Raw genomic sequence first — 72,089 nt, forward strand, 5'->3', positions numbered from 1 at the left:
GAATGTAGTGTTATAAAAGTATAACCGACCTCACTAAAAGCAGTTCTTTAAGTCTGAGTAAGAATTGAACACGATTTGTCGCGCGCATTGCTGCACCTATAGTGCGAACTAATAACAACATAACGGCAGCCAGCTAGTTCTCAACTCTTTAGTTGGTGTTTGAACTGGGAAAGAAGAAACTCGCCTACACTGGAAATTTTTGAACAATAAAAAGGAAATAAATCATCAAAGAGTTTTCTCCTAATAAAATTAGGGAAGTTGTCTCTTCAATTTATGGCTTCACTAGCAATTCACCACTGTTATCTTATGTATCTAAGAAATCTGGGAATACAAGCGTCTCAAAAATGAGATCGACATGAAGTGCAAAATGGCTAAGCAGGGATGGCTAGAGGACAAATGTAAGGATGTAGAGGCGCATTTCACTAGGGTTAAGATAGATACTGCCTACAGGAAAATTAAAGAGACCTTTGGAGAAAAGAGAACCACTTGTATGAATATCAAGAGCTCAGATGGAAACCCAGTTCAAAGCAAGGAAGGGAAAGCAAAAAGGTGGAGGGAGTATATAGAGGGTCTATACAAGGGCAATGTACTTGAGGACAATATTATGGAAATGGAAGAGGATGTAGATGAAGATGAAATGGGAGATACGATACTGCGTGAAGAGTTTGACAGAGCACTGAAAGACCTGAGTCGAAACAAGGCCCCGGGAGTAGACAACATTTCATTACAACTACTGACGGGCTTGGGAGAGCCAGTCCTGTCACAACTCTACCATCTGGTGAGCAAGATGTATGACACAGGTGAAATACCCACAGACATCAAGAAGGATATAATAATTCTAATCCCAAAGAAAGCAGATGCTGACAGACGTGAAAATTACCAAACAATCAGTTTAATAAGTCACAGCCGCAAAATACTAACGCGTATTCTCTACAGACGATTGGAAAAACTGGTAGAAGCTGACCTCGGGGAAGATCAGTTTGGATTCCGTAGAAATATTGCAAAACATGAGTCAATATTGACCCTACGACTTATCTTAGAAGCTAGATTAAGGAAAGGCAAACCTACGTTTCTAGCATTTGTAGACTTAGAGATAGCTTTTGACAATGTTGACTGGAATACTCTCTTTCTAATTCTGAAGGTGGCAGGGGTAAAATACAGGGAGCGAAAGGATATTTACAATTTGTACAGAAACCAGATGGCAGTTATAAGAGTCGAGGTACAAGAAAGGGAAGCAGTGGTTGGGAAGGGAGTGAGACAGCGTTGTAGCCTCTCCCCGATGTTGTTCAATCTGTATATTGAGCAAGCAGTAAAAGTAACAAAAGAAAAATTCGGAGTAGGTATTAAAATTCATGGAGAAGAAATTGAAACTTTGAGGATCGCCAATGACATTGTAATTCTGTCAGAGACAGCAAAGGACTTGGAAGAGCAGTTGAACGGAATGGACAGTGTCATGAAAGGAGGGTATGAGATGAACATCAACAAAAGCAAAACGAGGATAATGGAATGTAGTCGAATTAAGTCGGGTGATGCAGAGGGAATTAGATTAGGAAATTAGACACTTAAAGTAGTAAAGGAGTTTTGCTATTTGGGGAGTAAAATAACTGATGATGGTCGAAGGAGAGAGGATATCAAATGTAGACTGGCCATGGCAGGGAAAGCTTTCTGAAGAAGAGAAATTTGTTAACATCGAGTATAGATTTAAGTTTCAGGAAGTCGTTTCTGAAAGTATTTGTATGGAGTGTAGCCATGTATGGAGTGAAACATGGACGATAACTACTAAGGACAAGAAGAGAATAGAAGCTTTCGAAATGTGGTGCTACAGAAGAATGCTGAAGATTAGATGGGTAGATCATATAACTAATGAGGAGGTATTGAATAGGATTGGGGAGATGTTTGTGGCACAACTTGGCTAGAAGAAGGGATCGGTTGGTAGAACATGTTCTGAGGCATCAGGAGATCACCAATTTAGTATTGGAGGGCAGCTTGGAAGGTAAAAATCGTAGAGGGGGACCAAGAGATGAATACACTAAGCAGATTCAGAAGGATGTAGGCTGCAGTAGGTACTGGGAGATGAAGAAGCTTGCACAGGATAGAGTAGCATGGAGAGATGCATCAAACCAGTCTCAGGACTGAAGACCACAACAACTAAGAAATCTGAAGCTGTGGTACTTGTGTCATCGATGCACCACTCATAGTATACAGATGTGACAACAGCAAGCTAGAGATCATTTCCTTCTGTAATGCCGTCAACTCACATGTTGACACAATGGATATGAAATGTGCAAATGGGCTACCAGGAGATGTTTTGGAGCAATTTTCTATTTCATCATATCAGTTATTTGTGTAAACACAGAAATAATATTCACAGCTTTGAAACTAACTTCAACATAGAGCCGGCCGCAGTGGTCTAGCGGTTCTAGGCGCTCAGTCAGGAACCGCGCGACTGCTACGGTCGCAGGTTCGAATCCTGCCTCGGGCATGGTTGTGTGTGATGTCCTTAGGTTAGTTAGGTTTAAGTAGTTCTAAGTTCTAGGGGACTTATGCCCACAGATGTTGAGTCCCATAGTGCTCAGAGCCATTTGAACCATTTTTCAACATAGAACAGATTCGACCTCATAAAAATATTATCAACTAATCTAATAAAAACCCATATGATAAGACGGCTTCAGATTCCTAATTTACCAGTAGACGTTAAAAAAATTATAACAGACACTTTCCCTCAGCAGGATGCAGAAAGGACCACGGACCAGAGATCAGGCCGACTTGAAAGGAGAAAGACATTACACTATTACCCGTACGAAAAGTGCAGGAAAACTAACAATGAGTGTGGCCAGAGTGGGGCACCAAATTGGTTGGAGTGTTCTACGAAGTTGTGTAAAGAACGTGTAAGGAAATTGTAATTTTTTGTGGTGATAATGAAAATTAATAAACAAGGAAGACACTACTGAACACAGTGTTATATTATTATTATAAACTCAATAGCGTAGAGACAATGTGCAAATAAAATCTAATGAAAATTAGAAGGTGTGAGAGACAGACGTTATCAAAATTTATGTTAGCATTTGAGGGTTAAGAAGGGATTTATCGATTTCCATCCGTCAGGGTGTGAAATACGTGATCAGAGGGTTTGTGGAAATACTTCACTATGAAGGTAGTTTTGGAGCTAGACCAACAAAAATTTGTATCTGCTTTCTTGGTTAGAAGTAAAGATACACTTGTTTCCGCATTCTTGGAAATTTAAACCCTATGGGAGTGAAATAATCAGTGAATGAATTTTTTTGGAAACTAAATAATTTTTAAGGAACTACATACTTAGGGAATTTTAAAGCTTCATCTACGAAAACTGATATTTGACTTCTAAGATACAAATAAAAGTATAAATGTTTCAGTGTTTTTGGTAATTAAGCGTATAACTGGATGAAATAGGAAATGAAATTTCTAATGAATACTTCATTACGAAAGGATTTTTAAAGCTGACAAATACTTGGCCAGTTAAAAGAACAGTCGTTTGCAGTATACAGGGTCTTTTACTATTTATGTTACATACTTCTAGATGTTGCAGAGAGGACTTATGAGATCAAATTTTACGTAGGAACCTATGTCCGATAACGTCATCCAACGACGCTGCAAAGCGTGAAAGTTATAGGCGCCGGCGACTGTAAATGTGTGTATACACTGGGTTATTCCGTGATGATGTTACAAACATTCTAGAATGGTGGGGAACGGCAAATGTGTCAATTCGAGGTAAGGGTCCTTGTACCGGAAACGAAGGAGTCGAAACCTACAAGCGAAAACCGTTCTGATATCTCTGTCTGTGGAATACATGTACTCGTACGGTTGTTGCTAAGATTGTAGGGATTGTCAGCTAAATTTTAGTGGCGATGTTATGGACAGAAACAAGTAAAAAGGTTTAGTAAACATGGGCTCTAAAATGCATACTTTAAGAGCTGTGAGCACTTGTCCAATAGAGAAGCTGTGTTCCACGGTAGGCGGAAACAAACAAGTGCTCATAGCTCCTGAGGTATGCGTTTTAGAGCCCTTGTTTTCCGGAAATTTTTTCCTTGATTTAGTGCATAATATCTCTGAAAGCTGCCTGCCTACAGACTTAGCAACAATAGTACCAGTAATGTACTCGACTGTTAGAGATATCAGAAAGGTTTTCACTTATAATATTCGACTCGCTGGTTTCCAGTACAGGAACCCTTACCTCAAATTGATATATTTATCCTTCTCCATCATCCTAGAACGAGTTAACGTCATAACTTGACGCTGCATATACATACATATACAGGCGCCGGCGCCCGTAACTTTGACGTTCTGTAATGCCGTTGGATGATTTGTACCCGAAATCTCAGAACAGAGTCAGCAAACACTACTGCTGTTAACGCTTCAAAACGAATCTTGCGTGTCGATTAATAACGAAATAGTTTTGAATATTCAGGAGTAATGCAGCCGAATGCACTTACAACTAGTCAGTATTCACAGATGAGTCAAAACATTCGAAATACAGCAGTAATTCTAAATGAGATTGGTTCGGCAAGTATCTGGTTGTTTTCCGGATGTCTGTGTCACAAGAAGTGTATGCAAAGATCGAACAGTTCCCATTAATTCTTCGACGGTGCTTCTTCGCCGCGGAGCTGGCGCCCAATACCAAATTTATTACTGAGTTAGCCCTTTCCTTAATCATAAAATGCAACCCCTAGGCCCCTAGAACCGCAAATGGTTCCCTGTGTTTGGAAGACAGCACAGGCCACACCAGTCTGCAAGGAGAGTAGCATACATGATCTAAAAAATTACTGTCATATATCCTTGGCACCCACCTGTTAAACATTAGATTATTCATAGCTTAAATTTATTGAGTTATCTCGAACAGCATGACCTTTTCTACGTGAACTAAAGTGGATTTCGATCATGCCAGTCTCGACTATCACTTTACTCCCTATCCTTGAAAACCGTAAGTGAAGGCAGTCAGGTAGATATATCTTGATAACGGACAGGTACTTGACTCAGTACTTCTCGTGCGCTTACCATAGAAAGGACCGGGCACCGACAAAATTTGCGACCAAAGCGAATTCGCATTAATTACGGGTAGAATATCGACATGGGCTACGTCTAATGTTTTCACGAATAAAGACTCATCGACAGAAGCAAAACCATCTTGAGGTGTGGCCAAGACAAGTATATTCTGTCCTTTGCAGTTCAGTTTGTAGATTAATGGCCTTTTGGACAATATTATAGCAACGTCAGAGTTTTCGCAGTTCATGAAGTGTAATGACGTATACGGGAAGCTGCACAAATATTCAGTTTGTAGTGATATGAAATGGAATAATCGTATGGGTTCAGTCAAGGGTAAATCAACTGGCAGACTTCAGTTCGTTGGTAGAATACAAGAAAAATGCAGTCAGTCTATAAATGAGATTGCTTATAAAACACTCACACCCCATCAATTTGGTGGACCCAACCCCGAAATCTGCTGCGACGCTAACCAGCAGTCAAAATTCGCGGAGAATCTGGAAGGGTACTACAACGACTTAGGTGTGGCTCCCGTAGGGATCGTGAAGCCCAGATTAGGCTACTCACAGTGTCCACAGCGTCATTGAAGACATAAATATCCCCACGATCCATACATTAATGGACCAGGAAGGAGCATAAGTGCAATGGCAATTTTCCTCTGCGATGTACTTCACTGTGAATTGAAGAGTGTGTACTTCGATGTAAGTTTAGACGTAGATGGTTGCCCCTCATGAATGTGCTGGGAGTCGGCTCCATTGATTTAATCATATTGTTCGCCGGTACCAACCACATTCCCTACATTGAAGCATGGTGAAATATTTCTTTATTTTCAGCCTCTATAAGAGCTAGGAATTAGGAAAGTAACTCTACATCATATATCAACGAGAGTAACAACAGTAACTTCAGCCTTAGAACACAAATGGCAGCTATAATTCGTCGAAGCCTTCCATCTTTTCTCCTCCATTTTCCGAAAGAAGAGAACATGAGCACAGTTCTAATACACTATTCACGAAGGTCAGGCTCATTTGCTTTCTTGTCCGCCATTAATCGTAATCTGTTGTAAAGAAGCTTTAATTCGGCATGACATGCAATTCTAGAGCGACATCGGCCTCCTTGCCCTGGGCACTGCACAACTGAAACACTGCTAAGTCATGCAAGCGGGCGTAGGAGAGTTCCAGACGATTTAAAATGGGGCCCACCAGCCTAGGGATTCAACCCTAAAAAAAAAAAAAAAAAAAAAAAAAAAAAAAAATTGGGCACGCCACGATCAGTGGTAGTTGGTGCTGGCCTGGTATTCCAAGCCGCAAATATCAAATGTCACAAGATCTAATGAACCTGCTTTGATGAACTGGCAGTCGTTTAAATAAAGAAAAATTGGAACTCGGTATTGGAGGAGCTCGGCACTTAACAGGGAAGAATGGAATAATCTGCTACGCACAAAGGGATGTCATGATGATATATATCGCGGCATATTCAATAACAATATAAATGCGCTGGATAAGATATTGTTAAAGATCACTCACGAATAAATTTATGTGAAGGAAAAGATATAACATAAATCAACGCCAAATATCAAACAATCTTCAATGCGTTTCTAATTTCATAACCAGAATATCCTGTACTGTTTATGTCATTCTAAGTACGGCAGTTAAGGTGGAGGCTATATGGTCAATGAAACTTTTTACTGGGATTGAGTTAAAAGAAATTTACTACGAAATATAAGTAACAGCGCGGCAATGGTTCTCTTGAATCAACAGCAAGGTGGCAGTCACTGGAGGAAACGTCACATGAACCACATTATGCATGCTTCTTGGACTTGTCTGCATGCTCGTCTCCCCAGATTCCTTCGTGTCCTGATAATGTAAGGTGCGCCTACCCTTACTCTTAATAATTCTACATGTTCTCATTTCTTTTGTATTTTATTATTACATAATCTTTTTCAGGGAGTCTGGTAGGCTCTTGCTGCAGGTCAGATTATATCCAGATGTTCGAAGAATAACAGAAATAAACTGCGCAGCATTAACAGTGGGCCGTAATGAAGCAGTTTTAAAGATGCCCTGTATTCGTAGTACCCCTTGTGAGCCAACATGGTGCGTTTCTGCGGAAACAAGATTTGTGCTGACACATGAAACTAATCATTCGGTTAAACTATAAACGTAAACTGGACTGCAAAAATACAGCTCTACTATTGCAGAACTGACACATGATCTACAATTTCATTGTGAAGTATTTTAGTAGTAGAATGTGGCGTCAGATGGGAGGCTAGGAGGATGCTGGGGTGCAACCTGCACTGGATACCAGCTCCGTAGTGGTAACAAAACTTGTATTTACTACTTGTGGCGTACAACCTTGTATTTTTGCTCCGTTTTATACCTGATTCTTAGGTGGTGTTGACGATGAGGCGATACGATGTCAAATACGACACACGATGCAACTGACGATGGACCCAGAAGCAACTCGCGTCTGCTGAGAACATAGAAACATAGAAATAGCAAGTTTTTATTCTGACCGAACTATTAATATTTTTTTCATTTTATAGTCGGACGTCACAGCTTGATAATGAACTGGTTTTCTTTTCTTTTTGCCTATAGACACTGTGATACATCGAAGTAAAGTAATACACCACATATATTTGAAAAAACTTGCACTGACATCTATGGTTTATGGTTGGAGCATTTATTTAATGGCATACTTTGATCGATGCAGATGTAGCTAACACATTGAAATTTTTCTAACAGTGGAAGGAGAGCCGTAACTTTTGCATTCTAGAGAAAATGCATAAGATGTATCAGAGGTTGTCTGCAATGAGGTTGGCAGATACGTGCCATATGCGGGGCTATTGCCACCTACTAAAGCCTGTTATGTGGATTGCAGAGCAGTCTAGTGTTCCTTTCTTTCACTTGGCGCCAGTACAAGACAGAGCTTGAAAGAAAAAGACTTACTGAAATGAAAAAAAAAACGCAGCTCATCACCTGAATGTTTTTTCAGTCTATGCTACCTGATTTCAGGGAACTTTGTGAAAAACTTTATGACCTAGTCACATCCATCCCAACACAAATTTTAAGTGGCACTCAAACTTATGCTGCTGGCGAGGGACATGGGTGAAGTGCTTTCCAACGTTGTGTTCACAGAAGTTTTAGCTAACTTGATTATTTGAACGCTACAAAACATTTTGTACTGTAATTGTGGAAGAAGGTTTACATACCAAGCAATCTTTCTTTCTTTTTTTTTTTTTTTACACATAATAATGTCAGTGTCCTTAAGCGCTGCTAAATAAATGTACTTAAGAAATGAAAAGCTTGTTTCGCTTTTATCAATAACCGATAATTCTTATTGACTAAAATAAATAATTTTATGCAAAATTTATTTCTTTTGACACAAACGCAATTAAAACACATATACAAACTTGGAGTAACATCATCCAATAGGAACACAGTAGAACTATAATAACAAGTCATACCATGTGCCATTATTTTCATGATAAGCCAACATGATGCGGATGTAATTCCACTAAAGATAGGTACATAGGAGCTGGGAACAATCTGTAGTAACCTGATAAGAAATTTATGACCGATTCTGCCCTTTCTTCTACCTTGCATCTCATTAACACGGTCGTGGAACGCACTGTTCCTGACGGAAACAAACGCAAAAGATGTCTAAGTTATGTTTTACTAGTGTATAATTCCCCATATGAGGTGATGGATGGTCAGAAAAACGCATCACCATTCGATCTGATCGAGTCAAAGTAAAGTAAAGCTGGAGAGTTGGAACATAAGTTTTCAGAAACAGTATGAGAAGTATGGAAGGAAGTACAGAAGACGGATACAAAGGCGTTAGAAAACAGAAAGAATCAGTGAGCCGTACAGAAGTTTTGCCACAGTATAAAGTAGGACAATAGGTGATGTTACCCAGACTGTAGAAGCCGAAAGGGAAGACGAAGAAGTACATCACAAGGTACCAAGGAGCCTGTTAGGTGGTGGAGACAACTTCACCAGTCAACGTGAATCTGCAGTAACCAAGAAGAAGAGCACTAGTACATGTTGTGCGTCTACGACCTTTTCGATGAAGACAAGAGTTGATTCATGAAGCGTCACGAGGTTGGAGCAACAGAATTCAAGGGGAAGTAGTTGGAGGAAGGAGCAAAAGGATGTGGTTAAACCCGTACAAGAAGTACTGTATATACTAATATCAAAAAGATGACAAGTGTTTGTCAGGAATTCCTTTGTTTATATGTCGATGTATGTTTCTGTGTTAACGTATATAATTTATTTATTTACACGTCAATTTCCGTAGGACAAAATTAAGGAGCAAACCTCCAAGCTCATGGTATGTGTCAGTAAATGAAATTACAACATAAAGGTATAACAGATAAAAATAAAATGTTTGTGAATCTGAAAAAAGTCAAGCTATATGTTTAAGTAAACACAATCAACAATACAACAATAATCAGTTTAATTTTTCAAGGAGCTTCTCGACAGACTAGAAGGAGTGACCCATGAGGAAACTCTTCGGTTTCGATTTGAAAGCGCGTAGATTACTGTTAAAATTTTTGAATTATAGTGGTAGCTTCTTGAAAATGGATGCAACAGTATGCTGCACACCTATCTGGAGATGAGTTAATCAAGTCCGATCTAAATACAGATTAGAGTTCTGCCGAGTATTAACTGAATGGAAGCTGCTTATTCTTGGGAATAAGCTGATAATTTTAACAAGAAATGACAGTAAGGAATATAAATCACAAATACGGCTAAGTACAGGGCTAACATGTGCAGCACAGTACTTTAACATTCTGGTAGGCACTCCATCACATTCATGAGAGTCCTTAGTCTTCAGTGATTTAATTATTGACTCAATCTCCCCCTTGTCAGTATCACATAGGAGTATTTCAGACATCAATCTCGGAAAGGCATTTGCCAAGAGAGTTATATGATTCCCTGTAGAAAGTAAATTTTTGTTTAATTCACCAGCAATGCTCAGAATATTATTATTTAATACTTGACATGTATCTGATTTATCAGTAACAGAAATATTTTTACTACGAAGTAACTGTATACCGTCGACCTAGTGCTGCTGACCACACACTTCCCTCACAACTGACCAAATGGTTTTAACTTTATCCTGTGAATTAGCTGTTCTGTTTGCATACGACATACTCTTTGCCTTCCTAGTAACATTTTAAGCACCTTACAATACTGTCTGTAATGGGATACTGTAGCTTGATTGTGACTACTACTAAAATTATGATATAATTCCCGCTTTGTTCTACATGATATCCTTAACCCATTAGTTAGCTACCAAGGCTGCCTTTTACTGGTACTACCCCGTTTACAAAGTTCTAACGGAAAGCAAGTCTCAAGACGCATGAGAAATGTGTTAAGGAAAGCATTATATTTGTCGTTTGTGTTCTCAGCACTATAAACATCCTGCCATTTTTGTTCCTTGATGAAGTTTAAAATACTCTCTATTGTGTAATTATAGGTAACATTTGTTTGAGTACAACATCCTTTTTAGTGTTAAACTTCGTGCATCATGGTCTGAAAGGCCATTCAGCCTTTTACTAACAGAATGCCCATCTAGTAATGAAGAATGAATAAAAATATTGCCTATGGCTATGCTACTGTTACCCTGCACCGTAGTTGGAAAAAAAACACAGATCATACGAATTTAGGAGATTTAGTGAATAAGTTATGTAAAGGGTTTATTTGTAATTTTTATTTTTTGGTTTATGGGCTTGCTGGTGGCAGCAGCTTTCTGAGCAAAGAGGGTTGATATTTGTCCTGTCCTTGGGTTGTGATTTATCGACAGGAAAAGTTGGAGGAATGAGAGTCATTGGAATATTGAATTTGGTCGCCTGACAGTGTTACAGAACGTATGGACGGGGCTGAGCTGAATTATGGAACCAATAGACGAAACTTCCCCTCTCACTACCACGTAGCAGCAGTAGAAGTGAGAACTGATATATCATGAATGTGTATTTCATTTCGATTCCCTGTAACACTAAGGCCGTTTTAAGCATTATACCACTCACATGTACCCAGTAATGTCGTCAGTTCTCGGAAAATTTGTGCATATAAGAATTCACAGGATGTTATTAATTTTGTAAGGTGGTAATAGGAATGCCATAATGATGGAGCAGGAATTAACACATCGTCTAAGGGGGGGGGGGTGGAAGGTCACTATGATGTGCCCAACGAGGGCAATAAAGACCAGTTAGAGCACATGCACATTGTAATTGTTCATAGCTCGAGAGGAGGGACTAGGTTTATCCGAGGGATATCGTGGAACCCAGACTGCAAGCGTATTCATTTGTTTTACTCCACTTACGGTAACTCATTAACAGTGGCACGACGCTAGAAGGTGCGGAAGGTCGCAGAGGTCATACCGATTAAAGATAAGGGAAGTGAGCTATAAACCACTATGATTACATGCAACATACCAGGGCCAACCTTCCGAGATATAAATTTTGGCTAAGAGAAAAGGAAGCAACAGAATATGGTATGAAGGTTTAAATTGCCACAAGCGAAAATAAGTGTGACACATAGAATCATACGCAAACAGGATAAGAACCACAGAAAGTATGAGTGGAAGTAATATTTAACCAATGTGGGCAAGTCAGCGGTTGTTTCAGTTGTAAAATATCTGTATGTTTTATGAAAATGTTGTGTAATGTGAAACTGGTTTTAAGGTCTACCCATGTCTGCGTATTGTTCGTGGCGTGGGTGACGTAGCGATACGAGCATATATGGGCATGTCATTGTGAACCTGAGGTGTATTACCGCTGCGCTTATGACAAGCGAATGTGAGATGTTGTCACTATAAGAATTCAGCAAGGCTGATACAATGCTGCGAGGCAGGTTAATTTTTCAAACCGTGAATTCAGTGGTACTGAACACATCAGATAAGGGCAAGGCAGATTTACACATTGAAAGTGGCAGCAGTGTTTTAGGATATCTTGTTGGTAGTGGTGAAAAGGTGCACAAAATTTAACATTGTTTCAGGACACCTCATTGGTAGTTGTGCAAATACACAACAAGTAAGGCACTTTCGCCTCTATGTACTGGACAGTTTTGGAATATAATAATTACTTGCAATCCAGCCATAGTGACGGGACTGTACTGGACGAGGACGCCACATGGACGTTCCTCCAGAAGTCACCGATTCGAGGCCCAAACAGGGCAACAGCTCTATGCACTAAGTCCATGCCCAGAGAGATTAAGTGGCGGATGATACGATATGCGACAAGACATAAAGGTTTATAAGTGATGTGACTCGTCATTCGAAAGCGACGCTACAGCACAAATGACGTTTCTAGCAGGAATCAAGAGCTCTTCCCAAGAGTACGTTATTGTAACTAATCATTGTTTAAATCTGAACAAGCTGAACAAGAAATGCTGGTTTAGGTGCACCCACCCAATGATAAAAATATAAAACTTAGTTCGACTATGGTTTCTCATGAGCTCTCTCAGAATGGTCACAAAGTCCACAAATTCTACAGGATGAATACTGGAAATTTCCACTTTTGGGGAAAAAAGTATATGCAACTCTGACAAAGCAGAACACAGATATCTGATTTGCTTTTATTCCTGCTGAGAAGCTTTTCATTACATGAAGGCCAGTTGGAGGAAGTTGGAATCAGTCACAGCTATCATGTTCAAAAGGAGTAGTTATGGTGAGATGAACGGAATGCCACAGTACAGAGCAGTGTAGACAGCTGTATCAAACCAGTCTTCAGGCTGAAGATCATAACAACAAGAACAACAAAGGCTAAACCAGGAGTGATGTACAAACTTGAAGCTCCGGCTGCCGGCAGAGGTCTGCGCCCAGTGGTGGTACTACTGGGCCAAAAACACTTTCTGGAGAAAGTCAGAAGCGAACTAATTGTGTTATCTTGGGAGCTGAATGAGAACTCCACTCGTACCAGAGATTTCCAGGGAACCGCGCTGGACTGTAGGTGTCCCTCTGGGCCCGGTACACTGCGGTCTCGGCTTCTCCCAGCAGTCCAGTTCACCAATAATGTGCGACTCCAGGCTGGAGACAGCCCCTCGGGAGCCGTGCCTACTTCCCTGTGTCGCTTATCGGGATGCAGAGCGCAGCTCGCTCTGGGACTTTCTTTCCCGACAAGAAGGGGAGGAGCGAACGCCGATTTCCCATGAGGGCGTCTCCTGTGGCCACGTCTTCTCCGCCGGCTGCCGTGTCGACTTGAGACAGAGAGGCAAGCCGGTCCAGACAATCTGTGGCCGTTAGCCAATTACTGTAACTGTCCAGGCGATGTTGCGGCCTGACTGGGTCGATACGATAATAGTCGATAAAATCACAATGGAGGTATGAAGGGTCTCCGTAATGGTGACGAACGTATTTTGTCCAAGCTCAATCAAAATCGTACTGTATAACGGAAACTTATTTGCTACGCTTCCTTCTTTCTCAGTTTGTACACTGTTCATTTCGAATTATTTACGGTAGGGAACAATTTCTGAGGGACATTCCCATTTTTGGTACAAAGCCACTGTGTCTCTCTTAATTCTACACAAAAGACCCAAACACAAAACAACTCTCTAGTCCTTGTCGACTCCTGAGAACTATCAACAGCTCCACAGGCAGATCGCCGCTAATTAGCAAGGAATCTGTAACGATAATCAGAGGAAACACTCTTGCTGTATTCCTTCCTTCGTGGATACTTTTCTGCATAGGCAACACACACGCCGTATGTGAAACATCAGTTGCGGCTGCTTTTAAACCTACTGCCACATTTTTAATTTATGCAACAGTAAGGGACTACCTTCGCTTAGAAACTTTTATCTTCGTGATACAGCTCTGCCGCAACATCGTTTCGTATCTTTATCTACGCCATAATACTGTGGTTCAATGAAAAATCAACCAGTGTCAAAACATCTACTTTGTGGGAATCGAGCGTTGAAATTTAGAGAAAATCTTTAATGCCATTAATATTTGGCACTAATAAGCAGGACGAGCCGGCCGCGGTGGTCTCGCGGTTCTAGGCGCGCAGTCCGGAACCGCGCGACTGCTACGGTCGCAGGTTCGAATCCTGCCTCGGGCATGGATGTGTGTGATGTCCTTAGGTTAGTTAGGTTTAAGTAGTTCTAAGTTCTATGGGACTGATGACCACAGCTGTTAAGTCCCATAGTGCTCAGAGCCATTTGAACCAATAAGCAGGACTATAAATGCTATTCTCCAGCACTTTTCTTCGTTACATTTTTTCTGGCATTGTTTGGTTTGGTACTGAATTAGTTTCAGTACGTTTTAGACATTGTTTTCTTATGAGATATTCTATGTGATCAAAAGTATACGGACACCTGCCAGAAAATGATGTAAACGTTCGTAGCGCCCTCTGGACTTCATATGGTGTTGGCCTATCCTTAGCCTTGATGACAGCTTCCACTCTCGCAGGCATACATTCAGTCAGGTGCTGGAAACATTCTTGGGGAATGGCAGCCAAATCTTCACGGAGTGCTGCACTGAGGATAGGTATCGATGTAGGTCGGTGAGGCCTGGCACCAAATCGGCTTTGCAAAACATCCCAAAGGTGTTCCATGGGATTCAGGTCAGGACTTTGTGAAGGCAAATCCATTACAGGGAAGTTATTGTCGAGAAAGTACTCCGCCACAGGCCGTGCATTATGAGCAGGTGTCCTAGCGTGTTGCAAGATGGAATCGCCATCCCCGCATTGTTCTTCAACTGTGGGAAGCAACAATGTGCATAAAACATCAATGTACGCCTGTGCTATGATAGTTCCACCCAACACTACAAGGCGGCAAACCTCTCCAAGGAAAACACTACGACACCATAACACCACCGCCTCCGAATGTTACTGTTGGCACTACACACGCTGGAAGAAGACGTTCACCAGGCATTCGCCATATCTACACCCTGACATCGGATCGCCACTTTAAGTACCGTGATTCGTCACTCCACACAACGTTTTTCCACTGTAAAATCGTCCAATGTTTACGCTCCTTACACCAAGTGAGGCGTCGTTTGCCACTTACCAGCTTGATGTGTGGCTTATGAGCAGCCGCTCGGCCAAGAAATCCAAGTGTTTTCGTCTCCCGCCTAATCATCATAGTACTTGCAGTGGATCTTGATGCAGTTGGGAATTCCTGCGGGATGGTCTGGATAGGTGTCTGCCCATTACATATTACGGCTCTGCTCAACAGACGAGGTCGGCCTGTACGCTTTTGTGCTGTACGTGTCCCTTCGCGTTTCCACTTCACTATCACATCTGAAGCAGTGGATCTACGGACGTTTAGAAGTGTGGAAATCTCGCATACAGACGTATGACACAAGTGATACTCAATTACCTTACCACATTCGAAGTTCCTGAGTTCCGCGGAGCGGCCCAGTCTGCTCCCTCACGATGTCTAATGACTACTGAGATCGGTGATATGGTGTACCTGGCAGTAGGTGGCTGCACACTGCACCTAATACGAAAAACGTATGTTTTTGTGGGTGTTCGGATACTTTTGATCACATAGTTTGTATTACTTGCGAAGTACTCCTGTTTTTTATGTTTAAAATCTCTTCAGTTTCTTCGTCTCAATCTTTAATGTTGATAAAAATAGAAATCATATTAGGAAATTCTGTACGTTACAATATTTTCGGGCATTCCGCATTGCGCTATGTGGCAGTTCATGGTAGAGAAAGACGAAAGAACTCTTTAAAACTCAGATGAAACGGCGTTTTCACTCTGTATCATCACATTCATCAGATAAGTAACCTACAAAGTCTCCTAGACCTTACAGTAACCGGCTCTGCTCTGTACATGTACTGCCGGCCGAAGTGGCCGTGCGGTTAAAGGCGCTGCAGTCTGGAACCGCAAGACCGCTACGGTCGCAGGTTCGAATCCTGCCTCGGGCATGGATGTTTGTGATGTCCTTAGGTTAGTTAGGTTTAACTAGTTCTAAGTTCTAGGGGACTAATGACCTCAGCAGTTGAGTCCCATAGTGCTCAGAGCCATGTACATGTACTCGGTTGACTCACATTAATACGACCACCGCCTATGTACGATGCCAACGTGCAATAACCCCTTACAGACATCACGTGGCAGGACTAGCAGTGGATCGTATGTGAAATGCGGTTGGTGGACACGGAAAACAGTGCACTTATTGTCGTAACGTTGAAACGGAGCTAGTTATCTGACGCCCAGAAAGGCATGATAAACGACTTTCGGGCCAAGGGTGGAACCATTTCCGAAACTGCTAAGCCTGTATGCTGTTCACGTGCCGACGTGATTAAAATATACCGTAAATGGTGAAATGACGCTAAACAAAACCAGCTCCGTGGGAGCTGTGCTGCACTTCGAGCCACATGACAGGGGTGAACTGCTAAGGCTGTAAATTTTCCACGTGCAGGCGTCGTCAAGGTATACTATGAAAGGGAAAATGACGCTAAACAAAACCGACTCCGTGACAACTGTGGTGCACTACGGGCCATAGACAACAGGGGCGAATGGCAGCTGCGGTGATATGTATGTGCGAACAGACATGCAACTGTTGTACAACTGACCTCCCAGATGAAACGAGGGGCTACCAAAACTGCCTCCTCAAAGACCATTCAGCGAACGTTGCAGTCTGTATTGGCCCTCGCGGCTGGCGCCTGGTTCATGTACCAATCCTGACTGCCGTTCATTGGCGGCGAAGACTGGAACATGCACAATAATACCGCAACAGGACTCTGCTGAATGGAGATGGGTGGCCATGTCACATGAATCATGTTTTACGCTCCATCGGGTTGAAAGAAAACTACCTCCGACCATTGCTGGAAGGGTCCAGGCCAGAGGAGAGAGCTTTATTGCCTGGAGAATGCTGTCATGGCATTTCCTGTGTGATTTCGTGATTCTGAAAGGCGCAGTGGATCAAATGTTCAAATGTTCAGATGTGTGTGAAATCTTATCGGACTTAACTGCTAAGGTCATCAGTCCCTAAGCTAAAACACTGCTTAACCTAAATTATCCTAAGGACAAACACAGACACCCATGCCCGAAGGAGGACTCGAACCTCCGCCGGAACCAGCCGCACTGTCCATGACTGCGGCGCCTAAGACCGCTCGTCTAATCCCGCGCGGCGCGCAGTTGATCATCTGGTTCTTCTACATCTACTGGATACTCTGCAAATCACATTTAAGTGCCTGGCAGAGAGTTCATAGAACCACCTTCACAATTCTCTATTATTCCAATCTGGTATAGCGCGCGGGAAGTTTGAACACCTATATCCTTCCGTACGAGCTCTGATTTCCCTTATTTTATGTTTGTGATCGTCCCTCCCTATGTAAGTCGGTGTCAACAAAATATTTTCGCATTCGGAGGAGAAAGTTGGTGATTGGAATTTCGTGAGAAGATTCCGTCCCAAAGAAAAACGCCCTTTCTTTTAATGATGTCCATCTCAAATCCTGTATCATTTCTGTGACACTCTCTCCCATATTTCGCGATAATACAAAAGGTGCTGCCTTTCTTTGAACTTTTTCGATGTACTCCGTCAGTCCTATCTGGTAAGTGTCGCACACAGCGCAACAGTACTCTAAAAGAGGACGGACAAGCGTAGTGTAGGCAGTCTCCTTAGTAGGTCTGTTACATTTTCTAAGTGTCCTGCCAATAAAACACAGTCTTTGGTTAGCCTTCCCCACAAAATTTTCTAGGTGTTCCTTCCAATATAAATTGTTCGTAATTGTAATTCCAAGGTTTTTAGTTGAATTTACTGCTTTTAGATTAGAATGATTTACCGTGTAACCGAAGTTTAACGTGTTCTTTTTAGCACTCATGTGGATGACCTTACACTTTTCGTTATTTAAGGTAGGCTGCCACATTTCAGACCATTTCGATATTTCTTCTAAATCGTTTTGTAGTTTGTTTTGCTCTTCTAATGACTTTATTAGTCGATAAACGACATATTCATCTGGAAACAACCGAAGACGGCTCCTCAGATTGCGTCCCAAATCGTTCATATAGATAAGGAACAGCAAAGGGCCTATAACACTACCTTGGGGAATGCCAGAAATCACTTCTGCTTTACTCGATGACTTTCCGTCAGTTACAACGAACTGTGACCTCTCTGACAGGAAATCATAGATCCAGTCACATAACTGAGACGATATTCCATAAGCACGCAATTTCACTACGAGCCGCTTGTTTGGTACAGTGTCAAAAGGCTTACGGAAATCCAGAAATACGGAGTCGATCTGAAATCCCTAGTCAATAGCACTCAGCACTTCATGTGAATAAAGAGATGGTTGTGTTTCACAAGAACGATGTTTTCTAAACTCATTTTGAGCGTGTGTGTCAATAGTTTTCTTCGAGGTAATTCACTACGTTCGAACACAATATATGTTATAAAATCCAGCTGCATGTCGACGTTAACGATATGGGCCTGTAATTTAGTGGATTACTCCTATTACCCTTCTTGAATATTGGTGTGACCTGTGCAACTTTCCAGTCCTTGGGTACGGATCTTTCGTCGAGCGAACGGTTGTATATGATTGTTAAGTATGGAGCTAATGCATCAGCATACTCCGAAAGGAACCTAATTGGTATACAGTTGGACCAGAAGACTTGCTTTTATTAAGTGATTTAAGTTGCTATACTACCCCGAGAATATTTACTTCTACGTTACTCATGTTGGCAGCTGTACTCGATTCGAATTCTGGAATATTTACTTCGTCTTCTTTTGTGAAGGCTTTTCGGAAGGCTGTGTTAAGTAACTCTGCTTTGGCAGCAGTGTCTTCGATAATATCTCCATTGCTATCGTGCAGAGAAGGCATTGATTGTTTCTTGCCGCTAACATACTTCACATACGACCAGAATTGCTTTGGATTTTCTGTCACGTTTCGAGACAAAGTTTCGTTGTGGAAACTATTATAAGCATCTCCCACTGAAGACCGCGCTAAATTTCGAGCTTCTGTAAAATATTCCAAATCTTGGGGATTTTGCATCTGTTTAAACTTGGCATATTTGTTTCGTTGTTTCTGCAACGGTGATCTAACCCGTTTTGTGTACCAAGGAGGATCAGCTCCGTCGTTTGTTAATTTATTTGATATAAATCTCTCAATTACTGCCGATACTATTTCTTTGAATTTTAGACACATCTGGTCAACACTTATATTGTTAATTTGGAACGAGTGGAGATTGTCTCTCAAGCAGGAGTCAAGTGAATTTTTATCTGCTTTTTTGAATAGGTATATTTTTTACTTATTTTTCGAGGATTTGGGGATTACAATATTCAGTCTTGCTACGACAGCCCTGTGGTCACTAATCCCTGAATCGGTTTTGATGCTCGTTATTAACTCAGGATTATTGATACCCCAGCACGGTGGCATCTACCAGCAGGATAACACAACGTCTCACACTGCTCGCAATGTACGTGAGTGGTTGTTTAAAAGAGCACCTGGAAGAGTTTACCTTACTCCCAGGGCCACCGCACCTCTTGATTTAAGCCCACTTGAGAATCTATGGGACCACTTCGATCGAGTTGTCCGCCCAACGGGTCCTCAGCCAAGAAACCTACTGCAGTTGGTCACGACACTTGAGTCGTCTTGACTCCACATCCCTACTGGTACCTTCGAGAACCTTATTGACTCTCTTCCTGTACGTCTCGCAACGGGCCATGCTGCAAAGGTTTGTGACAGATAATCCCATAAATGTGACTGGACAGTGTATTAAAATCACCCACGACACTAGATCTTTCTTCTTTTCTGAAGACAACAGTAAAGGTGCCTGACAATGGACTGCAAGTCCTGATTCACCGGAGACCTCCTCTACTTGTGAGACTAACATCTTCAACACCTTTTGCGTAGTGAAGGAAAAATTGTATGCTACATTGCCAGGTGAATTACGACAACTGAATCTCCCGAAATATTTCGTTTTGTGTTTTCATAACACCGACGTAGTAGTTCTGTGACAGTAAGAAAATTGTTCTGCTCAAGTCAGAATTCAGTCATCGAAGTTTTCGTAAGAACTTATCTGATCGAATTAACCCAATCGCTAAGTGTATCAATTTTTACAGCTGTATCCTTTTTTTCTTTTCCCGACAACGCACAAAGAAGCAGGCCTCCCTAAGAGTGCGACCTGGCTTAACGAACTTATGGTTAATAGCGTCCTGCTTATTGTAACACCGCACTTCGCAGCAAACGTACTCCACGACGAGACACTGCATGCAAGCCTGTGAGCAGCGAGTATTGCACCCCAGCCATCATGACTGGCAGTAGGTTGTGGAGACGTGTGGAGACGTATGTAACTTAGGTAATCCATCACGAGGGGAAATAGTTGCTGACATTTAGACTATCTTGATATTCCTTGTTGCATTACGTATCAATTATTTCAAACTGCAGATCAGCACAAACTGGATACTGGAAGATTTTTCTTTTTCCCATTCACTTACGCCAGGAACCCAGATTTTTATCCCAACACGACTGACACCCCATCTGCACACTCATAAACTAATAACTTCTATGACAAAACTACATTTTCTACACTTTCTTTAGCGCTGCTAAGAATGTCACACGCAGCTGTGTGCCTGCAATATGTACATTTTGACAGACCGCAGCAAATTCAAAACAAAGAGTTAGAAAGCTGGTCCCGAACGACCCCTGTCACGACTGCCATGTCTGATACCACGTGAAACCTTTCTACCTAAGACTAGCTTATATTTTCACCTGGGACTACCAAGTATTCTTTTATTAGGTCGCAATCCGTGGAAGTGCACAGCAACTTCCCTAAGGGAATTCGTTGACGGCACAGTTCCTTCTAATTATTAACACCTCTTGTGCAACCTCAGTCCATATTTTCCATTTATGTATTCTTTGACGTGGTGAGATATGCACTGCCTTTCTAAACTGAACTTCCTGGAAGTATTCAGCGTCCTACGATGCACAAAACATTTTGCGAAGCCCCCTTTTCGTATAAAATGAAGTGAGTCCTTGTAATGGGGACTGAAGTGCGAAGACATTGTCTATGTGACACAATGCTGTCTCGCCAATGTTGCTACGGATGGCATCGCTGCCTAAATTGAGTTTCTCCGGTGTTGTTGCAATCTCATGATGCCTGCATATTCTCTCACTCCCCACAACACTGCAACTGCTCTACTGGCGAGCAAGGCCCTGAGCTCAGGTGAATGCTCACTTTTAAAATAGGCGAAATGTTAAGCTCTGTGCAAAGGTGTTTTTCCTCGCGAAATACAGTACACTTCTCAAAAGAATTCCGGGAGAACGTGTGTCAACGGTCGGTATGCTGAAGCTGCTTTGATACAGGCAGTACCTTTGGTCTTAATGAATAGCTTGAGATCCTCGCCTTCAATGTATGCTAGAACTAATGTCTTTCGTCAGCTATCCCTGTGTTGTGCGTGGTAGCGACCCGTCAGACGGAAGTGAAGACCGGGGTACCAGTATTCTCTAGTTGGGCACACATATGGTACACGTTGTCAGTATCGTTGTATTCATCCAAGCACATGCTTAGCGACATCTTAATGCAGTGAAGGTTGCGAGGACAGTCTGTTTGATCCAAGAAGGAAGGACTTTCCGTCGTGTTGCCGAAGACGCTAATGTTTCTCCACTTGCCCTCCACAGGTTGTGGACATGTAGGTACCAAAGACGAGCGGGATAAGGTAGTTCAGGCGTTACTACCCTACGTTGAAACCGATATCTGGCCACCTCTGCCTTGCGGTTTCTTACGGCTATCACCAGAGCGCTGCAACACGATCTCAGAAGAGCCATTGGAGCCACTGTAAGGAGCAGGTTAAGAGAAAGCACCTTACGACCGAGACGTCGTGTTCGAGTACACCCATGACACGACAACATCTCATACCTAGCATTCGGTTCCGCCATTCCAATGTCAAATGACAACTTCGTCACTGACGAAAGGTGTTATTAACAAAGACGTCCAGATTTCCTCTGACGCATTGTGATGATCGTGTTCGTGTGTGAAGAAGCTGTGGTGAAGGGTACCTGCCCAATGTTGTCCAGCGATTGGACAGTTCGGCCAAGGTTCTGTGATGATGTGGAGATGTACGTTTGACAACTGTACCATCCTAGTCGTTGCGTGTCGTCACTTTACAGCCAGACAGTACACTGCACAGATCCCACTGTACGACGTGGTGGCGCCTGCATACGGTGGTTGGAATACTGCGGTAGCCAGGAGCTAGTAATTGGAGTGGTGAGGGGCTGGATTAGCTAATAAGCACATAATACTTCAGAACACACTTGTTACAGATAAAATCTCCCTTAGGATAAACCAAATCTTAATTAATCACTTCCACAATGGACTTAAACAGGCAAACATTACAGAAGAAAATTCAATCGTAACATCTCATTTAAACAATGAAACGCTCAACTACTTTTAAACTCTGTAATATTATTGTTGCTACACCCTAACAGTTCTTACCGTGGCAAAATTTGCTAGTGACCAACGTAAAACTGCAAGACACTAGAGAAGTTAATAAGCAGTTAGAACCTAACACAGATCTCTATTAAATTAATTACTTCCTGAGCTACAAAAATATTTAAGTTTTACACATTAGTGAGGCTGCACGTTGTCTCAAGATTTACAGTAATAACAGATTTAGCAATCATGCACAGAACCATCTGGCTTAGCTACTCCCATCAGGTGATGAACTAATAACACTTTGCGGTAACAAGAGACCATGACATACGTAACGCACGTCAAGCATCAGTATAAGCCCTAGGAATTACAGGGATAGTTATTACGCTATCTAGAACGTATGAGAGAATTATAATCACTGGTTCAGAACAAAGGAACACACACGGTCTAAAAGCAACCAATGCAGATTTCCACAAACGAAAAAAATTTTACCACTTGGGCTTTAGCAAGCATCGTACTGATTAAGCAACCGATTCAAATCAGCCATTTAAATATATGAAAGGCTAAGACCAGTGTCTTACGCAATCAGGTAATTATTTAATCACAAAACGTACTCGGGCTCTTATTTTCAACAAAAGATCTTGCAGTGTCATACAACGAGAGTGTGATAAGGGTGGTTGGTCACCTGAAAAAAATAACAATATCGCAAGGAAATTTATCAGAGCGCTCCTTTAAACGAAGGAAGTCTGCGCAACAAGAAAACAAATCAAGTCATATCCACAGGATGTGCACGATTCAGGTGCGGAGTCACCATCGCATTGCCGAATCACAACAGCCAATACTCCATCCAAGGGGTGCAGTACAAGTTTTAGTCCGCAGTGCCTAAGCCCTAGAAAAGTCTCGTCACGATGAGCTTCAAAGCATTTATTTTTTCATTGCTGCTGGCCAGTTAAGCCCGCTGCCTTTATAATATAGCGGGCTGTGATTTACTACAAGTGCTCTCCTAGCCGTTACATCAGTCACCCAAGTCCATTACATGGGAGAATCCACACTGATATTCACCAAACACTCACTCACACACACACACACACACACACACACACACACACACACACACACACACACTGTAACGCAGCAAGGTATTACGAGATAACATTCGTTGCAGGAAAGCACGCAGCTGCCTAGTACGGAGGCTGCAAGAGGGCTATGTTTTTTTCGCTCTGTTCACAGCATAGCAGATGCTGTCTACCGTGAGAACTGCATAACGTAGCATTCAGTTGCTACGAAGATTCGTACCCTCTACGAATCTAAATAATTCATATTAAAATTATAAATAATGTAGCAACCAGTCATGGAAACATATTTTATTTATCTTGTTGCAAATCGATTTCGACTGATATCAATCATCATCGGTGCATTTTTCTAGCTGATACATGTCATAAGTAGAAGTACTGTCCTTGACAGATTTCTATAATGATATAAATCTGGTTGTAAAGTCTATTAAACATCCTTACTTCTTTAGTGCTATCCAACCCACCAGGTTTGCCGAGGGCGCTAATGCGCTGCTTCCTGGACTTGGGTAGGTGTGCTGGCCCCGGATCGAATCCGCCTGGCGGATTGACGACGAGGGGAAGTGTGCCGGTCAGCCTGGATGTGGTTTTAGGTGGTTATCCACATCCCACTAAGTGAAAACCGGGCTGGTCCCCATGTCCCTCCTCAATTACACAACTCGCAGACATTTGAAAACGTTTGCACTAATCCACGGCTTACACTACACACAGACAGCTGAGGTGGACTAATTCCCTCCCAGGAGGTACAGGGTGGCGACAGGAAGAGCATTCGGCCACCCTCTGACATTAACGACGCCAAATCAACAGTAACCATGCCGACCCCGTGGTGAAGTGGGAGAAAGACCCAAGCAAATGATGGTTATGACTTACGACTTTGGCTCTGTTTAACTGTACGGATAATACCCCCAATGCTCTTTGCAAACAATTTTGAATAATAATTTCTGTTAAGAAAAACTCTTATTCTCAATAAGTGGTTTGCTACCTATGGAAACAATAGTAAATTTAATTGTGGTATGTAATTAAGTCACTCAATTTTTTTTAATAAAAACAGGATGGGCAATATTACTAACCTAACACATCGCTACACCAATGAAATTAACTTCTTAAACTAACTACCCTGTCATTGGCACAATGGCAACTCTGTTTCTTATCGCAACCCTTTCGCTAACTTTCGTTGGTTGATACTGGTCACGCAAGTCGTTCTTATCCTGAAGCTCCAGTTAGACGGACTGAGAACTCAAGCAAAGAACACATACTCTTTTAAAATTACAGCGCCCTACTTTGCTAGCGGTTGGCGCTAATATCCCCGTAATTTAGTGTGAAGTTCACTGCGGTTGTCCCCGGCACCGGCGTGATGTCGTCTTTCCCCCCTGAAATCTCGACTTTTTCTAAACACGCGGATGTGCTTTCCGTCCGAAAACCCCTCAATCGCAGAGTCCCTTACGAATAGATACACAATACACTTGCACAAATGCAAGGAGTAGGTGGTAGACTCAAGTGCGCGGCAGCAAATGTAATACCACTTCCTCGGACGAGAAATAAAAATAAAAAATTAGCTCCAAATACCACAAAGATTTCCCCCGAAGTCCCAATTTCCCAGAAAAGTGAATAAGCGAATGAAGTTCCATTTATCACTATTGTTAGGACAATAACAATAATTAAATCAGGAATCTAAGACTTGACAATTTAGCAATCTACGAAAGAAAGATTAAATTTCAGTAAAATTAAAATCAAAATCACAATAAATCGCAAAATTAGCATAAATTAACATTCGCAAAGTAGAACTAACGATCCCAAAGAATACTCCGTGTGAGTACTCTTTGGGAATCGTGAGTAATGGCTGAGTATACTTCAGTGCATTGTCACTACGTTACGAGAGTTAGCCGAAGCAGGTCATATATTTGAATGCTCGTACCTATAGGCACGCTTAGATTGTTTTTGAGATTGAATAATTGCGATCTATTATGACGCAGTAATACGATCTTCTGAATTTAAATATCACGGCATTATGATTCGAACGGAGGACTTTTACCTACTAGAATTAAGTCAATTTTTAACTAGATAATTGAAGTAAACATTACTTAGACAGTGATTTAGGCAACGAACATAGATAGACAATTTTCATTCATAATAGCCAGTGGTTTATGGAACTTCAGTGATAGGTCCGAAGCATATAATTTAAATCCCCCCAACACCTGGGAAAGTTTTCTTCTCAAGGCTCGGTTAGGAAGTGACTGACATTGTGCAATAAAACACCATCTCGTGCCAAGTCGTGCATTTGTGAGCCGGCCTTTGTGTCCGAGTGGTTCTAGGCGCTTCAGTCTGGAAGCGCGCGACCGCTACGGTCGCAGGTTCGAATCCTGCCTCGTACATGGATGTGTATGATGTCCTTAGATTAATTAGGTTTAAGTAGTTCTAAGTTCTAGGGGACTGATGACCTCAGATGTTAAGTCCCATAGTGCTCGGAGCCATAAGAACCATTTTTTTGCATTTGTGATTTAAAATTCTACCAAATTATTGACATGAAACTCCCGAGTAATAATTACGCGCAGCGATAATATTTGACTGTAGCGCTCGGCGCTGGTGTAGAACTTTGACTCAAATAACAAGCCCACTGTTACGATTTCTTAGATACTTGAAATTACGACCAGCTTCTAGGGAATTTGTTATGGATGTAACTGTATTAGTTTTATCATTAATATTTCATCGTTAATCACTTAAACATCGATTACGAACGATTAATTACGTATCTTGGTGAAGTAAATATCTCACACACGTCGACATTTCGATTCAGCACTGTTATTTTGTGTAACGTCGTCTTCGTAACTTGATAATGATCTCAACACTCTACCGGCTGTCGCTGAGTTTTAGCCGAGGCCAAGTACAAATCAAACCAAATCATCAAGACGAAGAGCCGTTATACAAAGGAACACTTAATGTTGCATTTGAACGCCACAAGTGAGCACAGATCTGTTTTCTCTTCTCCGAGCAATAGATGTTTCTGCTTTTGTGGAAATATATGCAGTAACTCTGAAAAACTAGCGAGGGATCTCTAGTCGCAATGCCAGCAATATCTCCAAACCTATGTCTAGGCCTCCCCTCGAAGACTAGACACGCCATGTCTGCCCAGCATCACACCAGCTACTCGAGAGCATTACCTCTTGTTGCCGCCAAACTTTCCAGTTCTTCTCACATGTATCCCTACACGTTTTCGGCCAATTAGGACTCTGAAATTTCGAGCGGTTCTCCCACCTTTCATGGGTGCCCCATATTTGTGTCCCGTTCCAACCGCTGTATTGCTGCAGCGGCAAGAAGCAATCTTTCCCTGTCTCGCATGTACGCTGTCTCTCTCTCTCCTTCCACCTGTGTGGGCTCAGGCTTGCCCGGAGCGCTCTGCGGCCACTGGTGACACTCTGCCAACATAGAAGCCGCTGTGTGAAGCTCCGGCCACTGGTGACACTCTGCCGACATAGAAGCCGCTGTGTGAAGCTCCGGCCACTGGTGACACACTGCCCACATAGATGCCGCTGTATGAAGCTCTGGCCACTGGTGACACTCTGCCAACATAGAGGCCGCTGTGTGAAGCTCCGGCCACCGGTGACACTCTGCCAACATAGAAGCCGCTGTGTGAAGCTCCGGCCACTGGTGACACTCTGCCAACATAGAAGCCGCTGTATGAAGCTCTGGCCACTGGTGACACTCTGCCAACATAGAGGCCGCTGTGCGAAGCTCCGGTCACTGGTGACACTCTGCCAACATAGAAGCCGCTGTATGAAGCACCGGCCACTGGTGACACTCTGCCAACATAGAAGCCACTGTATGAAGCTCCGGCCACTGGTGACACTCTGCCAACATAGAGGCCAATTAGGACTCTGAAATTTCGAGCGGTTCTCCCACCTTTCATGGGTGCCCCATATTTGTGTCCCGTTCCAACCGCTGTATTGCTGCAGCGGCAAGAAGCAATCTTTCCCTGTCTCGCATGTACGCTGTCTCTCTCTCCTTCCACCTGTGTGGGCTCAGGCTTGCCCGGAGCGCTCTGCGGCCACTGGTGACACTCTGCCAACATAGAAGCCGCTGTGTGAAGCTCCGGCCACTGGTGACACTCTGCAGACATAGAAGCCGCTGTGTGAAGCTCCGGCCACTGGTGACACACTGCCCACATAGATGCCGCTGTGTGGAGCCCCGGCCACAGGTTACACTCTGCCGACATAGATGCCGTTGTGTGAAGCCCCGGCCACAGGTGACACTCTGCCGACATAGATGCCGCTGTGTGAAGCACCGGCCACTGGTGACACTCTGCCGACATAGAAGCCGCTGTGTGAAGCACCAGCCACTGGTGACACTCTGCCAACATAGATGCCACTGTGTGAAGCCCCGGGTACAGGTGACACTCTGCCGACATAGATGCCGCTGTGTGAAGCACCGGCCACTGGTGACACTCTGCCGACATAGAAGCCGCTGTGTGAAGCACCGGCCACTGGTGACACTCTGCCAACATAGATGCCACTGTGTGAAGCCCCGGGTACAGGTGACACTCTGCCGACATAGATGCCGCTGTGTGAAGCACCGGCCACTGGTGACACTCTGCCGACATAGAAGCCGCTGTGTGAAGCACCGGCCACTGGTGACACTCTGCCAACATAGATGCCGCTGTGTGAAGCCCCGGCCACAGGTGACACTCTGCCGACATAGATGCCGCTGTGTGAAGCACCGGCCACTGGTGACACTCTGCCGACATAAAAGCCGCTGTGTGAAGCACCGGCCACTGGTGACACTCAGCCCACATAGAAGCCGCTGTATGAAGCACCGGCCACTGGTGACACTCTGCCAACATAGAGGCCGCTGTGCCAAGCTCCGGCCACTGGTGACACTCTGCCAACATAGAAGCCGCTGTGTGAAGCACCGGCCACTGGTGACACTCTGCCGACATAGAAGCCGCTGTGTGAAGCACCGGCCATTGGTGACACTCTGCCAACATAGAGGCCGCTGTGCGAAGCTCCGGCCACTGGTGACACTCTGCCAACATAGAAGCCGCTGTATGAAGCTCCGGCCACTGGTGACACTCTGCTGACATAGAAGCCGCTGTGTGAAGCACCGGCCACTGGTGACACTCTGCCAACATAGAGGCCGCTGTGCGAAGCTCCGGCCACTGATGACACTCTGCCAACATAGAAGCCGCTGTATGAAGCTCCGGCCACTGGTGACACTCTGCCAACATAGAGGCCGCTGTATGAAGCTCCGGCCACTGGTGACACTCTGACAACATAGAAGCCGCTGTGTGAAGCACCGGCCACTGGTGACACTCTGCAAACATAGAGGCCGCTGTGCGAAGCTCTGGCCACTGGTGACACTCTGCCAACATAGAAGCCGCTGTATGAAGCACCGGCCACTGGTGACACCTGCCAACATAGAGGCCGCTGTGCAAAGCTCCGGCCACCGGTGACACTCTGCCAACATAGAAGCCGCTGTGTGAAGCTCCGGCCACTGGTGACACTCTGCCAACATAGAGGCCAATTAGGACTCTGAAATTTCGAGCGGTTCTCCCACCTTTCATGGGTGCCCCATATTTGTGTCCCGTTCCAACCGCTGTATTGCTGCAGCGGCAAGAAGCAATCTTTCCCTGTCTCGCATGTACGCTGTCACTCTCTCCTTCCACCTGTGTGGGCTCAGGCTTGCCCGGAGCGCTCTGCGGCCACTGGTGACACTCTGGCAACATAGAAGCCGCTGTGTGAAGCTCCGGCCACTGGTGACACTCTGCCGACATAGAAGCCGCTGTGTGAAGCTCCGGCCACTGGTGACACACTGCCCACATAGATGCCGCTGTGTGAAGCCCCGGCCACAGGTGACACTCTGCCGACATAGATGCCGTTGTGTGAAGCCCCGGCCACAGCTGACACTCTGCCGACATAGATGCCGCTGTGTGAAGCACCGGCCACTGGTGACACTCTGCCGACATAGAAGCCGCTGTGTGAAGCACCGGCCACTGGTGACACTCTGCCGACATAGAAGCCGCTGTGTGAAGCACCGGCCACTTTTGACACTCTGCCAACATAGATGCCGCTGTGTGAAGCCCCGGCCACAGGTGACACTCTGCCGACATAGATGCCGCTGTGTGAAGCACCGGCCACTGGTGACACTCTGCCGACATAGAAGCCGCTGTGTGAAGCACCGGCCACTGGTGACACTCTGCCAACATAGATGCCGCTGTGTGAAGCCCCGGCCACAGGTGACACTCTGCCGACATAGATGCCGCTGTGTGAAGCACCGGCCACTGGTGTCACTCTGCCGACATAGAAGCCGCTGTGTGAAGCACCGGCCACTGGTGACACTCAGAAAACATAGAAGCCGCTGTATGAAGCACCGGCCACTGGTGACACTCTGCCAACATAGAGGCCGCTGTGCAAAGCTCCGGCCACTGGTGACACTCTGCCAACATAGAAGCCGCTGTGTGAAGCACCGGCCACTGGTGACACTCTGCCGACATATAAGCCGCTGTGTGAAGCACCGGCCACTGGTGACACTCTGCCAACATAGAGGCCGCTGTGCGAAGCTCCGGCCACTGGTGACACTCTGCCAACATAGAAGCCGCTGTATGAAGCTCCGGCCACTGGTGACACTCTGCTGACATAGAAGCCGCTGTGTGAAGCACCGGCCACTGGTGACACTCTGCCAACATAGAGGCCGCTGTGCGAAGCTCCGGCCACTGGTGACACTCTGCCAACATAGAAGCCGCTGTATGAAGCTCCGGCCACTGGTGACACTCTGCCAACATAGAGGCCGCTGTGCGAAGCTCCGGCCACTGGTGACACTCTGCCAACATAGAAGCCGCTGTGTGAAGCACCGGCCACTGGTGACACTCTGCCAACATAGAGGCCGCTGTGCGAAGCTCCGGCCACTGGTGACACTCTGCCAACATAGAAGCCGCTGTATGAAGCACCGGCCACTGGTGACACTCTGCCAACATAGAGGCCGCTGTGCGAAGCTCCGGCCACTGGTGACACTCTGCCAACATAGAAGCCGCTGTATGAAGCACCGGCCACTGGTGACACTCTGCCGACATAGAAGCCGCTGTATGAAGCACCAGCCACTGGTGACACTCTGCCAACATAGAGGCCGCTGTGCGAAGCTCCGGCCACCGGTGACACTCTGCCAACATAGAAGCCGCTGTGTGAAGCTCCGGCCACTGGTGACGCTCTGCCAACATAGAAGCCGCTGTATGAAACTCTGGCCACTGGTGACACTCTGCCAACATAGAGGCCGCTGTGCGAAGCTCCGGTCACTGGTGACACTCTGCCAACATAGAAGCCGCTGTATGAAGCACCGGCCACTGGTGACACTCTGCCAACATAGAGGCCGCTGTGCGAAGCTCCGGCCACTGGTGACACTCTGCCAACATAGAAGCCGCTGTGTGAAGCACCGGCCACTGGTGACACTCTGCCAACATAGAAGCCACTGTATGAAGCTCCGGCCACTGGTGACACTCTGCCAACATAGAGCCGCTGTGCGAAGCTCCGGCCACTGGTGACACTCTGCCAACATAGAAGCCGCTGTATGAAGCACCGGCCACTGGTGACACTCTGCCAACATAGAGGCCGCTGTGCGAAGCTCCGGCCACTGGTGACACTCTGCCAACATAGAAGCCGCTGTGTGAAGCACCGGCCACTGGTGACACTCTGCCAACATAGATGCCGCTGTGTGAAGCCCCGGCCACTGGTGACACTCTGCCAACATAGAAGCCGCTGTGTGAAGCACCGGCCACTGGTGACACTCTGCCAACATAGAGGCCGCTGTGCGAAGCTCCGGCCGCTGGTGACACTCTGCCAACATAGAAGCCGCTGTATGAAGCTCCGGCCACTGGTGACACTCTGCCGACATAGAAGCCGCTGTGTGAAGCACCGGCCACTGGTGACACTCTGCCAACATAGAGGCCGCTGTGCGAAGCTCCAGCCACTGGTGACACTCTGCCAACATAGAAGCCGCTGTATGAAGCTCCGGCCACTGGTGACACTCTGCCAACATAGAAGCCGCTGTGTGAAGCTCCGGCCTCCCTCCGGGCACCTCGTTTGTTCTGCAACTCAAAACAGCTCTTTCCTGTGTCCGTCCAAACCACCTTCCCCACGCAAAGTCCTTTAAATCTTACGTACCAGTCTGAACCTTGGTTTTGCTATTATTATTATTCTGCCCAACGGCTATACCTGTCTATCATTTACTTTCTGAATCAGTATCATGTAAGGTGCTAACATCTGCCACCTTACAACTTTACGGTTTCCTACACGCCACTCAGCCATCCTGTCTCTATAGTGATCCTCTAGCCTATACTAGAAGGCTGCTGGCACCCGAAGTTCTCTGAGACATGCAGGCCGCCACAGATTATCGAATGCACCTGCGATATCTATCAAAATTGCAATGGAGTATTTTTGTCCCCTGCGATTGATTACACTGAGTGCTTGATTGATTACTTCTTCAGTTGGCTTCTGTTTATGTAATCTATATTGGTAGGGACTCAATACGACTAACTCTCTACGAATCTGGAGCTATCACGTAGTAGTCGTTCTGATACTTTGACTAGAGTGTTTAAAAGACAGATCGGACGACTGGATTGCGTGTCCTTTGGATCTTTCTCTCTGGGCTTCTTTATAATCATTGGCAGTGAACGTTTTTCACGCTATGAGCATTTTTCCAAGCTGTAATGCCTCATTTAGGAAAGTTGTTATAAGTTGCGCAATCTGCTGAAGGACTTCAGCATGAATGTCTGGCCCAGCGGCCTTACCTTTCGTAAGTATTGCAATTACTCTAGCCATCTCCTCGTATGTAAATTGACCGCCTATCAGTTCAGTTTCCATTTAAGTTCGCATGTCAGTATGTATATCTAGATCAGTATTTACGTCATCATCAGGAAGGAGTTTCTTCAGGAAACTTCTGCAGAGCCCCTCCAACCTTATGTCAGAGTACCGTCATCTTGTGCAAGGGTAGCCAAAACCAATGGAGTTTTGACCTTTACTGTCAGAATTTTAGCAGGGGATCGCCACATATTTTCCTGTAACTGTCGTTGTACGTAACTGTCCCACTGCCGTGCTTTTGTCTCGAGAATACAAGTCCTATATTGTTCTTTAGTCTCTCTGTATATTTGCATTCGGCCAGTCTTTCGCTGATAATATTTAGGTGATTGTCGTGTTCTTTTCGTTAATTCTGCAAGTTCACAAGTCCACTGTATTTTCATTAGTTTTTTTTTTTTTTTTGAAGTTTTACTTATGTGTGGTATTACTCTTAAATGTGCGGTTTGTATTAACTCTGTCAGATTATGTATTTTGTAGTCCATAATTCCTGTAATAGTGTCTAGTTCGAAATTATCTGTTGCAGGCTTTCCTAGTTTGCTTTATTCAACAGATATCCATTAAATGTTGTTGTACCTTCTTCATTACGAGTTTATATGTTAATCGTGTTCACATTGTGATCACTTTGGGTGTAACCTTCGTGAGCTGTTCAGTATGTGGCTAGTATGAATGTGTTGTTGTTTGGTATACCTGTAGATACATCTATGTTACTTGATGTCCAGCACGTGTAAGTCAGGTCGGTGATTGTCCTTCCTTATTGAGAATATACAGGTTGTTTTCATCTATCCTGCCTCTTCTATGTGTTTCACTTGAGCACTGATCTAGATATAATCTATGTCTGCGCAAATGAGTGCGCTTTTGTGGAACGTGCAACATTAGCGATCAGTTATAAGCATTAATCAATTTCATATGAATATTGAGCATAATGTGAGGCTATAACCTATTTTATACGTCCCCATGTGTGTTCCACTGTGACTATATATTCACTACTATATTGGCTTACTTTACTTTCCATAATATTTCTATTCTGTACAATGATGGCTGCCATTGCAGGCAAGTCACCAGTCACGATGATTATGCTGGGGGGAAGGTGTATGAGTCCTTCAGCACTGGAGTATGGCTCTTCGAGACAGATGACGTTCACACCTAGTTCTGCTGTGGCTTTTGTCAATTCAGCACTCACTAAAATTCTCCTACCGGTTCTCAGCTGCATTACAATCATAGTAAACATCTATTAAGGATATAGCCATTGGGTGAGGTTTTGTTAGGGTCAAAGTTAATTCTTCGATGAGCACGAACTAAGTCCTAACCGACTTTCACTAAATTTAACTTCGCTGGACGACTCGTACACATCTCATTCAGCAGCTCTCCTAGTGCTTAGGCATCAGTAGGTATATTTTCTGATTCCAAAAGTAGCCTATCCATTTGTTCTGTTGTTGGCTAACATATTTTATCAGCCTGTGGATGGGTTAGCCTAATAAGCAGTCCTTGTGCGGTCTGTAGGTTTTCTTAATTCTCCATCCTACTTAACTGTAGGTCTTCCTCCAATTTGTTGTTATCTATCGTGGGATACGATGGGTCTGTTCTTTCCAGCGTACTTTTACTTGCACTTACTTTGGACTGAACTTGTTGTAACTCATGTGTAGTTCAGCTCAGTATTCACGTAATTGTATCCTATACTCTCATCTTCTCCGCAGCTGTTTGTAAATAACCTCCTGATGCAAATTTTACTGAATTAACACTGTCCTTAGACTTCGTTGTATAATGTGTTTCGATTCTTTCTGAGACTGGTCACTTACGATCCTATTTTGATTTATTAATGTTTTCTGTGTTGAATGTTCAGTAAAATTATTGAGTGTGCAGTGTAATTGATTAATCAGTTCTGAACCTCCAGTGTCATAATCATATGAATGACTGCACATTAAGTTATTTTTATGACTGCATGTAAACATACATTCATTGGTAGATAGTTCCTCTTGTAGAGCTTCAGCTCTATTTGTAGCCTTTGGCTCTGCCAATGCCTACTCGAAAAACATGTGTTTCAAATTTCGTGAAACAAAGTAATCAGTTGCGCCCTATATGGTCATAGCATCTATAGAATAAGTAAATTAAAAAAAAAGTCGATTGAACCTCTACTGTTGAAGACGTAGGTGCGGTGGTGTCCATTTCGTGTGCTTCTTTGTGTTCCTTTTGTTGTTGCCATGCAGTGGCTCTTCGCCATGCACCCGCCCTCATAGTAGATCATTTGTATTTCCTTGTAAATTATGGAGTTGTATTCATATTTTGATTTGTATGTGTTTTGTGCACCACAGGACGCACAACGACGTGTTGACTTCGCTCTCCTCTTTCTCGCCAAGGATCGAAGTTGACAAGGGCTGGCCGTGTACCATCCCATGGACAAATGAAGCTCATTTTTCTGGTAGGTGAAGTGGACACACAGAATTGACGAGTGTGAGGTTAATTCAAATGGCTCTGAGCACTATGGGACTTAACTGCTGTGGTCATCAGTCCCCTAGAACTTAGAACTACTTAAACCTAACTAACCTAAGGACATCACACACATCCATGCCCGAGGCAGGATTCGAACCTGCGACCGTAGCGGTCGCGCGGTTCCAGACTGTAGCGCCTAGAACCGCTCGGCCACTCCCGCCGGCTGACGAGTGTAAGGGTCTTCACCTACAGTCACTCCGCATGACATTCCTCTGTACGGTGAACGTATCACCTTATGGTGTGGCTTAACGGCTTCGTTCATCATTGGCCCATTCTTTTTTGAGCTGGTTGGCGGTCAATGACTAAAGATATGGAGCGTGACTGACCAGCGTTACTGCAACATCCTTCACCAGCCTGTCACACCCACCCTACAGGAGAGAGACGCACTGAACTTACCAGTTTTCTTGCAAATGGGCCCCATCGCATATCGCTCGTGAAATTCACCTGCTTCTACGAAACACATTTGGAAACGATCGAATTATTAGCCGATCGTTTCCACATGCTGTGCCGGCACGATCACCTGATCTCACTCCCTCCGATTTCTTGTCGTGGAGGTACCCGAAGGACTGGGTTTACCAGGGGAACATTCACACATGTACTGATCTGAGGCGCATCTTATCAAGAGAGGTAGCCAGCACACGTACGGGCATGCTTCGTTCTGCTGTGTGGAATGCAATCCTGAGCTTTAAGACTCATCTGGACACTGATGGGCGCCATATTGAGCCCTGTCTGTAGCAGTAATGGTACCGGTATATAATGGAGTGATGCACCGCTGCAGCAAGTTAAAAGTGTTTCAATTGAATTTATTCTACACCTGCAGTTGTAATCTTGTGTTTTCCCTTTCTAGCTCGGTTATTTGTCTCTCGAGACTAGCTTGATAGAAGGCAAGTGGAAATAACTCGTTCCCTGTAATTCCAATAATTTCTCGATTTACATGTGTCCCTTTCAGTTCACTAAATATTTTCGTAATTATTGAGTCAATCACCGCTAATTTCTTCCCCATGTCATGACATTAATGCTACCACGGTTGGTCCTTGTACGGTACTTAGTTTCCGTTTTATAACCTGTTAAGTAAGAAGTGTTTAATTAAAACCACACGGTATTATAGGCCATCTTATTAAATCTCGCTTGTGTCATAATCGGTTCTTTCTATTTGACGCATATACAACTGTTTTGTATGTCGGATAGTCAGGAACGCCTGCTTTATCACACAAATGAGTCCTCGTTGAGTAATTTACGTGGGATGCAACCCGCTTTTCTCTCCGTTTCAGGACAATCGGGTTTTCTTTGTCCCTTCACTCCACAGTTGATACATACAGATTTTCTTTCAGTACAAAAATTAGTGGGGTGCCTAAGTCACAGCAATCGAAATATTTTTCAGCGTTGTTATAGTCTTCTGTTTTGAGGGCATGGAAGTTCATGTAGACCCTTTCCTGTCGCAGTAATAGGTCACGCACTCTAGGGATAACTTCAGTTAAATTTTTGACTGTACCTCTTCCCTTGGGTCCAGTTTTGAAGTTAAATTTCGCTTCATCTGCAAATTCCTGCCCTGTTATCACTAAGATTCAGAGCATACAGTTCATCTAAGAAGTCCGCGTCAGAAACTGTTGCTGGTACTGCATGTACCTTGAGCAATGGTCTCCTCTGTTTGGATATTCACATTCTCTTTTATCTTTGACGTTTTTTTTCCATTCGTTTCTTACAGTCGTCATTGGATTCATTTTACACTATGACCACCTTTTTAATACTTCTAATTTACTTTAGATTAAGTTTACCTACAAGAGAATTGGTGTTTCTCGTTAATATGTCGCTCACAATTTTCGTGTCTTGTTTTGTAGTTCACCTAATAAACAAAGTTGTCTCCTGTGTTTCTTTGACTTGGTCAACCTGTATGTGCAGTTTTTGGCGCCAGTTACTGCTGCGTACGATGGAAGAACCATTTTATTTTCTGCACTTCTTTGCTATTGCTATTTCTTGTCTTAGCCTCTCACTCTCGTCCTTCACAATATCTATTAGTTCTTCCAGTCGTTCCTATATGAAGGCCTCAAGTGATTTGACATTACTAGCGGTGTGTAGTCCATTTAACGTATCTACCTGCAGTTGTAATCTTGTGTTTTCCCTTTCTAGCACGGTTATTTGTCCCTTAGCTTGCTATAAGGTAAGTGGAAATAACTCGTTCCCTATAATTCCAACAATTTCTTGACCAACATGTTTCCCTTTCAGTTCACTAACTATTTTCGTAATTATAGAGTCAATTACGCCTGATATCTCACATGCATGCCTTCCATTTCGGAAATCTCGACCGTGCTGTCGAGCTCTAACGCGTTGTTTCTGGTTTCGTTCCCATTACCTCAAGGGGTGAGTAATCTTGGTTGCCACAATCTGTGCATGTTCTTCTTGCCTCCGCCTGTCTCCTGGTAAAGTCCAAGGGCGGCGACTGACTTGATCAGAGATGGTGCACAGGACGTACTACTTCCGCGGTTCATAAAACGAACTATTCCCGCACTACTTACATCGGACTTTCTTTGTGGTACACAGAACGAATTATTTCCGTCATTCACAGAACGAAGTTCCTCCGTGGTACACAAATGTAACTAGAGTACTTTACACAACACACTTTTGTGTTTATTGCAGTCGATCGTTTACACTCAATAATAAACTACAAAACGACACATGCAAGGTATTTTTTCCGCGTCTATCAGTCCTTTGACACTTACGCTGATGTTTTGTAAGTAAAGGAGAGCTAGCAGCATTCCCAGATTAAACTGTACAATTTATAGCCTACAGTAGACGTCACGTGGCTCGGAATAACTATAGTTTTAAGCTCACACACATGGAAATCATTCGAATACACGAATTAAACCTCACGGAAACGCGAATCACTTCCTTTGTGACTGTCGAGTAGACGTATATACCGATTTACCGTGTTATATGCTAAAGAAACAGGGAGCGAACACCGACGGCGGACAATTGGACAGTGGGAATATGGCACTGTGGCAATACAGTAGTGCTCGACCTGTTAGCCAGTAAAGTCCATTGCAAGTGCACAACTACTACCAGAGCTAACGCCGTCCTACAGAACGCCCTGCAAACTTCTTTGTCTCTTGCGATTGTTCATCAAGCGAGTGCTACTTACCATTGTCTCGCCTCCATCAACCCCTCCAGCCGGAACCGAGCACTATCGATATATGAGGCAAAGAGGATATCGGGCAAAAGGAAACGGAACTGACGTGCCATGGCTTAGTAGTCGCCTTGAATTCCTCCTCATGCACGATAACGCCAAGGCTCACGTAGTGGGCGTCAACACGGATGCTTCGTGAAGCCTGATCACTGAAGTAATGGAACGGCCAGCGATGAGTCCCGACGTAAACTCCACTGATCGAGTGTGGGACGTATTTGACACACGTGTTCGTGGTCGTCCTGTTCCACTACAGACTCCCGTAGATCTCTCATAGGCTCTCGCTCAGGGTGAACACTGTGAACTTATATGGAGCGGACTGCATACGTATCAGGGGGTCATAAACGCTCACGGATGGCACATACGTTAATAAAGTCCATTGAAAACATCGAGGACGACGAGATTAATGATTGTTTTCATCTTGTTTTACACACCTATAGGACATTTAAGTGCTAGTTATGTAAATAGACGCATATGTAATGACGTTTTAGTAGGTACTTAATTCACTAAAGATAAAGGTATAATTTGGTAACAACCCAGTCTTCGATTATTGTTCAGTGGAGTATAGCAGACGCATGTTCCCCTAATTCTCTTAAGCAATGTTTATCGACGAGCGTGACTGAGAAATTAATATTCCTGTCTGGTTACTGCAGGAATCATTAAACATACTGATGTCAACGAGTTCTTCAGGTAATGATAGCGTATGCTTCCAAACACAACAAGCTACTTCATTTCCTCTGCGGTCAGCAATAGTTTCATCCCACATAAAACTCTGAGCGGATGTGTGCATGTTGGTTACAGAGTACACAGTTAAACTGAAAGTACACAGCAACAGCTTATTGAAAGTTGTCTCTCTATTAAAAAGAGGTACTGGTAAACGCTTCTACACTTCAAAGGATATGAAAGAAACACTTTGATTTTCCTACTTTTCTCGTACAGCTCACTGCTACATTTGAAGTAGCTTTTTTTTCTTCTCATTTAGCTCTTTTTTATTTTATTTTATTTTATTATTATTATTATTATAATTTTTTTTTTTTGCTTATAATCGACACTGGATCTTCCAGCAATGAAAACTATGGAAGATCCCTCACCAGTACAAAGGGTGATTCTTGTTAACGTTTAGAAACCTCCAAAGCGACGAAGATGACTCTCAGCCTAGTAATTTAATATGAGACACACGGGGTCGCAAATGTCGGGAAATACCTCAAAAATGGATGAGAAACGTTGAACATTTCACTGGTGACGTACGTAGTCGCAGGTGCAGCGGTTGGACTTCGGCATGAAGGAATGACTGAACGATGCAGTACTTGCATTTGCGGTTGGACCGAGGTTCAGCATTTGCTATCTACTTTTGGGACATTTCCGGACATTAGCGATCCCATGTAGCCGATATTAAATTACTTGTCTCAGGGTCGCCTCCGTCGCTTCGGACGTTTTGAAACGTTAATAAGAATCTGCCCCGAAACATTGGTTATTGCTACATGAAGTTCTTTCGTGTTTATATGATGTCATTGGTCTTCCGGTTGCAATGTTTTGCCGTTCCTGTCCATATAAAACTTAGTAACTTCCTTTGCGGATTCTGTAATTAATCACAGATTCGTGATAAAACAAGCTTCGTTGTTCTTGTATTAATCCAGAGAATTAATCCTCGTATAATCTATCTCCTTTGTTCTCTCAATCTTTTCCTTTGAATTACTGATAAAGTGTTCTGAGATTATAGATAGGCTCCACCTGCGACAATGAATAAACAGGATTCAGATCAGATAAAGAGATATGGACATGTCTTAAAAATTCAGTCATCGAAGTTGGACAGCCAAATACAGACGCAAGGAGAGTAACTGTAAAAAAAACCCTAATGTCACAGAAGAAATACTTCAATTGATCGACACAGAATAAAATACAAAAGTGTTCGGGAAGAGAGAGGAACACAGAAATATATATCACTTATCAATTAAATGAATAATAAGTTCGGAGAGGCTAAGGCGAAATGGCTGCAGAAAATTTACATCCGCACATGGACTATATGATAATTACCACTGACAATCAATTGGAATTAAAAAAAAAGTGGTAGTATGACCCGTGGGGACACATTGATCAGCCAGAACATTATGACTACCAACCTAACAGCCGGTACTTTCAGTTCAATAAACTATAGCAACATCTGTATACTTAAGGTTATTTTATTTTATTTCGAATGCAACCATTCTCGGCAATTCATTTTGCCATCTTCAGGCACCATGTACTTTCTTCGTATCAACGAGCTTATCGAATAGCGTAATAAAACTGGATACCGTGAATCCCAATCGTTGTGAAACTGATTCGTACGAAAGCGTGAAGCAAAATGAATTGCCGAAATTGGTTGCCTTCGAGAGAAAGTAAAATAAAGTAGCCTAAAGTATACGGCTGTCGGTAAAGTTTATTGAATTGAAAAGTACGTAGAAGTCGATGTGCCCTGCCCATAATCGACCGAAAGAGACTGACAGCCGGTATGTCCATCCATGGCACGGATAACAGGGGCGATGCGTCGCGGCATGAGAGGAATGAGGTCTTGATAGGTCGCTGAAAGAAGTAGGCACCACATCTGCACACACAAGTAATCTGAGACCCACAAATTGTAGGAAGGGGGGCGATAAGTTCTGACGCCACATTCAATCACTTTCCAGATTGTTCGATCGAGTCCAGTTCTGGCAAGTTGATGCGGTTGTGGATTGGGGGGGGGGGGGCAGGACATCAATTGGAACTCGCCACTGTGTTCCTGGCCTTTCAACATGGTGCATTATCTTGTTGAAATTTGCCGCTTCCATCGGGAAATATGATCGTCATGAAGGGCTGTACGCGGTCTGCAATCAAAGTACGAAAACCCCTTTGCCTTGCACGAGCTCCATTGGAGGCATGGAGGCCCACGTGAATGTTCCCCAGAGCATAATGGGGCCGCCGCCAGATGGTTTCCGTCCCTCAGTACAAGTTTCAAGGAGTTGTTGCCCTGGAAGACGACGGATTCGCACCCTCCCATCAGCATGATGAAGAAGGTATCGGGAATCGCCAAACCATGCAACGTTCTGCAACTGCGCCGACGTCCAGTGCGGATGATCACGTGTCCATTTCAGTCGTATCTGCCTTTGTTGTGGCGTTAACATTGGGTTCTCGCCTGCGGAGATCCATCGTTAGCGGTGTTCGGTGGACTGTATGTTCAGACACACTAGTACTCTGACCAGCACTAAAGTCTGATGTTAGTTCTGACACAGGTCGCCACCTATCCTGTTATTCCAGTCTGCCCAGTCTATGACGTCCAATATCTATAATGAGGGCTTTTAGCTGAACCCCAAGACGTCTAGACGTGGTATCATCTTGGTTTCGTCAAGTGTTGAAGACGCTTACCACGATAGTCCTAGAACACCCAACAAGTCATGCATTTTCCGAAATGCTCATACCTAGACTACGGGACACCACAGTCTGCCCTCGGTCGAACTCTGATAGGTCGCACGCTTTGCCCATTCTACAAACGGGCAGGGCGCTCTTTGATACTACATTCACAGGCGTGTGTCTGACTAGCAGTCATTCCTCACCATGTGACGCAGCTATCGACTGGATGGGTATATATCGGTAGTAGTAGGTGGTCATTATGCTTCAGCTGATCAGTATGTATGCCTAACGTTGTACATTATGTGAAAATTTTGTATATTTGTGGCAAGATCCCATGGGACCAAACTGCTGAGGTCATCGGTCCATAAGCTTACATTCTACTTAATCTAGCTTCAATTAACTTATGCTAAGGACAACACACACAGCCATGCCAAAGGGAGGACTGGAAGCTCCGCCAGGGGAAAGCCGCGCGAACCGTGACTAGGCGCCCAAGACCACGCGGCTACACCGCGCAGTATTATGTAAACACGACGATCTAGTTTAGTGTGTACATAATAACTAGAGCGATTCTGATCATCAGATTATGTCGATGTGTTAAGTTTGGTGGCTGACACACATGGAATTAAGTAGCAGTTTTTATTGGTCTAAAGATGGCTCATCGATAAGCTGAAACTAATAATCACTAACGGAGTTATAGCGAACTTTACTTATGATTTCCATCTACACATTTTAAAATCTGAAGAACTAGAAATGCTGGTAAGAAGGATAGTTTGAACGTACAGAAAATTCAAAACAATAATCCGTTAAATTAACAGAATAAGCCAGCATTAAGAGTACAGGAAGAATCTCACTGTTAAAAGTGGAGGAGAGCAGACAGGTGGAAAGGGTAACGGCATCCACGTGTCTGTCGAAATGTTAATGACATCCTAGAACAAGAAATGGGAGTCTATTTAGATAACACAGTGGATCAAGTAGTACAGCCAACGTTTAACAGTGCTGTGGAAGGCATAGATGATATTCCTTCTGAATTTCTGAAATCATTGACTGTAGTGGGTAACCAAAGGACTATTCAAGTTGATTTGTAGAATCTACCAGACAGGAGACGTACAATCACCCTCTTGAAAATTACTCTCCACACGACCCAGAAAACAGCTGGGGCACAACCAGCTAAACAGCTCATGCATCCCAGTTGCCGACAAGAACTTTAGACAGAAAAACGGAAATTAAAAAAGTGAGATTCAGTAAGGTGACGACCGGTTTGGCTTTCCGAAAGCAAAAGCCTCGTGGGAGCCACTTCTGACGTTGTTTTGATAATGGAAGCGACTCAATTAAGAAAACCCAAGACAACTTCATAGGTATTATCTACCTAAAAACATATTCGTGAACGTAATATGGTGCAAGATGATAGAAGTTTTCAGTAAAAGTAGGTGTAAGCTTTATGGAAAGACGAGGGAAGTATGTAAAGGAACTAAGAAAGAACAGTGCGAATGGAAGACCCAGAATGAAGTGGAGTAAACAAGGTTCATCTACATCTACATCCATACTCCGCAAGCCACCTGACGGTGTGTGCAGGCTCTACAATTTAATCTATATATCGAGAAAACAATGACGAAAAGAAAAGATGTTTTCAGGAGTGAGTTTAAAATTGATGGTGAAAGGATATCGACAGTAAGGTATGCTGATGAGGCTGCTATCTCCAGCGAAAGTGAGAAAGAATTACAGAACATACTGAACGAAATGTACAGTCCACTGAGCACAGAACATGGAATGAGAGTAACGAAAGAAGGACAAAAAAGTGATGAAGAAGAGCACAAATTGGGTAGTGATAAAATTGACATCAAAACCGGGGATAATAAATTATACAAAGTGAAGGACATCTGCGACCTTGGAAGGAAAATAACACACCAAGGACGATGCACGGAGGACAAGAAATCATATTAGTACAGGCAAGGAGGACATTCCTGGTCTAAAGAGATCTTCTGGTAATAATCATCAGATTGAAATTCATAACGAAATTTCTGCGACTTTACAGGAAAAGAAGAGAATCGAAGAGTTTTAGATGTCGTGCTATAAATAACGGCGAAGATTACGTGGAATCGTAAGGAATGAGAAGGTGCTCTGCAGAATCGTCGAAGTTGGAAGTATAGGTGGTGCATAGAAGGTTTACTTTCGAAATTCGTAAAAAATAGAAGCGCCACAAACTGCTGAACAGAGTAAAACAACATGCAACTTTGAAAAGTTATTAAAAAGGATCAACAAGAAGAACATAATGTAGAAAAAGAGCATTTGAGAGAGACGAGTCAAGATGTTGGACTAACGACTCCAAGAATCAGTAGGGCGAGAGGTAAACATTACTTAATGCGTCTCCAAAAACGACGTGAAGAGAAGAATATTGAGTGTGATAACTAAAGGCAATATATCAGTTACGTTAAGCATAAAATGTGTGTTGCTCGAGGTACACTCAAAACTATCAAATTCGAGAAATACGTACATGTATGACAAAAAAGTCGAAGATAAAACAAAATCTTAATTGGGTACAAATCACTTAAATCTAACACCGAACAGAGATCACTAAACCACACGGGTACTCTTGTAATTTCTACACGAAAAGATAGGGAAGGTAAAATAACCACACAGAATTAATTCTGAAATTTTAATCATAGAATAATTAAAATGTTGTATGCAGTATTAACAACAATGAGAGGGAGGAAAGCCGTAAGTTGTAATAACTTAAGCATAGGGCTTCTCAAATACAGTAAACTTTTTATGTGTATGTGCAGTTATAGTAGGCAAACGTTTGGTACCATGGAGACGTATATAGCTCTGGTAGTATCCCTGTTCTAAGCAGGGTATGGAAATAACTTTAAAATTACAAACTAATCAGTTTCCTGAATGAGTGGTACAAAGACAAAAATCTGTCGATAAATTGATCTGGATCTTTGCTTCTAGGACAAGTTAAACTCCCTAAGCTGTTATTTTCATTTCAATACCTACTGTTCTTCAGATGTGCGACATCAGATATGTATGATGTTAAAAAACAGTATCACAGGAATTAGTACTGGTCAAAAGAAAATCAAATGTTCCTATACCTGGAAACGATATGGGCCAGTCTGTCTTCTCATTCCCATCTACCTGTTGCCTACAAGTACACACGTTAATAAGTGGTGCATGCGACTGACACGCATGCTGACACTTTCTTTAGGCTTTCTTCCCAGTGAATCACTCTCTCTAATGCACATGGATTCACTCATATTGCATCATAAGGTTTTTACCATGGCTGTCAATCAACGACTGTTGTATAATACAAAATATTGAAAAACACAGCCCTCAGTCGCGAACACAATTAGTTTGTAACCTAGGTTTCGGTGTCACAAGGGACACCTTCTTCGGACAAAATTAAAACTAAATGTTACAGCATAACGTACCAAAAAATACGAAAGCAGCGGTCATACCTGACAGCGTCAGATAGAATTAAAATGAAATACAACAGCGGTGCAAGCCACTATGGGCTGCCATGTGTCCTCTGCTACAGGCAACACAAAACTTAAACATCATGTGACTTGTGCGCCACGGCGACTTCAAGACAATACCGCCATCTGGTGGCTAATTGGTAAAACAGGCTATTTTGTAAACATTTCTCGTAACTGCAGAGAGGGAAATAAACAAACACCTGAACGGTGTACATGAAGTAATTGCAATAGCGGGATACTGCATGATATAAAAAACAACTAATGAATGACTGGCTGTAGTAAAAAAATTCCAGAATAAATGCATAAAGAAGACACATACGAAATAATCCATTAAATGACATTACTGCTTGCTATAATAGATACGCTATAAAAACGAAAAAAGCTTTTTTTTAATTTACGTATATGAGCAGTAAAAAGTAGAAATAAAAGGTATCTCTGAATGTGGTAGAAGTAGTTGGTACATCAAAGTGTTACATCTCGTCAAGCAGCGGGTTTATACCACCGAAATAACTTCTTCCGCGCAACTGCACCTGCTCGTTGAGAAAAAGTCCGTCATTCGAAAGTAAATGCTTGAAAATATCCAGCTCCTCCAAAATATTAAGTTTACGCAAAATTTCCAACTTCTCAACCCCTTTAGGAGAGTGCCCTGTGAATAACAGGTCATCTGCAAAAGAAGAATTAGAGGCACACGAACCGTTTTCCCTCAGAAAACGTTCTTTACAGCGAATTGAAAAGGCACGTCCTAGTTGACCAATATAATAGGCACCGCAAGTGTCACATCAAATCTTGTAGACACCAGAATTCTGCAGAGGGCTAGTAGTTGACTTTAAATTATTAATGACATTTTGTATGAAGTTGTTATTTGTAGAAAAGGCAATATTACAGTTGTATTTAGTCCGAAGCAACCTTTGTATCTGGTATGACACTGGACCTAAAAATGGAATTGAGAAGAATTTTATCTCCGATTCTTCTGGGACGCTGATGAAAGAACCAAGTGTAGGACCCTTCTAGCCAATTTTCTTCCTGAGGATGTCATCTACCACCCGAGCTTCGTAATCATTATTGACCGTCGCAGTTTTAATAAGATTAATCTCATTATTAAGAAATCTTAGAGTGAGACGAAGAGATGAATACACTAAGCAGATTCATAAGGATATGGGTTGCAATAGTTATTCGTAGATGAAGAGTCTTGCACAGGATAGAGTACAATGGAGAGCTGCATCGCACCAGTCTCTTGACTGAAGACCTCAACGACAACATGGAAAATACGGCACGATGCACGCACTTTTGATGTGTTTATTCATTACTACTACGATGCTTCTACAGCCGAGTCAGCTTCAGGAAATTCCTCACACCCGACAGAGCTTTTGACCGCTTTCAACTGAGAAACGCAAACGGCTGTAGGTGAAAACGATATCTGCCTATAAAGCTATGGCGAGGCGTAGCGTAGAGACGATTAAGAAATCGCGTTGTGCACAGTGTCTAGGATCATGTTTCTTAATTTGGTTACTACAGCTGCACATTTGGATATAATGCGTATTTATTTGTACGACTGTTTATAGTTAAAAGGTGTTTTCACATGGGATCGAATTTGTTTGATACTTCACTACAAACACAGGTCATTACTTGATTTCGTTTCCAATCGAAAATTGGCAATATGGATACCTGGACAGTTCTGGAATCGTCGGATAGTATTTATTATACACGCAGGTAGTAATGTCACAGTTTCCTCATAATATTCATTACTGCACGAAATGATATCGTAAATGGCTGTAGGTACAACACAAATAACAGATACAAACTCGTCTGGCGTATAGCTCTTTAATTTAAGGTGTGATATTTTCAACACCTTGGCTACAGAGCGGGGTAGTGCAATGATCAGCACGCTGAACAGGCGATCGGGAGGACGAACGTTCAATCCCGCCTCCGGCCATCCTGATTTAGGCTACCCATGATTTCCCAAAATGGTGTAAGGCGACTGCTGGGATGATTCTTTCGATTGGGCACGTCCGCTTTGCTTCTCGATCCGTCCGTAATTTGACCTTTTGCTCCGTCTCTGATAACCTCGTTGTCGACAGGAAGTTAAACCTTAATCCTCGCCTCCAAACACCTTGCCTGCAGATATGTGTTTCTGCGATCCATGAAAAATAAAATCCAGTCACTTACTTAAAAACCTGACCTAAAGGAGAAAAAGTATTTTCAGATTCCAAGTCAGCATAAGAAATCTCCATTACGAAAGCGAAAAATCAAGGCAAATACGTAATATTGATTATCAGTGATAAATACTCCAAGAGTCTCAACACATCAATGCCAGTTTACTTGATGAACAGAATCGATTTACAACAGATAAGTCCTTCATATATATCGAAATTCTGTAGAAGTCAATTTCTCATCGCTGAACGTTTTTACGACCAGCCACACTCGTGGTAAGTAACCACTCAACGGACAACCCCGTAGTGATTCTGAATGTTTGTTGGCAGATTAAATGTCCAGAATCTACACATAAGGACCGCATAGCGCAAGGCAGACGTTAAGACGAAGGAGTAATCTACGCGAGTCAGTGACTTTAGATACGATACTTGTTTGACGGGCTGAGAGGTAGAGTTCTATTATTAAAAATACCTGATCACCAACTAAACTACTGAAAATTGAAATATGACTAGTAATTAAGCCCTGTTATGCCGTGTATGATTCAGGTCGAGAAGAAACTCAGATTGTCCTGATGATGAGGTTTGGTTTGTGGGGCGCTCAACTTCTCGAAAGATGATGATGATGATGACGACGAAATGATGAGGACATCACAGACACCCAGTCACCGGGCAGAGGAAATCCCCAACCCGGCCGGAATCGAAACCTGGACCCTGTGATCCAGAGTGAGCAACGCCAGCCACTAGACCGCGAGCTGCGGACGAGATTGCCGTGCAGTGCCCACAGACATTCGTATTCATGTCACAGCTCGTAGGAAGTGTCAGAATGCAGCAATAATCAGTCTCAGTCAGCTTTTCAATTGTGAAAAAATTTTTCACCAAGGAAACTGCTTTAGTACATCTTTGCTGCAATGCATTTTCCAGGAGATTTCCTACAGAAAGAAATATTGCTGGCATAAACTGTAGAATTGATTGTTCCTTACAGTGTCGTTCAGGGCTACGATGTGGTTTGGAAATGATCAAAATATCGATCGCAAGGTATAGCGAGTTCTCGTTTACTCATGAAGTGTTTACAGTGTACCATTACAGAGTAAAATGTTGCCTATCAGCGTCCACTGTTTCCAAAAAAAGAAGGCAGAATCAGCGGTTCCAGCAACGGCAGAGAGAAAAAAAAACAGTCGTATGTGATTCAGTTGTCAATAGGGATGCTGTTTTTTTGTTCAATAGCAGAATTATTTCATCGTATCGTAATTTTTCAGATGAATATTAAACAGGCGTGAGTTAATATATTTATGTATCTTGATGAAGGGTTTTCGTTTTTACTTTAAACATTCTCATTTTCATGTGTCAGCTCTGAAAACGTCATTTGCATTCTTAATTTATCACCGACATTATTTCACGAATATCGGACTAATAAATCTAATAACAGATACCACAAGTCTGATTTTTTTAGCGAGTTAGTTTATTTCATATTTGGTGCAGTGACATAGAGTATTTGTAAAACTTATTGGCACAAAATCTATAAAACATAAATTGACGTTACGATTGGTTGCTGTGGAACAGTGAATACTGCTGAGATCCGCTTGCTATCATTTCACGTTCTTAATTTTGATTTTGTCTTAAGCGTTAGTAAATTGACTGTAAAACATGTTAGCCACTGAGTTCTACTTAGTTCAGTAGGAAAATTTAAAAAAATACATTTCCTGAACTATATTAATGCATTAATTACCATAAATTCAAAATTAGAAGGTAATAACGATAAAGCATATTTCGTGTATTATGTACAGATCCTACTAGTTACTTTTCCACAGGCAGGGACATGGTCTTGGAACCAAGTAAAATCGACGTTCTTGAACAGTTCTATAATACATTTGTTCCCGAGTCGAACCTATGATATGACTTAAAAAGCAGATTACTAGCTTGGTAGAGAAGTAAGTTGTAGAGTCTTGATGGAATAAGCGCTCCAGATTAATTTTCTCTGTCCTGTGTACCAGAACATCCAAACAGCTACACAGTGAGGTACGCAACACTTAGTTAATCAATTCGTAGGCAGCTGACCTATACTAATTGGCGCCCATGGAATAATAGTAACGATAGTAAGTACTTACAGTCATAGAAATCAGACATAAATGGATCTTCCATGTGACGAACTGGGCGAGTTCCAGGAATTCAGTATAATTTTGACACTGAAATTCGGAAGTGGTCAATATCCTTCATCAAGAAAGAAATTAATGTCTAAGTCTCTACATTTCTGTTGCTAAGACCTTCTTAAGTCATGGATTAGCCACTAGTAACAAATAAATAGAGGGTGAGAAGCGTCAGGCCTCCCATGGCCCGACTCTCCTTATTTCCTTTTTTTAAATATTAACTCCAATAAATAATTCGACCATTCATGTTCAGATCTGTTGAGTCTTTCTCTGATTTAATAAGATAGCAATAGCAGTGATCCTGAAGTCAGAGCACCATCTTGTTCTCTAATTAACACTATTTCTCTGATTTAATAAGATAGCAATAGCAGTGATCCTGAAGTCAGAGCACCATCTTGTTCTCTAATTAACACTATGAGCTTGTGTACTGGTCTTATTTCGCTTATGAATCGGAGTTTTTGGAGAGTACAGGGACTGGAGCGCGGATAGCGGACCTATGGACCGTCGAAGCGCGGACCCAGCGTGGGAAGGAAGCATAGCACGAGGTAGAGCCGACAAGCATAGAGACGAGTGACCGCGACAAATGGAAGGTAGCCTCGCAGTGAATGTACTCCAGTGTGGCGTCACCGTAGGGCTTGGGATAGCTTTCGACAGCTGAGTAACAATTGTAGCAGGCTCGCCACCTCCCCCCTCTCCCCGCCCCTCTCACCTCTTTTATGCAAATAACGTGGAACGAGTCTGCTTACAGTATATACATACATGTCTTAGTTTTAACATTAATAACATTAATGAACAACTTATATTTTGGTCCTGCTCAAGCAGCGACACTTAAAAAAATATTTTTTATAGGCTGCCAGTATTTAAATAGAAGTTTGTCCTTGGAATACAATCAGGTATCCACAAGAAATGATTTTTGAGTAGATTTAAAACTGTCAAAAATTTCATGTTTTTCTTCTAGTTTTGTAGCTGTGGACATCACAATTCTTGGCAAATTGCGAGGGATAATTTTGTAGCGCAGATGACGTTCCTTGAGCAAACCCATTTGCGTGGAAGCAGACATTTTCTCACTTTTCTTACGAACATTCGATGTTGCCACTAAGTTAGTAGCTTTCTGAGAATTCTTATCTCGGTAGTATGTGCTAGCATAATTTGTAATGGGACAACTGTTCATAATTATGTTCCCCTTCTTGAATGTATGAACTTCTGTTTTGTGTAGTTCTTGCTGTTGATGATGTTTTGTTAATTGCATAGTGTATTTGCTGTGCAACAAACGTGTAAATACTACAAATTTTTGTGTCTGCCAATAATATGAAGAGCTGATAATAATTATATAAGCGAATTCCATTTTCCTGTGTGTGTGTGTGTGTGTGTGTGTGTGTGTAAGACTACAATGATAACGTGACATTCCAATAACACCTGTCTAATATTATTTCTTGATTGGCATGAATTATGTTTGTATTGAAAACGATAAGAATTTTGTACGTTATTGTGCTGTTTGGTAACACGAAAGGACAATGTTGCTTTAGTCTAGCGTCACAAGTTTTTCCTAAGATATCTGAAAGTATAATACATAATATAATGTTATTCAACAGAAGACAAAGAGGATTTCATTTGAGTTTCGAATATGATGGCCAAAGTATTACTAAATTAACCGGCTAAAACCGAAGAACATGTTCGACTGTCGTTATCTCTCCCACCTATCTGTACCGTAAATCTACAGTGATGAGTGTCTGTGCAAAGCAAGTAACACATTATGGCACTCTCCATTGGGTCAGGAAACAAAAATAATCTACAACATTTTTACGTATTCCCTTGAATTTCATGTTTTCTTAAAAAAAAAAAAAAGGTTCACCATCCTGACATGGTTGATACAATTAGCGCTAGAGGACCTACGTTTCAAACAGAAACTTCGAAATTATCGGAGCACCCTTTAACTTCACCTTCATTCTGCAGCTCTCACATATCCGCAAGCAAAGGGGCCAATGTGCGTGACGGACGGCCCACCTAACAATGCGATATGATATTTGCGTTTCTGTGTACCGTCTTAATATAGAGCACAAAATATATTTCACAGAATTTATGCTTTTCGGCAGCCAAGGGCAGAAATTCACATGCAGTCCGTTTTCCTTAATTCCTTGCACATAAAATGTACGGAACCCTAAAAACCTAAAAAACGACTAGACGATGTTATTAGGATCTTAACCGGCCTCGATAACACGTGGTTTACTACATTTTGTACCTCTTTTCACTTTGCAAAATTTATTTAAAGGGCAACTTTTGCTTAACTGAACAAATACATAAAAAAAACACGATCATATTTCGAATTTTCAGCATAGTATCCTGTTTTAAGTATTAGTGATGCGATCCCATTGCCACAGTTTAAAAGACGGGTAGCAACAAAACAACTCTCACAGGCCACTCTCGAACATTTTCCGTGGATTCGGCTGCAGCCACTGGAAAAACCACAGCTGATGTTTGAAGCTGGATGGTGGTTAACAGTTTGGTGCATTGGTACTCCTTTTCCTGTTTATACAAACGAATCATTCGAAAGCAAATTCCAGATATTCTGAACACTCATAGGTTTGTCGAGTTACACTATGTGATCAAAAGTATCCGGATTCCTGGCTGAAAATAACTTAAAAGTTTGTGGCGCCCCCCATCGGTAATGTGCTGGAATTCTGTATTTTGGTGGCCCACCCTTAGACTTGAAGACAACTTCCACGCTCACAGGCATGCGTTGAATCAGATATTGGAAGGTTTCGTAGGAAATGACGGCCCATTCTTCACGGAGTGCTGCACTGAGGAGAGGTATCGATGTCGGCCGGTGGGATTGGCACAAAGTCGGCGTTCCAAAACATCCCAAAGGTGTCCTATAGAATTCAGGTCAGGACTCTGTGCAGGCCAGTCCATTACAGAGATGTTATTGTCGTGTAAATACTCCACCACAGGCCGTGCATGATCAACATGTGCACGATAGTGTTGAAAGATGCAGTCGCCATCCCCGAATTGATCTTCAACAACGAGAAGCAAGAAGTTGCTTAAAACATCAATGTAGGCCTGTGCTGTGATAGTACCACGCAAAACAATAAGGGGTAACAGCCCCCTCCACGAAAAACACGACCACACCATAACACCACCACCTCCGAATTTTACTGTTGGCACTACACACGCTGGCAGATGATATTCACCGAGCATTCACCATACCCACACCCTGCCATCGGATCGCCACATTGTGTACCGAGAGTATTCATTCCACACAACGTTTTTCCACTGTTCAATCGTCCAATGTTTATGCCCCTTACACCAAGCGACACGTCACCTAGTATTTACCGGCGTGATGTTTGGCTTATGAGCAGCCGCTCGACCATGAAATCCAAGTTATCTCACCACCTGCCTAGCTGTCATAGTACTTGCAGTGGATCCTGATGCAGTTTTGAATTCCTGTGTGATGGTCTGGACACATATCTGCCTATTACACATTACGACCCTCTTCAGTTGTCGCGGTCTCTGTCACTCAACAGACGAGGTCGACCTGTACACTTTTGCGCTGTACGTGTACGTGTAATTTGAGTGGTTACAAAATCGAGTCAAATTTACAAAGAACTTGGCAGTATGAGACAAGTCATCAACATCGCGTTGCATCCACTCTGGTCTGAACACATCTTCTGATACAGACCTTGTATTCTCCCTTGAGATAAACTGTTGTGAATGGTCCTCGATATTCTGGATAGTGGCACTGGGATGGAGCTGGTGTCCGAGCTGGTCCCACATATACTCCACTGGGGACTGATTTGTTGATCTTTCTGGCAATAGGAATGCCTCATCATCAAGCAGGCAGTTAATAGGCGCTCCGCGTGTGAACGAGCACTGTCCTGTTGGAAAACGACATAACGGAACTGTGGTATCACATGAAGGTGCCGCATATCTGTGATGTATCACTGAGACATCAAAGTTCCTCCGACCAATGGTGCAGGTTGGTAAAGAGTTTTGCAGGGGGTCCTTCACTTGTTCTCGGACGGCAGGCGTAGATGTGGAAGGGGTTACGATTTGCCTAATGCACAACACGGCGATTCTCCCTTGCGGCGGTCAGATCGTGTCTGTAAAATTTCATATGACTTAGCTAATAGCAGTGGACAGAATTCCACACGAAATTTCCCTGACTGAAGATTTCATCTTTGAAAGTGAATAAAACACAACCAAAAAAAAAAAAAAAAAAATACGATTACGTGATCTGACTGCCTCAGATATGATTCGTAACAGACAAGCATTCTTAACGGAACGGAAATTCTGTTGGCGTCTGAAATGGTCTAGTCTTAAATATTGTGTCCCAGTACAAACTTAACTTCCATAATACGAAAGAGTTACTAACGAAAAAGAATTCTCTGCTGAGCCTTACAGCTCGTACAATGTGAAGAAGAATGGTCATGGAACTAAAAAGTGAGCTGAAGGTAAAAAATCGTACACACAATTATTCTTACGCGAAGCCTAAGTGCAAAGTCTCATGGTTACTCAACACTAGCGCCTTGAACAATCATAATTTATTAAGTTAATTGACGAAAGAAAGGAAACAGAAGTCAATATCTGCTTTCTTCGATTCATTTAGCATTTCTATAACTCCTAAAAACTATAATATTTAACGTGGAATGGTCAGGTTATTGTTTCACGATTCACGTTTGTTCTCAGCAGAATCATATGAAGGTAAATTTGGAAAAGGTATATGACGCAAAACCTTTCGGTGAATGAGTTAGTAGCTTGCTATATATCCTTTCACGAATCCGATGCAACACTTAAGGAGAACGGAACCTGTCCCACACTAATCGTAGTATTGAGTGTCTCACTTCCACTCATTCGAAATCATTTCCCAAACAACCATACCGTGCCAGAATAGCTCCTCAGATTGTAAAAACAGATATACTTTATCTTATGTTTTCCAAGACATCTCGTTTGACAACTATATATAGATAGTCAGTCATTGACTCATGGTAGGAACTATCCACCATTTACCTGATTTAATTTATGGAAATCGCAGGAAATATAGATCTGGATAGTCGAACAGAGATTGGAGCCTCCATCCTTCCAATCAGAAAACCAATCTGTTTAAAATAATCTGCTTAAAACATTGCACTCTTATTGTTTATCCCTGGTGTTCCTACACGTTCTAAGTACCTTAGGATTATTGTTAATAGATCCTTACGCTGTTGGTTGGGAGCAATAAACGTATTTAATCTTTCTGTATGAGGACTAGTTTTCATTAATATCTAAGTATTCGTGAAACACGTATGCGGTCGTACTACTAACTTTAATGTGTCGCCTTTGTAATTTTAGCCTGTAATACATATGGGCTTAAGAGAGGAGCCGTTTGTGTACTATGCAAGCAGAGTGTGGGGCTTGGCTGTTGTATATGATACTTGAAAGTTCCCTTAATTCTGTGTACTGTAAACTTGCTGAAACTACTGGGACACCCGCAAACATGACAACGCATATAACATTTCCTCCAACACGTTGTTGGGCCCAGAATACCACCCCCTCCTTCTCCCTCCCCCTCCCCCCTCTCACTCGGTCTCTCTCTATCCTACACACACACACACACACACACACACACACACCTGAACACAGGTATGTGTGCAATTTATGTTATAAAAGGGGCATAGTATCAGCCAGAAAAGGAATTAGTTTCTTTAGTTACTTAATGCTTCGTTACAAATCTCAGACCCTCGCAAAATAAAGTTTTTGAGAAATTTATTTGTACCTCAAGTGGGCATGAAAGATGTACTTATAAGCTTTGACTGTACACACAATAATTCAGAATGTTTATTCAGTATATCGGAAAAAGCAGAACAGCTCTCGAAGTACACTAAATAGATTGTGACATTGGCTGTTATTGTTATGATATTATACTGTCCCAAAGAGGATAATTAAAATGAAGTTAGCACTAAAAATACTACTTGCGTAATAACATCCTCAAAATCGAGCAAAAATTCAAACTTGCTAGGAAAGAAGCCTAATGTTACCTGAGTGTTATTGCCTAAGTAGAGAAGCTCAGTACCTACCTGTCTAGTCACATTACTGTCACGGCAAGCGCATAACGCTAACTACGTATACATATGATTGTGTGATATGAACCAGGATTAGTATCCTGACTGCAGCTTCACTTTTTATCGACGTCATCACCAGAAATCGCTCTAAATTTATTTGGAGGAAATTAGATGACACAGATTCCTCTACAATTGATACTGATATAAGGAACTACAAACTGTTTAGCGACAATTTCGTTCCAACTCATAGAATTGATATCAATTTTTGTGTTTCTACCGATTCTGAAAATGATCTGTACCGCGTAATGAACTCGTTAAACTATTTATTTGAAAACATTCCTCTGTTTTGTTTCGTTCAAATAAACGCTTTCGAAAGTAATTTGTTGGAGACCTATAAATTTAAAATAAAAAATTTGATAGACCACAAAAAGAATTTAAAATAATAAATCTTAAATCTGATAGTCCACAAAAGGAAATGGAAGAACAGCCATATTACTTCCCAGTAAGGATTTAGGGAACACATGGGCAGATCCGGATATCCAGTCATTACGTCGCATAGTTATTTGTACATAAAAAGAAACAATTTTGACGGATCACGTTATGGGAAACAAAAGTGGATGATTATTAATTACTAGAAGTGCGGAGGGTGTGTTGATTCCGCAAAGGTTTTTTAATTAATGAAAACCGCTCCAGCTGCGGATGAGAAATTTATTGGACTCAATGATGTTCTCTGCAGCAAATGGAGCGCTTTTCATTACTTAAATATCTGTTGATTTCTCACAATGTGTCACAGTGGTTAGTCGAAATCTGCTGCCCTCTAGGACTGACGTACGAATGGTAAAACCAAGGTGACAGATTACTAAATAACTATACTGACTGGAGACTTGAAGGCTCTGTTGGCTGTTGATCAGCGTGCAAACTCGTCCTGTTGATATTAGCTTAACAAGCACAGATGATATCTTCGTTGACACTCCTGTGAACATAGCTTCAAACCTTGGAATCTGCGCTTCTGACATCCGTATTTGCACTTCTAAAATATCTGCGTGACGTTTAGAGTTTATGCTACTAAAAGTGATTGCTGTCTTATCTTTAAGCTATGTTAAAAATCAAATAAAAACAGTCTCTATTGCGTTTTCAGTTTTTTTATTTGTTAGCAACTTATTCGGGTCTCTCTCCGTCTGCTGCCACCAGTAGCCATAATGGTCTGAGGAAATGGGCCGAAATTGGTTGCTAACAAATTAAAAATTTGGAAAAGCGACCGAGACTATTTTTGTTTAATTTTTAGCATTTTATACCGATCGTCGTGCTACAATTACAGAATGCTTTCACAAATTTTGAGTTATGTTGCCTACATACTGTGAAACGAACATAAATCTACATTTCCTGCTACACTCCACAAGACACCTTAAGGTGTGGGACGGAGAGTATTTTGTGTACCAGTGGGACTTCGCCATTTTCCGATCGCGCGTGGTTCGCGGAGAGAACTATTACTGGTAAGCCTGCGTGTGGACTGGAATGCCTCTCCGCGAGATATACGTTGACTGACTCTTCCAGGAAGGTATGCTCTCGGAACTCTAACAGTAAACCAAATCGTGATGCAGGACGTCTCTCTTGTAGCGTTTGGCTGAGAATTTCCGCGGCGCTTTCGCGCTTACCTAATGAACCTGTAACGAATCGTACTGCTCTTCTTTTGATCTTTTTTTATCTCTTCTATCCTGTGTGGTTTGAATCCCAGACTAACGAGCACTATTCAAGTATTGGTCGGACGAGTGTATTGTAAACTACTTCCTTTATTCGTGTACTACATATCATGAGGAATCTTCCAATGAATCTCAGTCTTTTATCGCCCCGTAAGCATACCCCTGCATATTTTATGGAAGTAACAACTTCCATTGATTGTTCTGTAAACTTACAATCATATAATAAGAGGGCTCTCTGTATACGTATTCCACATACGCTACATTTATTTACGTTTAGGGTTAATTGCCACTACCTTCTGTATGTCTTCCAGCATTTCACTACAGTTTTCAACCGTACCAGATTCTCTTTATACAACTCCATCAATTTCGAAAAGGCTCGTGGATCTTCCGACTAGGTGATTTACATGTACTGTGAAAAGCAACGGTTCTATAACCAGTGGGACACACTCGAAGTTGCTTTTACGTTTGAACACTTCTCTCCGTTCAGTATGATGCACTGTGTTCTGTTTTCTGGAAACTCTTAGAGTCCAGCACCACAGTTGGTCTGCCGGCCGCGGTGGTCTCGCGGTTCTAGGCGCGCAGTCCGGAACCGTGCGACTGCTACGGTCGCAGGTTCGAATCCTGCCTCGGGCATGGATGTGTGTGATGTCCTTAGGTTAGTTAGGTTTAAGTAGTTCTGAGTTCTAGGGGACTAATGACCACAGCAGTTGAGTCCCATAGTGCTCAGAGCCATTTTTGAACAGTTGGTCTGATATTCCTACGTATTTTATTCACAAGGTGGCAGTTCGGAGCCGTGCCCAATGGTTTTCAGAAATCAGTTAACACAGCATCTCCCTGGGCGTCTGCCTCTACTGCTTTCAGAGTGTTGTAGATGAAGATAGTGAGCTGGTTTCATAAGATCGTTGTTTTCGGAATCAATGATGAATCCTACAGAGGAGAGTTTCTATTTCCATAAATGTTCATAATGCATGGGTAACCCTACGGATTTTAGCGTCTGTTTGACGACCGTTTTGGGAAATGGGAACAACCAAGAGACCTACAGTACAGCCGGCCGGGGTGGCCGAACGGATCTAGGCGCTACAGTCTGGAACCGCGCGACCGCTTCGGTCGCACGTCCGCATTCTGTCTCGGGCATGGATGTGTGTGATGTCCTTAGGCTAGTTAGGTTCAAGTAGTTCTAGGGGACGGATGACCTCATAAGTTAAGTCCCGTAATGCTTAAAGCCATTTAAGGCCTACAGTACACTTCTGCTAGAAGCGAGGCAAGTTCATTCGCATATACTACACAGAATCGTATTCGGTAGCCTGTCAGGTCCAGCTGCCTTTCTTCCGTTGAGTGATTTCAAAGGCTTTTCGATCCCTTGGTCACTTATTTCGGTACATGTCATACTGTCGTGTGTACGACGATTTAAAGGAGAAACTTCAGTGCGATCTTTTCTCTGCCAAACAGTTGTGGAAGAAAACGTTTAGTACTTCGGACTTTTCTGTTTCATACTTCACGTGTGATCAATTCGTTTGGATTCGTTTATTAACACAAGAACAAAACTTCTCAGGAATTTCAGTCTAGGCAACACATAGAGTCGGACTTTCGGATTGATTGATCGTTTCACGCATGGCCCTCTTTACACTAATTTGGGGCTTTGGTTAATTTGTCTACGCGGCTTTGCTTACCTTTAAATTTGGAGCGAATTTCCCTTGGTTTCCGTAGCAGCTTTCTAACAAAACTGTCAAACCACAGCGGGTCTTTTTCATCTCCCAAAATTTTGCTCGGAAATATCAGTCTAAGGTGTATAATACTGTACAGTGCACTTCAACTTAGTCCATTGGCGCTCATCGTTACCTGTGCTGGAGATGAAATTTTTATATTGACCTTCCAGGTAATCCGAGTTCTGTTTAATGTCGCATTTGCTAAACAGAAAAGTTTATGTACCTTTCACGGTACTCTAATTCATATCAGTACTCCTGACGCTGTAATAACCTTGTACCCACTGATTCTTGTTCAACAATCAATCGAAAAGTCAGGGTCAGTTTATTAGCAACAGATATAAGATATCTTCAGTAGTCGGTTGTCTGGTTAACTGCTCAAAGTAATTTTTGGAGAAGGCAGAACGATTACACACGATTCAGTGTCCCTAATACCAAACCTAACCACTTACGTCTTCCAGTCCATAGCTGGTAAGTTGAAAACCCCACCTAAAACTATAACGTGATCAGGAAATTCACATGAAATATTCTCAATTCTGGCGAGTACTGCTGCTGAGGCAGGGGGCTTTGAAAGCATAATCATGTTTGATGCAACTTCAACACGTGTCTTCATCCAAATCTTTTCACATTCTGTAACTACACTAATCACATTACATATTTTTATTGCTATAAAGACGCCTCCAAACCAAGTGAATTTCATTGTTATTAGACTCTGGTTTCAGCCAGATTTCTATCTAGTGATAGGTGGGCATCGTTACCGTTTAAGAGTGAGAACTCGATCCGGGACCTTTCTCGTAGACGCTCCTGATCGGAACAATGGACGGATTTCTGAATCTTAGAAAATCCAGATGTACTCCGCTACCTTAGCAGTCGCTTCCTGCGTTTAGCACACGACTCACCTAAGAAGGAGGGTTCTACCCTTCTCCACCTGATAGCAGAGGTCGAGAAATTCACTTTCAAAATAGTCACAGTATCGCCTGAGCCTCTTGTTTTGACTATCACTCACTTCCAAACCAGTGGACCAGATAAGTTCTGGGGACAATGCTACAAAATGATAGCTCTGCTTCCATCAGGTAACCGGGTCCAAATGCCTTCACTGAAGTGGGAACTGAGGATGGGTTCTGAACCCAGGCACAAGACGACATTCGTGCCACAGCTGGATGTATCCTGTGCACTCAACTGCCACCAGAAGAGCTTCCTCCACATCTGAGATGATATACCCCTTCCGCCCCCCCCCCCCCCCACACACACAACTACCTTCCACCCCTCATGCAACCAAAGTATGTGGACACTAAATCTCCCTCCCGACCTGTCCAATATTGTCCTGAGGGCCTCCATCTCCCACCCCAATATTTTAGGTCTCTATGAAAAGCAATCCAACTCTCTGCACTTGTCCAGACCCCTCTGAGGATGATCGGCCAGAGTCCTAAAAGTTGAGTCACCCTGTGCTGGCTCTAATGTCCTTTCAGCAGTGGGAAATACCTCAGACCTGTTTTTGAGATGTAGGGAGTGGCTGTGCGGCCAGGATCCACTTTCGCCCAGAGATTCGCGACCACCCGACTGTTCCCCATTCATAATAAGGGAGGTGTCGGCCAGCTAGGACATGTCAGTGGAAAGGCGCAGCAGCATAATGGACCAAAGGCGCCGCTGATGGCTCCAGCGGAGCCGTAGCATTCGCCCCAGGCACGACAATGGCACCGCAGCCTAGGACAGCAGCCTGAAGATTGGCGACCGAGGACGACAAAGATTCCAGCTGTTCATGGACAGCTGCCATATATCCCTGTAGCCTTACACAAACGCAAAGTCCCTTTCCATCCTCAATCAGTTTTTGTTTATATCGCAAAAAATGTAAAACAGTCCCCCTTCATTTTTAACAATCTTTCTTTATATCGGAAGTGATGTATCACCAAGCGAATAAGTCCTCGAATGTACTTTAAGTTCTGCTGGTGTGCTGCCACTAGTTTACACTACGCAAGAAAGTCCACTCACAAATGCAGGTGACGCACTAAATTTTACAAAATAAACTTAAAGTACGTTTGTAAAAACTGTTCTGCAAAATAAAGTACACTGTTACAATTCAATTCTTCACAGAAGTACGTGAGAGTAGAAACTACCCTAAATTTCTATGTAACATTTTGTGGGATATTTATCACGGCAGCAACCGCGTAGAGCAGGAGAGCGAGAGGTAGCTTTCTGGGCTCCTTTAGAGTGAGATGTTAATGCAATAATTGGTTTTATTTTCCAGAGGTCTCCGCAATGGAAATAAGCCATATTCCATCAAAAGACATACTCCAGCAAATTTTACACAGCTTAAATAAAACACCATGAACCATCCAGTAACTGAAGTCAAGGAAAAAATAGAGAAAAAAATTATTCTTAAGACCATGACCATTAAGGTTAATATTTGAACTAAGTAGTTACAAAAATTACCAAAGCAGTTTTAAAGGTGACAGGAAAATAAAGCAACAAACTTCAGTCACAACTTTAAATACTTGCTTAGTTATAAGATTGAACGACAGAAAGTCTAAAAACCAAATAACAATTAATAATCAGCTCCTCTGTAGCAAGAACAACCAATCAATACCCCAAATAAGCTCGGCTCCACATAGCTGGTTTGTGTGCTTTATAAAACACGAATACCACTACCGACAATAGGCCACTCGGGTAAAATATACAGAAAGGAAAGATACACACATGTCATACACTTCAATATATAAGAAATGTAACCAATCAGTGGAGCTTAAACCTTAAACGTGTATCAAATATCTGTACTTGACAGTACATGGGGCTTAATAATCTAAAGGCAAAAATACCATCATCCGTGCACAGTTGGCTCATACTCTGTGTTTACAGGAAACTATCCAGAACACAAACTGGTTTCAGCACAAGAAAAAAATACTTACAGCAATATTCAACAGAAGTACTTCTAATATGGCCAAAGCGTGGTCATGGATAGTACAATCAAAACGGATCTCTCACAGAACATAACGGACTGCCTCAGATTAAAATAAAAAGGCTCACCAGGTTCAACACAATCCTGTTACACGGATGAGATGGCTGTAAATCACCAGTGAATACACATCAGCACCCTGCAACCTGGTAGAAATATTCAGTGGAAACCACAGAACAAGCTGCTGGACTGCACTGCTCGATAACTCCATTCGTTACAATGCAACGCACCTTCATTAACAGTGGGCACAACCCATGCACTGCAATGCATGGCGCCTCGACACCCGCACACTTTCACACCAGGCGGCGTAACAAACATGGTCTCTAATGAAAAAGTCTGTGGCCAAGAGCTCTGTCTTTCCCACGCTTTCACTCTCTCTGTGTCTCTGTCTCTCTCTCTCTGTCTTCCCTCCGCCGTGCAGTGCTAAAATCCACACTTTTCTTCTTTTTGTGTTTCCTACTGGGACGTAGCGCGGATCTTCACGTCCGGATGCAGCTATACGGTGTGTGCTCCCATGAAGTGTCGATAGATTCTGGTGCACAGCTTATCCTCCCATCTGTAATCTGATGCCTGATGGAGGACATCAGTTTTATATGAGCTTGTTCCGTCTTTAATCACTTCTTACCCCACCAATTTCCGTTCTTTGTAGTGAAATGTGACTGGCGGAAGGACCCCACAATTTCCTACCGACCCACGGATTGCTGCAGCACATTGTAAGAAACTTTTTCAACAGTCTCAGTTACTTTGGGCACGAAAATTTTACACTCAAACTAAATCGTGCACCACCTCCCAATTCAACAAATTTCTATGGATATATGGATTCAACTCTGCCTCCTTACTTTTTTAAGTACTGAGCCCCTAAATTTCTCTTGACGGAACTCAGCATGGGCCACGTCAGTTGTTCCTTATTTTTGAATGGTTTCGTAAGCCTCCAAGGGTTCCCCTGCACATTCACTGACGGAAATACTGAAAGACTGGTGCTACATGCTACTTGGGTTCGGCCTCCCATCACAGCGGGTACAACAACACAAGAATCCCCCAATGTGTTGGTATACACTTACTGAGTCGCCTTACCTCACCTGCTCCTTAAAACACCTTACGGGTCATCCTCATCCTGTTTTTCTTGTAAATATTCGAATAATTAGGGGATCTCAGCTAGAATCACTGCATTTGATAAAACCTGTCCTCTTGTTCCCACTACCTGAGCGACATTTTGCTCTGGCCAGAACATACGAGTTACGGCGTTCGCCACTTATCACAGCCTCGTGTATGCCGCATAAAACTCAAACACAGATATACGGACAGCTCAACCGGCTATCCCAATTTTCCAGCACCTCGACAAGACCCAACTGAGGGCTTGGGTATTCGTCTCCAATGTGAAACATTAATGCTCGACGTAGAAGCGAATCTTCTCTAACCCAAATAACACGAAGGGAGTTTGCAATTCATAAACTGAATACTTCATTTAATGAACAGACGAGAACCTAAGAGTTAAGCATCCGGAAATTAGTTTCCTGGGACGTTTGGTTTTGGTCCAAGGAACTGAATTTGATGATTAAAGCCATACGTGGTTATCCACACCCGAAAGACAAAAATGGGGAAAGATTACTTATTCGGGATGATTATTTTTTTTTCTAAAATTTATCCCCAATGTTGAACTTCTAGCCTCATCTTTATGTCAGGTCAATAAGAAAGTTGCGAATTTTTGCTGGTCACAGAGGAAACACACGGTATTTGACGCCTTGAAGTAATATGCCAGTCCTATTGCTCCCAGATTTTAGGAAGGGATTTGCTATTCAAATTGATGCGACCCGAGTCGGTTCGGATGTGTTTCTGGAAAAAGAGGGAAAACTTCCGCCTATTGCTTAGCAAGTTTTCCCTCTTTTTCCAGAAACACATCCGAACCGACTCGGGTCGCATCAGTTTGAATAGCAAATCCCTTCCTAAAATCTGGGATCAATAGGACTGGCATATTACTTCAAGGCGTCAAATACCGTGTGTTTCCTCTGTGACCAGCAAAAATTCGCAACTTTCTTATTGACCTGACATAAAGATGAGGCTAGCAGTTCAACATTGGGGATAAATTTTAGAAAAAAAAATAATCATCCCGAATAAGTAATCTTTCCCCATTTTTGTCTTTCGGGTGTGGATAACCACGTATGGCTTTAATCATCAAATTCAGTTCCTTGGACCAAAACCAAACGTCCCAGGAAACTAATTTCCGGATGCTTAACTCAATCTCAGTAGGCTTTATCATAAAACTGGCGCTACAAAACCGGTTCTGCATGATTAAAGTGCTTTAAAAGGTCTCACTGTAAATGACCAGATCTTCCTAACAATTAGAAACACACTGAAACTTTAAACCTGTCAATACTGAATCAAATATGCAACTGTGCAAAGCACAGTCAGCTGTCTAGCCAAACACGACAGTGGAAAATTTAATGAAAAAGTTTTCTTTCGGCATGGTCGAAAACATTATGGCCTCTTGACTATAATATTACAAATATGGTTCAAATGGCTCTGAGCACTATGGGACTTAACATCTGTGGTCATCAGTCCCCTAGAACTTAGAACTACTTAAACCTAACTAACCTAAGGACATCACACACATCCATGCCCGAGGCAGGATTCGAACCTGCGACCGTAGCGGTCATGCGGTTCCAGACTGAAGCGCCTACAACCGCACGGCCCCAGCGGCCGGCTATAAAATTACAACCCAATATAATACTTCATAGGCTGCTAGCTACTAGAAACTAAAATGGCCAAGACGAACACTTAATTTTTATTTGAACCTGTACCTTACCTAACAAAGGTAAACTTACCCCATACAATGTACAACATTTGTGATTAATGGATTGCATGGTATGGGACATACAAATAAACCCTATGCCTTTAGTACCAACAATAATCCGTTAAGGAACAATTACTGCCCAAATTTCATAAACTACAAACCCAGTCGTGATTGATAGCTACGCAAATAAAAGAACGGCCACAGTTCGGCTTCATGAGCTTACTACAACCCTTCGTCGACCCACTGCTTTGCCAGTTCTGTCAACTGTTTTAAGGACAGCTTCACTGAAATAACAATCGCGACCCATATGCTTCGGCTGATTTCCTCGAAAGCCTTTATCTGTGCGAAAAGAATCTCGTCTTTTTAGTTTCACTCCTAGATTCACAAGACTTGCCACTACAGATTTTTACTCCGTTGTCGTTCTCTTTCCTTCTCCAGAGCGAAAATTTTCTCGCGTTGCTATTAACCTATAGAGTTCAGCAAAATTGTTAGGCTTTCTTGCGAAAACCACCTGCTACTGCTCCTCAGAGAGAATGCTGAACCGTCCGGCTGGCTTTTATCAAATTCTTTTCCGATGATTTTGCTTAGCCTTCTAACTTCTTGGATTGATATCTCCAAATTTTCCCGTTGGAGGTTTTCTTGCGGGTTAGTGCGCATTTCCGTGGAGCGTCGCTTCGAGAGAAGCCCGGTGGGTTGTGCGGCGCTTCACCGTGAGTTGCCACGTCTGGCTGGACTGCGACGACAGGTCTCTGGGCTGTCGGCTGTTGTGTGTCTAAGGTGGCTGTTACTTATGTTGTTGCGTGGTCCGGCTTGCCATTGCTAGAGGCACGTGTGTCTCTAAGGGCTCTATTAGCGTCTTGAAGAGCGGATTAGATGACTGTGTGCTATTTTGCAATTCTGTGGAGGGAAGTTTTGTGGAACCTGCCGTGTATTCGTAACATTGTGGCAGACTGTTATGGGGGTCTTGTCAGTCATTCTTATTCTGATGTCCTGTCACCATATTGGTAATTATAACTGCTGTAGAGAGAGAAGCTATGTGCTGGTGATTTTCTTCTAACGAGTCCTCAAGAAAGCGGCGAGAATTTTTATACACTTTATACTGTTTCTGTGCCCTGGTTACATCTGAAAGCTGAGCTGTTTATTCTCATGTCAACGTTTGAGCAGTACTGTGAACTCAAGAAGTACGTGTTTTGTCAACATTCGCATCAAGAGCTGTTGTACGTCACAACTGTATGGTGATATTTTTTATGTTTCAGTTATGCTAGTAGCTTGTGGTAACAGGTCTATGTTTCAGGTATTTCTACGTAAAAGTTACTCTTTGTTAACGCATTGTAAAGACCACATTGATGACTGATGTTTTGTTACAAACCCATGAATCCACCATCGGACAGTGGGACTTGCACCTGCACGATATTATTTGGAGACAAGCTCTTAGTAATTCGGGTAATAATTTGTCGTGTTGTAAGATAGACAATGTTTTAACATTCACTGTGAGCTAGTCAATGGTAATTATTACTTTGTGTTATTTACAGAAAATAGCTATTTATTTCTAAGCCATCACTACAGGTTTCTTGAAACTGCCACTGTTTACCATGAGATGCTTCAGCTCCTGTGGGTAGATACTGTTTGAAAAGGCCGTATGAGTGAGATTTACCTTATTTGGTATTTATTTAATCCTTAATTTCTGAAGGTTCGCTAGATGAAGTTATGTAATTATTGTTACTCTTCTTAAAATCTGTTCAATGCAGAGAACTTCGCTGTAACACCTTTTACAAGTTTTCATAATTTATATGATCATTGCAGGGTCATTGTCCCAGAATTGATTTACGTCAAAATCCGCGAAAGAGCAGCTAAGTTTTCAAACTCAGGCTTTAAATTGCATAGTTATTACTTAAACCCTATGAAACTCATATCAGTTTGAAGCTTTGTTTTCCTAAGTTACTAGCAGTGTAACAAATTTGTAATTTGATGTTGATTTCATGTATGTTGCCATGAAACACTTGAAGCTGTTCTCTTGGTACATGGTGTCATTAAAATCTGTGATGTGAAGTAATGGTATGTGACGTTTAGTTGTGAAGAAAAACTGGGTTTTGAGCTTTAATACTACAGCCCAGTCTTCGTGTAATAAATTATTTTCGGTAAAACGAGTAAAGCAAATTGGGCCCAGCACCTTATCACTTCCTCTCCGCTTTTACCTCTACACATGCATTCCAAAACATCGTTAAAAGGATCACTTTTTGTAGTTCTTAAACATAGCGGAAGAATTAGTCATCCATGTGATGAAAATCTCGTTCCCTTCTTGAACTATAAAGTAATACTTGTTCGTTCTTACATCTGATGGAGTGGTTTTGGTGAATAATTATCTAACATAATCCCTCCCACGGACCCTCGCTCACAAATAATTTCTTCAAGAAGTCCACTCTCTCTGAAGTATACTCTTACTGAGGAGTGATCTAAGATGATGATGATGTTTGGTTTGTGGGGCGCTCAACTGCGCGGTCATCAGCACACTTACACATTCCCAATCTGTACGCAGTCCAGACTAGCCACTTTCACGAAAGGTGATGGATTGCTGAGGACAACACAAACACCCAGTCCCCCTGCAGAGAAAATTCCCAACCCGGCCGGCAATCGAACCCGGGACTCCGAGTGATCGAAGACACTCTTCAAAGAATAACTTGTTTAACAAAATCAAACTCAAATGTATCGTTCTTGGATGAATACCCACACAACTACATACAACAGAAATACCTCTCCTTTGATTCTGTCGGTGATTCGCCTATACGACAAACCCCAGAGGTGTGGTAGGCGGCAGCGTGATGACCTGGGACTTCACTGGGCCGGTCCTGCCGGCGTGGAGCGCTGAGACGACACTGCTGGTACTGCCATCTGGTCGCGCTGGAACTGAACTGCTGATGCCGCTGTACGGAACTGCTGGTCCTGCAGACATGAGGCGTAGGCCGTAACTGACTTAGTATGGTCCGGCGGTGGCGTATATAGCTCGTAGCAGATGGTTATCCGCGTGGCACTGCTGGGCACGTGACCTGTTGAAGCTAAATAATATCCTTCTGACAGAACTCTCTGTTGCGACCGGCACGCTACCAGATTGGCGCCCCCAGATGGTGTGGAGGCGACGTGTAACTTCACGGTAAACATCCCAATCCATGCAAGGAAAATACACTCCTGGAAATGGAAAAAAGAACACATTGACACCGGTGTGTCAGACCCACCATACTTGCTCCGGACACTGCGAGAGGGCTGTACAAGCAATGATCACACGCACGGCACAGCGGACACACCAGGAACCGCGGTGTTGGCCGTCGAATGGCGCTAGCTGCGCAGCATTTGTGCACCGCCGCCGTCAGTGTCAGCCAGTTTGCCGTGGCATACGGAGCTCCATCGCAGTCTTTAACACTGGTAGCATGCCGCGACAGCGTGGACGTGAACCGTATGTGCAGTTGACGGACTTTGAGCGAGGGCTTATAGTGGGCATGCGGGAGGCCGGGTGGACGTACCGCCGAATTGCTCAACACGTGGGGCGTGAGGTCTCCACAGTACATCGATGTTGTCGCCAGTGGTCGGCGGAAGGTGCACGTGCCCGTCGACCTGGAACCGGACCGCAGCGACGCACGGATGCACGCCAAGACCGTAGGATCCTACGCAGTGCCGTAGGGGACCGCACCGCCACTTCCCAGCAAATTAGGGACACTGTTGCTCCTGGGGTATCGGCGAGGACCATTCGCAACCGTCTCCATGAAGCTGGGCTACAGTCCCGCACACCGTTAGGCCGTCTTCCGCTCACGCCCCAACATCGTGCAGCCCGCCTCCAGTGGTGTCGCGACAGGCGTGAACGGAGGGACGAATGGAGACGTGTCGTCTTCAGCGATGAGAGTCGCTTCTGCCTTGGTACCAGTGATGGTCGTATGCGTGTTTGGCGCCGTGCAGGTGAGCGCCACAATCAGGACTGCATACGACCGAGGCACACAGGGCCAACACCCGGCATCATGGTGTGGGGAGCGATCTCCTACACTGGCCGTACACCACTGGTGATCGTCGAGGGGACACTGAATAGTGCACGGTACATCCAAACCGTCATCGAACCCATCGTTCTACCATTCCTAGACCGGCAAGGGAACTTGCTGTTCCAACAGGACAATGCACGTCCGCATGTATCCCGTGCCACCCAACGTGCTCTAGAAGGTGTAAGTCAACTACCCTGGCCAGCAAGATCTCCGGATCTGTCCCCCATTGAGCATGTTTGGGACTGGATGAAGCGTCGTCTCACGCGGTCTGCACGTCCAGCACGAACGCTGGTCCAACTGAGGCGCCAGGTGGAAATGGCATGGCAAGCCGTTCCACAGGACTACATCCAGCATCTCTACGATCGTCTCCATGGGAGAATAGCAGCCTGCATTGCTGCGAAAGGTGGATATACACTGTACTAGTGCCGACATTGTGCATGCTCTGTTGCCTGTGTCTATGTGCCTGTGGTTCTGTCAGTGTGATCGTGTGATGAATCTGACCCCAGGAATGTGTCAATAAAGTTTCCCCTTCCTGGGACAATGAATTCACGGTGTTCTTATTTCAATTTCCAGGAGTGTATATCTACTTTCGTAAGAGCCAGTGACGCTCGACCTCCTAGTGGGGCAGCTGCCCGCACGAAGTGTATGTTGCGCGGAGGAAATGACTACCAGGCGGATACAACGCAATATATCACCGGTGAAAGGATAAGTCACGTGTAACATGAGAAGATGAGAAAAATAAAGGACTCTGGTTGAGGCTGTAATCTAAACTTTAACCTCAAAAACGGCAGTCTCGTCATGCATACACATCACTATACCAAGAGCATCTTCAAATCCTTCCTGCAGACGCAAGTAGCTGGTCAACATATGAAGTCCCACAATTTTTGAACAACTGGAATATGTTATCTACCATTATTAAAATGAAACAGATCTTACACACCCAACGAAATGGCTTAATTAAGCTTGAATACACAATATCTGCATGTGGCATGGGCAGTGGTCCTACAAAAACTCTGTACTGGATTGTAAAATGAAAAGATATGCGGAGAACTGTTTAGTGCTGAGTTCCACTATAGTTAGGTTTTTAACACGATAATTGCTTTTATTTTTCAGGCGTCTCCACAGAAGAAATCTAACGAACTCTTTTAAAAGATGTATTCCAATTAATTTAATATAACTTAAACAACGCACTGTGAACCCACCATTAATTGAAATTAAATAAGAAATTACCTTAAAAACCTGGACTATTTAGGGAAAGGCTTGACGAAGGCAGTCACCGTCATCAAAGCAGTTTTAAAATGAATAAAAGGATAAAGTAACACACTTCAGTCACAGCTTTAAATACCCGGTTGCTATCAAAATGCATAGACAGACCGGTTTCAAAAGAAATAAAAATTCGTAATCAGCTCCTCTCTAGCTAGGACACCCAATAAACACACCAAATAATCTCGGCTGCGCGCAAGTTGTTTGTATGCCTCACATGTTACGGATACCACTAGCGCCAGTGGACCACTTGACTAAAACATACAGGAAGCAAAGTTACACACATGTCATGCACTTGAATACGTAAGAAATGTAACCATTCAGTGTACATTGAAACACGAAATACGTGCCAAGAATTACTACTAACAAAGCTTAGGTTCGCAGTACACTGGAAGTAATAACTGGAAGGTAACAATATCATCAGTTTATGTAATATCAATGCCCACTTGCTTCGTACTTTACGTTAATAGGCTTCTGAGAACTAACCAGAATACAAACGGTTTCACCACAAGAAAAGGCACTTAAATTAATTTTCAAAGAAAAATTTCTAATATACCCAAATGGCGGTCATGGACAGTACAATTAAATCCGGTCTCACACAGAGCAAGATACACTGCCTCAAATCAGGAAATAAAGGCTCAAAAAGTTCAGCTCAATACTGCTGCGCATATAGGATAACCATAAATCACCAGTGAATACGCTTCAGCAACTTTAAATCAAGTTTAACCCTTCCCTGGTAGAAATATTCAATGCAAGTGACGCAAAACGGTGCCGGGGGACACTGCTCGCGAACTCCATTCCTCACGACACACCACACCCCGATAAACAACGGAAGCAACTCGTCCACTGCAATGCGTGGCGTCTCGGGACTCTTGCACACCACGCGCAGTGCGAAACAAGGTCTTCAATGGAAGACCAGGAGAGGAAGGTTCTCTCTCTCTCTCTCTCTCTCTCTCTCTCTCTCTCTCTCTCTCTATCTACCTCCGCCCAGGGGCGACAAAATTCTCACTCTTCCTCTTGGGGTGCGTCCTCTCGGGTCACGGCGAAGACCATCGCATCCCAGTACAGGTGCACGATCATTGACCTCTCATCAGGGAATCGATAGTGGCCGGCGCACGGCTCACTGTGTATAAATCAGAGACCACTAGGACTCCAGTCGTGCCCCGTTCGGCTACATGACAACCGATGCACTGATTATGCAGAGTACTGCATCCAACGGTCACGAGATTCAAACTCGGACACGCGATTGTGGTGCGTACGATGGTCGAAAACTACACTAGAATGTTGGCTCACGCGAACACAGCTAATGAAACAGTATTTATATACGACATTAGAGTAAGTTAGTAACGGTAGTCTACACAGTAAAATTAACGAATGAATTTCACCGAAATACGTTCAAATGGCTCTGACCACTGTGCGACTTAGCTTCTGAGGTCATCAGTCGCCTAGAACTTAGAACTAATTAAACCTAACTAACCTAAGGACATCACACACATCCATGCCCGAGGCAGGATTCGAACCTGGGACCGTAGCGGGCGCTCGGTTCCATACCGTAGCGCCTAGAACCGCATGGCTACTCCGTCCGTCCCCGAAATACGTGAAAACGGAAACTAAACTGAGCTAGTGGCATAAATCAGAGAGTGCTAGTGCTCCAGGCACGTCTGCTCGACTACGTGACTGTCTTTAATGGGCTGCAAAGGGAACTCCATAACTTTCAAATATGAAGTAAGCCTGTACAACATAGTGAATATACAATGGTAAAAATTTATCGAAAACGATGTTCTAAATATGTTTTAGGAAGGTTCCTTTAGCATATGTGACTGATACCTTTTCAACAAGCGGGACTTTGATACTACTTGCAGTGTAAACAACTATTTTCAGTTCCTGATACGGATCTAAATATGTATCTACTCACAGTTCAATAAACATACAAAACATTGTTTTGTCATGACCCTGATAATCCTTCTTACCCACACAGTAACATATGGAAGTTAAACTCTACTTTGTCACCTATGTAATGTAGCACTTTTCTGCCCGTTGACCTGAAGTAAACCCCGCGGAATTTTCTAAAAGCACTGTTAAGCAGTCCCTATTAAATAAATCACTCAAGGTGCAATCAGTGTGAGCTGCTTTAAATCGCGCAATTACGCAGTTATGTGTTCATGAATAAGTAAATCAAATGCCTAGTTCTATTTATTTTATTTTAAGCGTATTTCAATCTAGCTGTAAAAGCGTGAGTGGTTAGAAGATCAGTCTTTGAAAGAACGAACATTTCTCTGTTGAACACCGTTGAACTAACAATAACCTGGACACAAGCACGCAAGCATGAAACTATGTTAGTAAATTAAAAAAAAAAATTAGGTACAGCTTCTGTAGCACGCGCATTTAAGAGGAGGAAGATTAGTGCAATGTATTCCCGCGTACAAGCATGATAACGCGCAGACGATGTTCTGATCGCCAAGAATTGAATTTCTACATTGCAGCTCGCGAAATAAAAAATCTTCGCCAACTGTATCGCTCAAATATTTGCAACTGCAGCAAGCATAAATGCATTGCCCGATATTAACCCATTCAGCTTACGTCGAGATCGAGA

The 72,089-nt window shown here is 43.0% G+C and overlaps 1 protein-coding gene across 1 annotated transcript; it reads right to left on the bottom strand.

Annotated features, from left to right (window-relative positions):
- Nucleotides 1–26,776: 26,776 nt before the first annotated feature.
- Nucleotides 26,777–27,307, bottom strand: LOC126263387 (cuticlin 2-like). The gene has a single exon (XM_049960481.1). The coding sequence runs from the start codon at nucleotides 27,305–27,307 to the stop codon at nucleotides 26,777–26,779; it is 531 nt and encodes a 176-aa protein (XP_049816438.1).
- Between the last annotated feature and the right edge of the window lie 44,782 nt (nucleotides 27,308–72,089).

The sequence above is a fragment of the Schistocerca nitens genome, chromosome 6, assembly GCF_023898315.1.
Source record: "Schistocerca nitens isolate TAMUIC-IGC-003100 chromosome 6, iqSchNite1.1, whole genome shotgun sequence".
Taxonomy (NCBI): Eukaryota; Metazoa; Arthropoda; class Insecta; order Orthoptera; family Acrididae; genus Schistocerca; species Schistocerca nitens.

Coding starts and splice junctions, on each gene's coding strand:
- LOC126263387 (XM_049960481.1), bottom strand. CDS start 27,307: ATGAAAGGTGGGAGAACCGCTCGAAATTTCAGAGTCCTAATTGGCCTC.